This window comes from Castanea sativa, chromosome 4, assembly GCF_040712315.1.
Source record: "Castanea sativa cultivar Marrone di Chiusa Pesio chromosome 4, ASM4071231v1".
NCBI classification, from domain to species: domain Eukaryota; kingdom Viridiplantae; phylum Streptophyta; class Magnoliopsida; order Fagales; family Fagaceae; genus Castanea; species Castanea sativa.
Genome location: NC_134016.1, coordinates 7,751,976 through 7,824,064, shown reverse-complemented (window position 1 = coordinate 7,824,064; position 72,089 = coordinate 7,751,976). Strand labels below are relative to the sequence as shown.

General features: G+C 31.4%; 2 protein-coding genes across 5 annotated transcripts; one reads left to right on the top strand and one right to left on the bottom strand.

Moving 5' to 3' along the window:
* The first annotated feature begins 37,113 nt into the window (after nucleotides 1-37,113).
* LOC142631790 (putative peroxidase 61) lies at nucleotides 37,114-41,088 on the top strand. Its single transcript, XM_075806110.1, has 4 exons — nucleotides 37,114-37,417; nucleotides 39,443-39,622; nucleotides 40,129-40,288; nucleotides 40,658-41,088. The coding sequence occupies exons 1-4, from the start codon at nucleotides 37,172-37,174 to the stop codon at nucleotides 41,086-41,088; spliced, it is 1,017 nt and encodes a 338-aa protein (XP_075662225.1). The 5' UTR covers nucleotides 37,114-37,171.
* LOC142631789 (rab GTPase-activating protein 22-like) lies at nucleotides 40,863-53,080 on the bottom strand. Of its 4 annotated transcripts, none has more exons than XM_075806107.1 (12): nucleotides 52,409-53,080; nucleotides 50,879-50,977; nucleotides 50,407-50,510; nucleotides 48,813-49,618; nucleotides 48,550-48,672; nucleotides 48,333-48,421; nucleotides 48,052-48,252; nucleotides 44,916-45,314; nucleotides 43,694-43,777; nucleotides 42,990-43,251; nucleotides 41,454-41,534; nucleotides 40,863-40,995 (listed from the first exon to the last, which is right to left on the bottom strand). In XM_075806107.1, exons 1-10 carry the CDS (start codon nucleotides 52,535-52,537, stop codon nucleotides 43,210-43,212), a joined length of 2,076 nt encoding a protein of 691 aa, XP_075662222.1. In that variant the 5' UTR covers nucleotides 52,538-53,080; the 3' UTR covers nucleotides 40,863-40,995; nucleotides 41,454-41,534; nucleotides 42,990-43,209. The 4 variants fall into 4 exon arrangements, with proteins under 4 accessions (XP_075662222.1, XP_075662223.1, XP_075662221.1 ...); XM_075806108.1 differs by lacking the exon at nucleotides 40,863-40,995 and adding an exon at nucleotides 41,159-41,177; XM_075806106.1 differs by lacking the exon at nucleotides 40,863-40,995 and having other exon boundaries at nucleotides 41,282-41,534.
* Nucleotides 53,081-72,089: the final 19,009 nt, after the last annotated feature.

Here is a 72,089-nt window from a genome sequence, read left to right as displayed (position 1 = left end):
TGCTAAAGATAAAACTTAAGGGTCTGGCCTCTGCTAGTGCACAGAATTTTGGACCAACATGAACATGATACTCATTGGTAGTGCGTATAATTATAAATTATAGAAAACTGACTTAATAAAATTATCTTATGTACAACAGTACAAGAACGTAAATGCATTCCAATCAAGAGTGTCAAAACTTTTAGCATTTAACCTCTCAAAACACTACTTTAACAATTTTAACACTTCATTTTACAATATACCAAACATAAAAGGTTATATATTTTTTACAACTTCATTTAAATATTATTTTTTTTCTTTCACTATATTTCTTTCTCTCTATTCTTATTCGTGACTCTCTCTTTCTTTGAAGAAACCCACCAGTTTCTTCTCAATCCAAGCAAACCACAGCTACACCCACACCCACGGCTAGCCACTGCCAGCCACCACCACCGAAAACCAAAGAAAAAAAAAACTACTAGCCAGCAGCCACCAAAATCCCCAATTACCAAAATCACAAAACCCAAACCCACAACCTCATCACCACAAACAAGCAGAAAAAGAAAAACAACCCACCAAAATCACAAACCTAAACCCACAACCTCATCACCACCAACAACTAGAAAAAGAAAAAGAAAAACAACCTACGAAAATCACAAACCCAAACCCAATGCGAGACCCACGAGCTTAGCCACCCACTTCCGCTGAGAAACACCACTAAAACCCATTGAGCAACCTAGCAACCAAGCAACCAAGACCCATCAAAACCCATCAACAACCCACCGTGCCACCAGACCCATCAACAACTCCACCGAGACCCATCAAAACTGTCGTTGAGGCACCACCAATACAAAACAACCAAGACCCACTAGCACCGAGACCCACCAAATCACACCCACATCACCACCAAATCATACCCACATCACCAACGTGGCAACCACCATTAGAATCACAAGTTACCTCCCAAAAAAAAAAAAAAAACCCAAACAATCCACAAAGATCACCATCACCAAAAAGAAAAAACCATAGAACTTCAACACCACTACTACCACCATGATTTTTCAGTTGTTGATGCCAATGAAAGAAGAAAAGAGAGAATAAGTAAGACCAGTGAGAGAAAAAGAAAGAAGAAAAGAGTGAGAAATACAAAACTATCCGTGAGCTGTGAGGAATAAAAAAACTATTTTTTATTTTTACAATCCAGCTACAGTGAGCTGTTATCAATAACAGCTCACTGTAACTCAATGCTAAAATCTTTAGCATTTAGCATCTACATTGTAGGTGTGTTTTTGTGATTTGAGATATTAAAAATGTTAAAAAATAGCATTTAGTATTTTTAGCACTTTTGATGAGAATACTCAAATGCATATAATAACTTATGTTAAATATTTACAGTTCTCACTTCTCTCACTCTCTGCTCCGGTTTCTCTTCTCCCTCACTCTCTCATTCTCACTTCTCTCCCTCTCCGCATCTCACTCTCAAGTCTCAACAAATTTCTTTTATATTGTGTTTTTTTTTTCTTTGTAAGTTTGTATGCAATGAACAATTGAAGTAATGTTTTATTGTAAACATGGATTTTTGAGGTAATGTTTTATGGTAAATAGAGATTTTGTGTGTATGTGTGTGTGTATATATATATATATATATTAAATATATAAAATAGCGGTAAACCCGAAACGGTACACCGGTATTGACCGGTATCCGAAATATACCGTACCGGTGGCCAAACCGGTACAGCCTCCGGTACGGTATTGACTTCCTTGGTTTATAGGGTATAAAGGGTAAGAGCCGGAGTTATAGTCTCTAGAAGGAAGCTTTACACACATATATACTTAGATTAGGCTAAAGTAAGATTTCTATCTCGTAAAAAAAAAAAAAAAATTCATTCTTGATTTTATTAAGAAATACATGGGTTTTTTTTTTTTTTTTTTTAATGTGAAATAATAGAGTTAAAATTTTGTGCATATATTATAATTTATACGTGCAAAAGTCACTCAATAGCTACCTTTTTTTCCCCTTAAAATCTAGACCATGAATTCTCCCTTTCACTTTTGCCTTTCTGTCATCTCTCTTGCTACCAATAGTGTTGGACCAACATCTACTTCGTAGTGGAGAAGTTAGGTTGACGTCGACCAAAAGAATCAAACACTTTTTATTAGCGAGGTTTCGACTTCTTAGAGGGCCTTAGACACCCTAGAACCACTTGTAAAGGTTATGAGAGAGAGTGGAAAATGATATATTAATTTGGACCTTCTTTTCATTCAAGATCAAGTTTGAGGGAATTAATTTCTTTACATCTTATATAGGTACAAAACAAATATTACTTAACAAAACTCGTACAAAGTGAATGTAAAGTGTCCATAAAGTGAGGAAGAGTGGTGGGGGATGGGATTTTTTTTTTTTTTTTGTGTGGCTAAATGGGGGATGGGATTTGGGTATAGCCTGAAATGATTCTGCACCAAAATGGTACAAAGTGAATTTAATAGTGTGCACAAAGTGCATTAGACCCACATCGGAGCCGTCAATGCGGTATGGGTGTTTAAGTGTGTGTGCTTGAATTTGAGAATAAATCAACTTGTTAGAAATGGGTTTAGTTTTGAATTGTGTGGGTAAACCAAATAAAGCTAGTTTGGGTTGCTGGGTGCTTATGTGTAATTTTTTAAATACAAGAAGTTGTCACATCGTCAAAGACTGTCACATTATTGCTTAGTTAGACATATATGCAAAGCAGAGTTGTGCTAGGACCACTAAAAATGGCACAATTTTGTACCACAACTCGCCAAGTGGCGAGTTGTGACTGGTGAAAGAGTGTCTGTGGGCCATGTAAGGACATACTTTCACCAATTATAACTTGTCACGTGACGAGTTGTAGTATAAGGTTATGCCATTTTCAGTGATCCTATCATTTTCCATGCAAAGAAACTAATCAAAGAGACTAATTACACTCTTTTTTAAAACTATAAAGACTAATAATACTTCTAAAATTTCAAGACTCAAAATGTTTATTAGGTTTTTTTTTTTTTTTTTTTTATTTTTTTTTTTTTTTTATTGAGGAAAAATATCCATCTTATAGTTAGATTAAATATAACAAATTTGAAAATGTATTTAGTAGTATTTTTAAATAGTACAACATTCCGTATGGTGTTAGATCCAAAAAATAATAAGTTCTTGATCATGAAATAAAGAGGATCTTGTACCTCTAAAGTCTAAAGTGCATGTGCTTACTGCTTACACAGATAAGTTTTTTTTTTTTTTTGGGGGGGGGTATCAAGCTTGAATGCTCAAAATATGTGTGATTCTGTAATAGGTGTCGCTTCCACACAAAAGAAATGAAATATAAAAATTGTCATAAGATTTTAAATGGTATTGTATAGGTAATTAATAAAAAAAAAAACTATTCTTAATGATTTGCTTTATATTTGTCATATTTTTTTTATAATTATTTTATTAGTGTTAACATGTAATAGGTTGTGGGCTTTAGGCTCATCTTGTTTACTTGTATATTACACATACTTGTACTACACATTCTGCTTTCTATATAAAGGTACTCATGTATATTTTATTACTTGGAAAATACAGTTTTATTCATTCAGTATTTCTAACATGGTATCAAAGCCAGTGCTCTAACTTCTTGTGTCTTGTAGTCTTATTTTTCTCGGTATTTTCCGCTGCCTCAACTTCTTCGGTCAGTAAGCCTTTTTAGTGCCCTCTCCCGACTGCTTCGTTGCCATTAGAGGTCCTCAGGGTTGAATCTCCACCGCCAGAAGCTCATTCTCTGCCGCCAAGACCATTGCCTTTGTCAGATTTGTTACTTCTGACCTCCGATTAAGATATGAGACATATCACCGTGTAAACCGTCAACCGATCTACTCAACGCCGTTAGAAACATCAACATCGGAGCTACCACGCGCCACTTAATGTTTCGGTGAGTTCAATCCATGCGCCGCTGGGTTCTTGTTGACGTCATCTATTACATCATCATTGCCACACCAGTCTTTACGCAAGCCCTAGCTGACATCATCCTCCACGTCATTGCTAACGCCATCACGCCACATCATCGCCATGTCAGCACCCGGTCAGCTGCTAACTTCAGCATTAGTCAACTGCTTATGTCATCTTGCTAACATCATAACCGTTGACTTCGTTGGCCATGCCCGTGACCGTGACTTTTTTGCAGTCCAAGTGCTCCTAACCCATTTTTTCGTATAGATTCCATTTTTGCAGTCTACTTTTACATATTTTGCTTCTAAATAAAGAATAAGGACAAGTCTTCTTCTTATTACAACAATCGTCGCTAACAATCCAACAAACATTTTTGCAATTTTTGCAAACGTCTTGGCCATAATATTGAAACTTGCTATCATCGCAACAAATCAACTGCTTCCATTTCTACTGTTACTATTGCTAACACTGAAAGTATCCAACCAATGGCTCCCATCTTTGCAAAGTTCAAGTCTTCTAGATCCATTATCACCATTTCCACAGTCAACCTTCAAAACATCATCGCTAATACCATTTTTATGGTTGGTAATATATCTTATTCCTCTTCTCTCTTAGTTCTATCTGGTATGTCTCCTTCCTCTTGGCTTATGGATTCTGCTTGTTGCAATCACATGACACCTCATTCATTCTTATTTTCTTAACTTACACTTGCACCACACATTCTTAATATTCGCACAACAAATGATTCCACAATATTTGGTAATAATATATGTTCTATTTCAATCTCCAACCTCTCGGTTCCTAGGGTTTTTAATGTTCCTAACCTTTCCCACAATTTATTTTCTATAGGACAATTAGCTGAGTTGGGTTATCGCATTACCTTTGATTATTTTGGGTAAACTATGCAAGATTCGAGGATGGGACAGGAGCTTGGGACCGGTCCTAGAGTTAGGCGTATGTTTCCCGTAGACAATCTTTGTCTTCCACCTGTTGCTCCTGTTTTTGTTACTGCTGCAACTACTACAGTTTCTTCTATTCCTTCCCTTGCAATTTGGCATTCTCGACTTGGTTACACATCTTCCTCTCGGGTATAATACTTGGCTTCTAGAGGTTTGTTAGGTTTAGTGTCCAACAAAAATTTTGATTGTGTTTCATGTCAGTTAGGAAAACAACTAGTTTTGCCTTTCAATACTAGTGAATCAATGTCCACTGATGTCTTTGACCTAATTCTTTTTGATGTCTGGGGGCCTTCCTTAGTCTCTAGAATTGGCAGATCTTGATATTTTGTTGTCTTTGTTGATGATTATTCTTGCTATAGCTGGATTTTTCATATGAAACATTGTTCTGAGTTATTGCAAGTATATTATAATTTTGCAAAAATGGTTGAAACTCAATTTTCCAAACGCATCAAAATTTTTTGATCTGAAAATGTTCTTGAATACACTCAATATGCTTTCCAAACTATTTTGCACTCCTATGGCACTGTTTATCAATTAACTTGTCTAAGTATCTCTCAAAAAAATGGTAGAGCTGAACGAAAATTTCGTCATATTCTTGACATTGTTCATGCTCTCCTTCTCTTTGCCAAAGTTCTTGCTCCTTTTTGGGGCGAAGTTGCTTTTCATGCTATTCGTGCTATTAATCGCATTCCCAGTCTTGTCATCCAAAATCAAACTCCATATGAGCACCTTTTTGGGTCACCTCCAAACTATCACCACCTTCGCTCCTTCAATTCTACTTGTTTCCTTGGCTATGGTGAAACTCAAAAGGGGTATCGGTGTTATGATCTTGTCTCTCATCGTCTTCATATCTCCCATAATGTTGTCTTTTAAGAACATCGCTCATTTGTCGAGCTCTCTCACTTCTGTGCCTCCCTATCTACCTTCTCTGTCTTAGATCTTTTTCCAAATAAGTCATATATTCTTTCTATAGTTGCTCATAATCCTTCTATAGACTTCTTTGTCCAATCACTAGATATTTTTGATACCTCTCCTAGATCACCGTCTAATGAACATGTGGAAGATGAACAGGTCGAAGACAAGCTACCCAACCTTGAGCTTAGGTCCCTTACTCCTGTTTTGCTTGAAGATCTTGCACAAGACATTCCACCTCGTCACTCAACTCGGGTAAGATCCGATTCTGCACATTTACTTGACTATCATTGTTACATTGCCCTTGCTATACTGCACGAGCCTCAAACCTATCGTGAGGCCTCCAATGACCCTTTATGGAAGATTGTAATGAAAGAGGAACTTGATGCATTATCTAAAAACCATACTTGGGATTTGGGGACTCTCCCTCCTAGAAAAACTATGGTTGGTTGTAAGTGGATCTACAAGATAAAAACTCGCTCTGATGGGTCCATTGAGAGCTATAAAGTTTGTCTCGTTGTAAAAGGTTTTACATAGGATTATGAGATTGATTATGAAAAACCTTTGCTCTAGTTGCTCGAATCTCATCTATTCATGCCCTTTTAGCTGCTACTGCTGCTAGTAAATGGAACTTTTTCCAGATAGATGTCAAAAATGTATTCCTTAATGGGAATTTAAGTGAAAAAGTTTATATGCAACCTCCTCCTAGTCTCTCTTTTGAACCAAACAAAGTTTGTCACCTTCGACGTGCTCTTTATGGCCTTAAACAAATTCCATGAGCTTGGTTTGCCAAATTCAACTCTACTATCTCTCGCTTGGTTTACATTGCTAGTCATTATGATTCTGCCTTATTTCTTTGTCGCACCGACAAAGGCACTATTTTGCTTCTCCTATATGTGGATAATATGATCATAACTGGTGATGACCTCAGTGACATTTAAGGCTGTAAACGAACCAAGCCGTTTATGAACAACTCGGGCTTGGCTTGATAAAAAACTTGTTCATGTTCGTTTGTTTACAAATAAGCCAAGCTTGAACCTTAGTTTTAAACTTGTTTGATAAATAAGCCGAGCTCAAGCAAAAAAAAAAAAAAATTGTTCGTAAACAAGCTCGTGAACAATAGGGCTCGATACAAAACATGTTGAGCTTAACCTTGTTTATAGCTTGATATATGTTTACTAAATAAACTTATCATTATGACATTACATATATGTTTTGGAATGTTAATTTATACCTTGTTTATTCATATATGTTTTGGAATGTTAATTTATTTAGATTTGTGTAGATTATAGTTGTACGAATGACAAATATGGATGTAAAAATTGTATTTTGAACAGTTACTCAAGCTATAGACAATAAATGATGATGGATGGATTTAATTATGTAAAGTTGTAATGTGAACAAATTCTAATCACGGGTGTTAGAAGCATGATAAAATGAGTATATATGTATATATATGTATATGCATATTTGTTTACTTGATTTTTGGTGATATAAGCATTTGATGATGCAATTTTTTTGGATCTCAAGCTAAAAAACTTGATTTGAGCTCTAGTTTAAGCTTGATATTAAGCTCGAGCTTGGCTTGACTAATTAATCAAGCCAAGCCAAGCCAAGCCAAACTCAAACTTTTTGGCAGTCTCACAAACTCAAGTTCAAACATTGTTTTTAGACTTGTCTCAAACTTGAGCCAAGCTTGAGCATTTTATTTTTGTTGACGAGCCAAGCTCAAACACACACTACTCAGCAAAGCTTGGTTCATTTACAGCCCTAGACTGACATTCAAGAACTCAATGATTTTCTCAGTAAGTAGTTTGAAATGAAAGATCTTGGACATCTCAGATACTTCTTGGGTCTTGAAATCACTCGTTCTATAGATAAACTTTATATTACTTAAGCCAATTATGCTTCAAAACTTTTGTCTTGAGCTGGACTGACTGATAGTAAGACTATTGACACTCCAGTTGAACTTAATGTACATTTGACTCCCTCAGGGGAAAAACCATTGTTTAATCCCTCTCTTTATAGATGCTTGTTTGGCAGTCTATTTTATCTCATTGTCACTCGTCTAGACATTTCCTATGTTATTCACCAGATGAGTCAGTATCTGTCTGCTCCACGATTGACTCACTATTCTGCTATTCTGCTCATTCTTCGATACCTGAAGGGCATTCTCTTCCATGATCTTTTCTACTCTACTCAATTTCCTCTTGTTCTTTGTGCATTCTCTGATATTGATTGGGTAGGAAATCCCATTGATCGCAGATCCACCACTTGTTATTACTTTCTTCTCAGTTATTCTCTGATTTCTTGGGGAAGCAAGAAATAAACCCTTGTGGCTCGCTCTAGTATTGAAGCTGAATATCGTGCCCTTGCTGATACCACATCTGAGCTCCTTTGGCTACGATGGCTACGATGGCTTCTTCAGGACTTAGGTGTGTCCACATCCTCTGCTATTCATCTTCATTGTTACAACCAAAGTGACATTCATATTGCTCACAATGATGTCTTCCATGAACGGGCTAAACACATTGAGATCAATTGTCATTTTATCCGTTATCATCTTGTCCATGGTGCTCTCAAGCTGTTCCCAGTCTCCTCTAAAAATCAACTTGCAGATATCTTCACCAAGTCATATCCTAAGGGACGCCTTTGTGCTTTGGTTGACAACCTCAAGTTGGTCTCACACTCACCTTGAATTTGAGCGGAGCTGTTAACGTGTAATTGGTTGTGGGCTTTAAACCTACCTTGTTTACTTGTATTTACACATTCTTGTACTACACTCTGCCTCCTATATAAAGGCACTCATATAAATTTTATTACTTAGGAAATATAATACTATTCATTCAGTATTTCTAACAATTAGAATTTTTTTCAAAAAAAAATTATTTTATGAGTGGCAAGTTATAATTAGTAGAGTTTAAACTATAAAATGAAACATTAGAAGTGGGACAATATATTTTACTCATAACTTGCATAAAATGAATGAGTTTCAAAAACCATACAATATTAATTACTGCAATAATTGGTCAGTTAGAAATTCACATAAAGTCACTAAAGCATAAGTGCATTTTAGTGAAAACTTAGACAGTTTCTTTCTATCTCATGCACAAATGATATATAAACCTAATACCCTAAATCATGGACTAAACCATCTCAAAAAACATTTTCTTCCACCTAGAAAGGAATCTTTATCAAATGAATCACATCATGTCAAAACTTCTTTGCAAGATCCCAGCCATTTTGGCAATGTTTTTTATATGTATAGCAATGCTCTTTGAAACCTCAGAGGGTCGGAACCCAATCGCACCACAAGATCAAGGAAAGCCAATATATTGGCGTGGCCACTTATTTCCTCCACAGCCTTGGAAAGGATTTTATATACATTTAGGAAAATGCATAGATGTTTTAACTATCCAATGTGGGCACCAACTGTATGATTATATTTTTAACAATAGAGAGAGGTTGGACAACAATTGCTGTCTTAGACTCAAAAAATGGGAGAACTGTGCAGTAAACAATTGTCATATACCATTTCTCACATTAAACATCTTGAACGATATAGGGACATATTTACAAAAGAAGTGATGAAGCCTATTATAAGTGTGCTAAAAAATATTCTTAAACTAATGTAACCTATGATTATATTTTTTATGTTTTTTTATTTTTTTATTTTTTTTGAGAAACACACACACATATATAGGGAAAGGGGATAAGATAAAGGAATACACTCAAACTATGTATAACCATAGTTTGATAAGGGAAACACACACACACACATATTTATATAGTAAAAAAATGCTATATGAAAGTATAATAAATTTTAACGAATCATTTTATATTTTTAAAGTTTTGATTCATGAATCTAGCTAAACGTAATAATGGAATGAAACATAGCAGAAAATTGGAGTGCAATTAGTATGAATGAGTTGCAAAAAAGCATATTGTATCAATTGTTTTGCATTTAATTTGTCCTGTTAGAAGTTCACATAAAGCCTCATAGATGACACATAAATGCATTTTGATTAAAACATAAAGACAGGGAGATTCTAGCATTTTACCCCTATTTTAAAAAATATTTGGCAATATGTCCTTATTTCCAAACTATTTAGGTCCATGCCCCTGTTTTGAAACTCGATTTCCTCAAAATCGAGTTTCAATGAAGAACTCGATTGGTTTAAAATCGAGTTATGCCCGATGAAACTTAACAAAAAAAAAATGCATGGAACTCGAGTTCCATTGAAAACGCCGCTATAAGTGTTACTGAATGCCGCTATAGGTGTTACCAAACGCCACTATAGGTTTTGGGCTGATCAAACTTAAAAAAAAAAATTGCATGGAAATGCCACTATAGGTGTTACTGAACGCCACTATAGGTATGGAACTCGAGCTCCATAAACTCGAGTTCCATGCAACCTTTTTTTTTTAAAAGTTTAATTGCCCCATACTCGATTTTCTACCAATCAAGTTCTTCATTGAAACTCGATTTTAATAAACTTGAGTTTCAAAACAGGAGCATAAACTTAAATAGTTCGGAAACAGGAGCATATTGCCAAATAGTTTGAAAAATAGGGGTAAAATGCTAGTCTCCTAAAGACAGTTTCTTTCTGTTTCATGCACAAATCATATATAAACCCAATACCTCAAACTACGCATAACCATCTCAAAAAAACTTTTTCTTTCACCAAGAAAGGAAGCTTTGTCGAGTGATTAACATCATGGTAAATCTTCATTGCAAGCACAGCCATTTATGCAATGTTCTTTAGATATGTAGCAATGCTCTTTCTTACATTCAGCAGTTTGAATGATGGAGAAAATTATTTGCACAATAAGTGATGAAACCTGTTATAAGTATGTTAACGAATTTTCTTAAACTCTAAATACCCCCCCTGCCCCCTACAAACTCCACCAAAAATGATGTGACCTGTGATTATTATTTTTTATAGTGGAATAAATCTATATCTAATTGTTATAAGTAAAGTAATTTGTTATATTTTTTTTTCAATGTTCTCCAAATATCTTCGATATTTAGATTTATTTTTATAGTTATTTATTATTTTGAATCATGGTGTCGGCATGTTGGATATATTTGTTCTTGTAGAGTTTTTTCTCATAATAAAAGTGGTATTAGGTAGAATCACATGAAAAGTAACGTTACTTCAATTACAATTCATGTTATCAATTTCTAGAAAAAAAAAATTACTATTCCCTTTCTTTTTCTTTTTTCTTTATGAGACCATTACTCTTCTCTAATTAAATGATGGATGCTGGAAAATTTATAAATTTTAAACATAGTACCAACACCAAAAAGGTTGTACGAAATTCACAAATTTAAATTTTAATACATATATATATATATATATATATATATTTTATATATACAAGATATAAATTCTACTCTAATTTAATTTAAGTGTATTGTTAAGTTTATATATTTTATATATACAAGATATAAATTCTACTCTAATTTAATTTAAGTGTATTGTTAAGTTTAGACCCCTTACCAGAATATGTTTAACCTAATATTATACTAAGTTGATCAACAAGATTGTTATTCAAGATTAGGTTAAACACAAATAAACACAAACAGTAAATTAGCGGAAAATAAAGAACACATAGATCTGATAACTTAGAAAAACTTAACCGATAAAAAACCTGAGGAGGATTTAACTTAACTATCCTCAAGGTAAAAATAGATACACTATGAAAGAATTGAAGTTTATACAATAAGATAAAATGCACGGAGTGCACAAACACAAACGCAAACTCTATATCCAAACGTGCACTTAGACCACTAACATTCTATTGCTACTTCATGTAGAAAATTTACTACCACGACCCCGTTCCGAGTCCACTGATTACTTCTTTCCTTGATCTGTAGCAACCATAAGTTCTCCTACTTGTGACTTTGAGACACCTCTCAAAGGTTTTGGATCTTCTTGAAAGTTTTTTACGCAGCAACTAAATTCACCATCAAGTTTTTGATGCAAATCTTGATCTTAATAACTCTATGTGTGTGTATGAAGGCAAACACCTCTCAGATTTCACAAAAGATTCAACACACAACTCAACAAAGACTCTAAAAACGTGACTAGGGTTTTTCCTTTTATACTTGGAGTGAAACACTTAACCTTACACGTCATATCTTATATGGGCTTGGGCTAGTTTGAAAATATTGTAGAAAATTCTTGTTCTGCGATTTTTGATCAATCGAAAATTTCGATCTATCGAGTCTAATTTTCGATTGATCGAGCTTTGAAGAATTTAACCAATAATTTCCTGCAATTACTCGATTCCAAACTTACACTTAACCAAACTTTGAGCAAGTCTAAATCTAAAATTATTGTTTTAATCATGGTTTGCCAACATATACAAAGTGAAGTTCTATAACATTGAGTTCCTAAAGTCTTAAAACCTAACATGTATATATGTGTGAAGTTCCCTCTTAGATACTTGAATTCTAGCTTTTGCTTTCCACAGTCTACAAACACTTATACTTTAATACATGTATAAATATACAATTTGAAAAAATAGTGTTTTCCGAGGATACGATTTTTTTCCCAACTGTACTCTTCCCTTTTTTAGCATCCTAGTTTGCCTCTAAATCCCAGTCCAAAGATTCCAAGTTGTAAGTCTCTCTAATTAGTTTTTTTTTTTTTTTGGAAAATTTTCAAATTTACACTTGATAACTTTGTTTAATTGTCATTTTAGTCCATTATGTTTAAAATTTATCATTTTGGTCCAAAAACGTTGCTAATCCGTTGAAACCCTTTATACAACATTGTATTGGTGATGTAATAATAAATAAATAAATAAATAACTAAAAAATCTATCATTTAAGGTCAAAACTCATTTGTCTTAATTTTTAGTAATTATTATATACTTTCAAAGTACGGTGATATGGTATTAATCAAATTTTTTTTGAGATCTAACATAAATGTGAAGAATAGATTATCATATTAATGTATTCCTGAAACACTTAATAATTTTCCCTTTACTCTAGGGCTCAGGCTTTGACATAAACTCGATGTAATGTAGCATTCAGTAGTGATGAATCTAAACTAAATTTATGTTCATTTGTTTACAAATTATCTCAAGCATATTTATAATCTATTGCCATCCACCTTTTAACCTTTATACTTGCTTTATTCTAGATTATTACAAATCTGGTTGTATTACTCTTTCTTTAGATTTTTAACTTATACCTTTTGGTGTTTCTTATAAACACGTTCAAACTCAAATCCCCCTCCTCAACAATCAGATTATCAAAATAAAAATAAAATTAATAAAAGAAAAAATACAGATAGATTTACTTTGAGTTAAAGACGACATAAATTTTATTAAAATTGTTAAAAGTTATACATAGTAAGCCAGAATATGCTCAACACAAGGAGGGTTCTTCTCCTCCATCAATATTAAAAGTACACTTAGATTTAATCGTTCTCTTCAAATAAAACCTCTCTACATATACTATATACCCTTCTTTGTCTTCGCGCGCCTACCTTTCTTGATTCTTCCTCATCTTCTTGTCTTTTATATATGGTGCACTTCCTAGCTATATATGGCTATATCATATATTATTAACTTATAATTGTTATATTAATATGTTCATCATGATAGTAGGTTCTAATTAGCTCAATTGATAAAGTCTCTTATTATCGAGTGTCATAGCCTATACGTTGAAATTATCTATAAAAAAAAATTAATGTTCATCAAGATACATCATCTTAATTTTGACATTACTAAGTCGTTTCTTGTTATATATTGATTCATAATGACACACCCGCTATTGACTTTAGTAAGCTAATAAAGATAAAACTTAATCGTTTGGCTTGTGCTTATGCATATATTCCACATAGTATCGGACTCAACATGAATATTACATGCATTGCTAGTGCATACAATAAATTATACAAAATTGACTTAATAAATTTTTCTTATGTATAAGAACGTAATATATATATATATAGTAAACTAGTCGATAACTCATGTGATCTAAAATATAGAAAAAATATTTATAGAGATCTAAAAAAATAGTAGTAATTTTTTTTCAAAAGATTTTTTTTTTCCTTTTATCTCTCACTTAGTAATGTTCTAATCTTTTCAATTCTCTAAAAAAAGAAGAAGAAGCAGTAATGGGCTTATCAAATTTATAATATATATATATATATATATATATATATATATATATATATATATATATATATATATATAGTGTGATTGTCATATATTTCTTGATATAAAACATAATATAATTGATATAAAATATAGTTGTTACCTCAATGTCGCCAACCACAACAATACTTTGTTTTCCAATAGAAACAGGTAGTAGAAATAGAAATAGCTATCATTAGAAGCTTAGATAACACATTAACAACATAAACATATTTGTTTGCTTGGTATTTGAGGTTGAAAAATAGAATCAAGTAGGTTATTTTCGGGTGTTTTATATTATATTGTTTTTGAAGAAAAGAATACTTTAAAATTATAAAAGAAAGAAATTTAAGCAGCTTAAGCTTGACTCACACTACAGATATAACTATAGACTACATGTTACGGCGAGGACAGAGCATGTATACTACACACACCAATATATGTTTTCTGTTTTAAAGATAATCAAAGTATGAGACATCTAAATGAATTTAGATACCACAAAATGGATACGAAGGCCGGCCAAAAGGACTATGGTGAAGGTTGTTATAAGTTTAACTAAACAAATTTTAGCTCAGGCTTCAAATTAGACTTTCTCTTCTATCACATTGCAAGTATATTCTTTTCAATTTCTTTCCCCCAAATTTCCTTCCTTTTTTTTTTTTTTTCCCTTCTTCTGGTATCATTTTGTAAACTTTGAGATTTGTTTTGCTTATTTTTTTTCTCTTCAAAAAGTCTGATTTTGAACCTCAAATCGCACGGATCGGAGTCAATTCCGGTTTATACGAGTTCGTGGATCGTTTTTTATTATTAATTTTTATGAGGTGATTTCAGTGAATTTCATATATATATATATATAACAACCCAAATATAAGGCCCATAAATTCGTGTTTGAAACTGCTGGCCCATGTTTTTGTTTATTCCAAACTGATTGCTTCACTAAAGAGAAAACAAAAAAAAAAAAAAAAAAAAAAAAAAAAGTGGCATTTTTGTATATATGCAAGCATGTAATGGTATTTAGTATTTACAAAGTATGTTCCTTCCTGGAATTTTCCTTCCCACGTGACTCTCCTCTACTTTTTTTGTTTTTAATTTTGCTTTCCCACTTCTGAATGTCCCTTTCTGACTTTACCTTTAAGAACCTCATTAGCTACGCCGCTATTAATTTCACATTAATTTCGGGTTTGGAATAGTTTTCCTTTTCTTTTTTTAATAATGCTGATGTGCAAAATGTGGGAGTTCTAAAAAAAAGTCACATATTGATTAAAAACTTCGGTTTTATAGTATACATAAATTATGTTAAATATATTTTGGGTTTATAGCATATAAAAATTATGTTAAATACATGCTTGAAGTTAAATTTACACTACACACTCAACTTCATTCTTGATTTTAAGAAATACATGGAGTTTTTATTTTATTTTATAATTTTATGGGAAATGATAGAGTTTAAATTTTGTGCATGTATTATAATTTATACATGCAAAAGTCACTCAAATAGCATTTTTTTTTGCTTTCCCATAGAATCTAGACCATGAATCTTCCCTCTACCTTTTGCCTTTTTGCCACCTCTTTTGCTTCCAATAGTGTTGCACCAAAATATACTTTGTAGTGGAAAAGTAAGCTTGAGGTAGACCGCAAGATTCAACCATATTTTATTAGCGGGGTTTCCACATCTTAGAGTACCTTAGACACCTTGGAACCATTGTAAAGGAATTAAAATTTTGAAGACTAATAATGCTGATCTGAAATTTCTGGGATTGAAAATGTTTAGTAGGTAAACATTTTTTTACTAAGAAAAATTATCCATTTTATAGTTAGATTAAATATAAAAAATTTGAAAAATGTATTTAGTAGTATTTGTTTAAAAATTAAATAGTACAACATTCCGCACACTATTAATTTCAAAAATAAAAGAAAATCGTAATGAAGAAGGTCTTGTTCCTCTAAAATGTGCTTACCCAAATAAGTTTTTTTTTTTTTTTTTTTGGTTTCACGGGGGGGGGGGGGGGGGGGGGGGTAGTGGTAGGGGTTTAAGCTTGAATGTTCAAAATACATGTAATTCCTTTTTTTTTTTTTTTTTATATAAGAATATCAAAACTTTATTAAGAAGACGATAAAACCGTTACATCTTGAGCCAATGAAAACTCAATGATATTAGGATTTTCCTCTATTCAAGTTACATAAGAATCAACATGCTTGGTATTGAGTCAAGATATAAGTCAGACGATTGCCTTGTCTTCTAACATGAGATACCAAAACCTGCCTAAAATCTCTAAGGTAATGCTAAATTCCTTCAATGATATTAGCTACAACTATTGGAGGTTCACTTAGTCCAAGAAGCGCATAGCAAACAATCTTTGAGTCACACTCAAACACTACTTCACGGACACCAACATCCCAAGCAAAAAGAACTCCCTCCTCCATTGCCATAGCCTCACTTTCCAAGAGACCTAATGGATAAGGTATTTGCATACTCATTGCTGCTACTAGGGGTGTGTAGTCAATCCGCCAAAACCGACTCAACCCAACCTGACCCAACCCGCCAGGTTGAGTCGGTTTTTAGGGCTTGGTGGGTTGGGTTGGATTGGATTGGATTTATGTGATGAGTTGAGTTGGGTTAAATTTTTTTGAACCCACCATGGTAGGTTGGGTCAAAAAAATTCCCTTAACCCGATCCAACCCATGCACACCTCTAGCTGCTACTACCTAGCCTATATTATCTCAGATATCCACGCCAACCCTAGCTGACTGAGCTACTTCAAAAGTGGCATCATCACAATTCATTTTATACCTCGAAGGTGCTGGCAGGTTCCATCTTAATTCCTCCACAACTGTAGCCCGAGATACCTGCAAGTTGGCCATTTGGAATTCATCCAACATGAATTTGGCCTTTTGCACTTGAGAAGCATCACTTCCTTACAAAAAATAAATAATGAAATATAAAATTTGTCATAAGATTTTAAATATATTTTGTATAGGTAATTAATAAAATTCTTCTATACTATTCTTGATGTTCCATTTGATATTTGTCATATGTTCCTTTTTTTTATAAGTTATTTATAATTACTTTATAAAGAAAAAAAGAATGCATGATAAGGAGTAATTAGTAAAGTTTAAAGAATAGAATGAAACATTAAGAGTGGGAAAATAAATTCTTACCCATAAATAGCATAGAATGAAAGGAGCTTCAAAAAACCATACTATATTAATTACTTTGCATTAATTGGTCCAGTTAGAAATTCACATAAAGTCACTAAAGCATAAGTGCATTTTATTGAAAACTTAGACAGTTTCTTTCTATCTCATGCACAAATGATATATACATAAGCGCAATACCCCAAACTATGCATAACCATCTCAAAAACTTTTTCTTCTACCAAGAAAGGAAGCTTTGTCAATTGATTCACATCATGGCAAATTTGCATTGCAAGCTCCCAGCCAATTTGGCAATGTTCTTTATATTTGTGGCAATGCTCTTTGTAGCCTCAGAGGGTCGTAAACCAGTTGCAGCACAAGAACAAGGAAAGCCAATATATTGGCATGGCCACCGATTTCCCCCACAGCCTTGGAAAGGATATTACAAACATTTAGGAAAATGCTTAAATGTTTTAACTATCCAATGTGGGCACCAACTGTACGATTATATTTTTCACAGGAGAGAGAGTTTGGACAACAATTGCTGCCTCAGACTCAAAATAATGGGAAAATTGTGCACTAGACAATTGGCATATACCCTTTCTCACATTCCACAACTTAAAGAATGGAGGAGAAATATTTACACAAGAAGTGGCGAAGCCTATTATAAGTGTGCTAAAAAGTATTCTTAAATTGATGTAACCTTTGATTATTATTTTTTTAAAGTGGAATAAATTTATATCTATCTCTATCAAATTTCTCCAAATATCTTCCGTATTTAGATTTATTTTTATTGTTATTTATTTTCTTGAATCATGGTGTAGGTGTACGCACCATTGTTGAGTTGTTTATCATAATAAAAGTAATTTTAGTTGTAGAATTATGTGCAAGTGATATTACTTCAATCACAAGTCACGTAAATTGTAATCAATTTCTGAAAACATTTCCTGCAAGTATTCTTCTCTTAATTAAATGATGGGTGCTGGAAAATCTATAAATTTAATTTAAACATAGTACCCAGGCCCAGAAAGTTGCACATAATTCAGTGTTGCTCAATTGGGTAGGAGCTTAAAGATATGGACACATTTTCTACGAGGTGGCCACTCCTCCTTCTAGTCATGCCTTGGTGGAATCATGCATAAAATTAATATGGAGTGAAGTAGACCATCCTATCAACCTCTCTAACAATTGCCAAAGCGAAGTCCAATAGGTTATATTGGTCTTGTTTCTCCCTAGTGAAGTAGTCATGGTGATTATCCCAGACTTGCAATCAAAGTCAATGAAGACTAGACACAAGTTCTCTGCAGATGTTTGGAGCAGAGGAGGGAAGGGAACTGAACATATTTGTGATGGACATATTCCATGTATTTGACATTCGCATTATTCCTCTTAATGCAAGTCTTATATGACTGTAGGGTTTACACATACACATATTATGAGAAAACAATACATATATCATATGCATAAGATAATTATTGACCTACTTCATCACTTTAGAAAGAGAATATATTAACAGCTTTTTATATCAAGCATTGGCTTATGCAAAAAGAATATTTTCCGCTACATATTATCTATAACTAACTTGTGACCCATGTATACACATGGATGTATTTAAAAATAAACATAATTACATGTATATTAAAATTTTTGTTTAAGTTTAATAATATTGATGACCATTTTTAGAATTGTAAGGATATTATTTAGTAGAATATTCAAATTATTAATTCTTGATGAACTGTCACTATCAGAACAATTTTTCATTCTTAGTGTTTTTTTTTTATAAAAAAAAGAAAAAAAGAAAAAAAATTGAACTCTTAACTTAATTTTGTTATTGTGATTCAAAAATTTTATTTTATGTGTAAATTTTACAGATAAGATATGAATAATTGATTTTTAAGATCATGATTAAATTTTTCATTGAAATTTATTTATTTTTTTTAAAGTAAATCTAGATTGGTTTTAAATGGATTGGAAATGGTTTTAAATGTTATTTAAACTAGTGTGTAGTCTCGTGCATATGCACAGGTATAATTAAAAATAATCACAATTATATAGTTTAAATTATATTTTTTTAGAAGAGGTTCAAATTATATATAGTATTAACTTATGCTTATTTTAAATCATACATTTTTAAAATTTGTAATGGTTTATTATTATTATTATTATTGTAAGGAGGATAGGCCCAATAGTGTGTATTGGGTCGGGCCCAGTCCAAGGACGCCTAATTATCTGAGGATGGGGTAAACATTGTTAGAGAGGTCAGCATTGATGAATAAAGAAAGATGTCAAGTTACAATGATTTGAGTAGGGGTCCGAGGAGAGATGTCTCCTCGACTGAGCGAAGTAGACGTCAGATGATACGGTCTGCCACCTAGAAGCAATGTTCTAGGAGATTTTATTGATAAGGATATGCATTGTGAGAATACAAAACAAAAGAAAGTTATGAAATATCTAAGAGAAAGTTGCTATCACCGCATTGAATGCTCTATAGTTAACTCTGTGGTCGCATTAATGAGGAAGTGATACCTGAACAGTAATTTTTAGCCTTACAGCTACTCCCAAAGACTTTAGGAAGGTGTTGATGGGACAATGATCAACACTAGCAATCTGATCTACACGTGGAGGATAGAAATGGAGGAAGAAAGATAGTATAAAATAGAGGAAAGACCTTAAGGGAGGGAGATCGGAGAAAAAGAAAGAGAAAAATACTGTAGAATCAAGAACAATATTGGTAATCAATCCCTAAGAGAGATAAATAGAGGAATCAGCCTCCTTGGATTGAGTCCAAGGACAATTTTCCTAGGACAAAATTGTTTCATATTTATTCTATTGTCATCTTGGCTCACTACGATTGTTGTCTAAATGCATTAAAACCTAGTTTTCCAATCCACTCTCTACAAATTCATTGTATTGGACTTTTTGGGCCTATTCCCCTTTCTTCCTTTAGGCTTAGGTACAAAATTGTGTCCCTACAATTATTATTATTATTATTATTATTATTTAGAATTTAGTTGGCTTTAGACTCTTCGGTTTTTGCACCAAATAATTCATTTTCCATAAAAATTAAAATCTTATATGAACATGTGCAGGAAAATTAGACTCCAACTAAAATTCAATTTAGAATTTAATTGAATTTGGACTCTTAGATTTTTACACTAAATAATTCATTCAGCACAAAATTGAGAATCCAATTAAAATCTAATTGGATTTTCTGTAAGATTTGGCTATTGATATATATATTGAAAAATAAACTAGTAGTAGTTTTACATGGATTTAAAATAATTTTAATATGTTAGAAGTATTAGTGTTACATTACAAAAAAAAAATGTTATATAAAACTTAAATAAATTTTAACAAGTCTTTTTTCCTTTTTAAAATTTTGATGGGAAAAGTTGATGGATACCTTAAGGAAATTGGTTTTAAAATAATTTTTAGAAACTTTTATGGAAAAATGAAAAAGTAACTAATTTTTTTAACATTTTTTATATATATATATATTTTCTGTAAAAGTAGTATCAAAATATTTTTAAAAATGATAATTAACAAATGCCCTAATAGCCAAGGAAGTCAATGCCGTATCGGAGGCTGTACCGGTTTGGTCACCGGTACGATATATTTCGGATACCGGTCAATACCGGTGTACCGTTTCGGGTTTACCGCTATTTTATATATATATATATATATATATATATATATATACACACACACACACACCAAAATATCTAGAACCATGTTTATAAACATATAATATTTCACTTATATTATAGTAAATATAAAAGTTTATTATAAAACATTACCTCAATTCAGAACAAATTATTCATAATTTTAGACTTTAGTATCAAATAAAAGAAAAAAAAAAACACAATATAAAAAATAGAAAGCTTAGTTGTTCATTGCATACTAAAAAACAAATAATACTAAGAAGTTAATGTTAATAAGTTACCATTATACCTTTACAAAAATTCAAAAATTACAAAACTAAAAAAAAAAAAAAAAAGCTTTTTTCTGTACCGGCCGGTACGCTCGGTACCGGCCGGTATTGCCCGAAATTGGCCGGTATAGCCGGTACGCGGCCGGTATTTTTTCCGGTACAATATAAAAGTGTACCGGTACCGGTACACTGGCCGGTACGGTATGTACCGGCCGGTACGGCCGGTACCGGTACGGTATCGGCCACACTGCTAATAGCACAGGTTAACAAAACCCAATTTTAAATCATGAATCTAGTTATAAGTAAGAATGAAACGGACTTATACAAAATTGGAGTGCAATTAGTATAAATGAGTTTCAAAGAATATACTGAATTAATTACTTTGCATTTAATTCGTCTGTTTAGAAGTTCACATGTATAAAGACTCATAGATGAAGAATAAATGCATTTTGATGAAAACATAAAGACAGTTTCTTTTTATCACTTGCAAAAATCATATATAACCATCTCAAAAACTTTTTCTTCCACTAAGAAAGGAAGCTTTGTCGATTGATTCACGTCATGGAAAATCTGCATTGCAAACTCCCAACCATTTTGGCAATATGCTTAATATTTGTGGCAATGCTCTTTGTAGCCTCAGAGGGCCGTAAACCAATTGCATCACAAGATCAAGGAAAGCCAATATTTTGGCATGGCCACAAATTTCCTCCACAACCTTGGAAAGGATATTACAGACGTTTAGGAAAATGCCTAAATGTTTTAACTATCCAATGTGGGCAACAATTGTATGATTATATTTTTTACAGGAGAGAGAGCTTGGACAACAATTGCTGCTTTAGGCTCAAAAAAATGGGAAACTTGTGCCATAAACAATTGTCATATACCATTTCTCACATTCAAAATCTTGAACGATGGAGGGGAAATATTTACAAAAGAAGTGATGAAGCATATTATAAGTGTGCTAAAAAGTATTCTTAAACTATTGTAACCTGTGATTATCTTTTTTTATAGTAGAATAAAATCTATATCTAAAAATGTTATAAGTAAAGTAATTTGTTATGTTATTTTTTCAAATTTCTCCAAATATCTTCAATATTTATAATTTTTTTTTTGCTTCAATCATGGTGTTGGGTATATTCAACCTTGTTCTGTTGTTTCTCATCATAAAAATGATATTAGTGGTAGAACAACGTGAGAGTGTCGTTACTTTAACCACAAGTCATGTTATCAGTTTCTAAAAATGATGGATGCTATCAAATCTAAAGTGTGGTGGAATGTGGGTGCTCGTTAACCAAAGTCTAATAGGTCATAAGGTAATTAATTAAAATCATACGGGTGATGGAATTATTGTAATTTATTTGATAATAATCATTGTAATTTTTCTTTAGACATACACAAGAATTATTGTAATTTTTATCAAGTCAATTATAATAATTCTTGTGTATGTTTCACGGCTAAAGAAAAATCTCTTGTTTTTCTTTACTCTTAGAGCATTCGCGTCAGTCCGGCTAAAATTTTCTGTCTATTTTACACTAAGAATCTATTTTTTTCTATTTTACACTATCATTTTTCCAAACACACTAGCATCAGATTGTCTATTCTAAAAATTTATTTCAATATAATATTTATTTTTCATCATGGCCACCACAAGGACTGCCATGACCAAGGAAAAAAAAATAGATTTTTAGGAGCCACATGACCCAACTACCCCTTATTTCCCAACCACATACCACACACTCACATATATCCAAGGGTCTTTTTACATGCTTCTTTTCATTACATTTTCCTCACAAACTCTCCTCCCTTCACTCCCTTACTCTCCTGCCGGTACCACTCCTCACCACTTCCACCACCATTTTTCAACAAGATCACCGAAAAACTCCATAGGAAATAGGTAAGGCTCACTCATCTCTACTATTTGAGATAAAAATTTCTAATATTTTTGGTGGGTTTATATGTTTTTGCTTGAGGTTATGTTTATCTAAGCTTTAATAATAATATCCATGTGATTTATGAGCATTAGAAGTAATATTTATGTGTTTTTATGTATGGGTTTTGTCTTGGTAGATTTATTTGATGAGTGGGTTTATAGTTTTTACATTGGTGGTTATCTAAGTGATGAAAATTTGGGGGTTTTGGCTTTTTAATGTGAAATAAATAGTGAATATAATTTTTATTGATTATTTGGAGCTAGTTAACTATTCAAATCATTTGTCTTGGAGGATATTATGATATTTGGTATCATGGGTCTTTTCTTGATGTGGTGTAAACCTTGTGGGAAGTACTTAGAAGGTGTTGAGGTTTTGATGTTAGAGATAATACCTTGAATGGGTTAATTTTATAAATTAGAGTCTATGCCTTGTGAATGAATTGGTTGACAAACTTTGGAAGTGGAAATTATTATTTGTGAGGCTAAATACTAGGCTTGCCTAATCAAAGTGCTTATTTGACAATTCCTAATTTGTAGCTAGATACAGTTTCAAGCTTTATGCTTATTGTGATAGGTTTGTCTGATATTGTTTAGGTTCTAGTTAATTTCTTTTGGAGCTTGGAGATATAAGCTTTTTGAGAGTTGCAAGGTAAGTAGCTTTTAATGGGATTTTTGAAAAAATTACCATGTTGCATAAAGCATTATTTTTGGGTTAAACACATTTTGGGAAGTTGTTATGAAAATTATATTTTCCTAGAAAGCTTTACGTTGTAACTTTAATGTATGAGAATATTTGTAAAAATGACATCATATTTGGCAATGCATATGGGAAAATGCATGATTTGTTAGCATGAAAAATATTGGCAACTTTGATTAAATTCTTAAGAGTGGATCTTATTGATTTATTGCATTATTTGAAAATTTAAAGATGCTTTGATAATTGGGAAAGTTGATGCAAAATATTATTGACAAAAAATGATTTTGGAAGACTTGAGAACCTTGTGAATATATTAGGTATTTCAAAGGTTTTTGTGAAACTACTTGAAATTGAACAATGTTTTGATTTCATGTAAACTGTGAGCTCTTTATGTTTTTACCCTTGGGTTGCAACATGTGATTACCCAGTGATTACTTAGCCAGATGCCATAATCTTTGTGACATTAGTATCTTGGCACCCTGTTTTTGTGGCGGATTGATGTTCTTGTAGCATAATTGATGTTTTCGTGGCATAACTTGATGTCTTTGTGGCATATCTAACGTCTTTATGACAGCTTGTCATGTGGCCTTGGGTTGGATTTCTATGTTTTAAAAAGGGTATTTTGATAGCTCACGGTAAAGAGTATGCAGTTTTATGTTGAGATATTTTGAGAAAGCTTAGTGCTATATTCTTTTAATCATTCTTGTCAATTTATTAAGAAAAATGGAATTGCATGATCCTAATGGAAATTCTCATATTATAATATGTTTTGTAACTTGCTCATTGTTATGAAACTTGCATTTCCCCCACCTCCATTAATTTTGCTACTTATTGGGCTTTGTCTCATCCCATTATTTTATAAACTTTTCAGAGTAGACAACAATCTTTTGAGACAACTTTTTTAATGGCTAGCAGTAGTTAGACTAACTGCTGATGGAGGCTGACTTTTGTGATGAAGATAACTGATGATGTATAACTTAGAGTAGGCTTGACTCAATTCTTTTGTATCTAATAGTGGTTATGACTTTATTTCTACTAATGAGACAAATTATTGATATGTGATTATATTTATTCAAACCTCCATTCTTTTGTGGCCAATGGTCGTTGTAATTGTTACATAGAGCTCTGACTTACTTTGAAAGTATATCTAAAGGAATTATTATGATAATTCTTGATGTTGGTACTTGATATAATTTATTTGGATTGAATTTTTCAAAAGGGAAAAATCTACAAGTACCTTTGAGATGTTTCTCATGCTTTGGACCTTTTTGGGTTCGAGGCGTGAAAATATTAGACATGTTGAAGCAAACCTCAAACCATGCCTGACTCCCACAACAACACAAACAATAAATCCAAGGAAATCTCAAATTAAATCCACCACACCCATTAAAATTTCTTATTCACAAAAACCAAATACACTTGAAATCAAAATCTAAAATAAGCATACGCAAGCAAAATCAAAACTTGACAACCAAATCTAAACCCCCAAACTCTCAGGTTAAACAAAGAGAATCTAAATCCCCAAACGCATTGATCAAATAAAGAGAAAATGGAAGAAAAACATCAATAATCATTGTCGTAAATCACTGTGGTTGTGGTCGTTGGGGTTCAACTGTCACTAAACTCGGTGCAAAGCAAATAAAGGGAGCAAGATTGAATGAAAATGAGTGAGATTGGAGAGGCTTTGCGGTGAGGAATGAAGGAAAATCATGGTGGCAGCAGTGAATAGCATGTGACGGTGAGAGAACCGGCCATGGAAGCTTTGAGAGCGAAAAGAGAAAGTTTCTGAGATAGAAAGAGAAAGAGAGAGTCATAGTAGTGAGGCTGAGTGTTCCAATGAAAGGAGAGAGAAAAAAAAATGAATAAAATATTATTTGCAAAGTTACAGTAATCGTGTATATTTACACGGTTATTGTAGTAAATATGTATATTTACACATTTATACACCCACTGATATGGGAAGTTTTGGAGCAAAATTGTGTAAATTACACTACTTTTTCAATTTTGGAAGCACTAATGTGAGTTCTCTCACACACACTAATTATCTATTTCAAATATAACAACACTTTGCTCTCTCATTTCTATTTTCTTCTCCATACACAACTCTCTCTCTTGGCTGTCTTCTTAATTTCTCTAAGCAGCTCCCTCTTGGTTGCTCTCTCTTTTCTCTTATGTGGCTTCCTCTTTTTCTGTTTATTCTATATGCAGCACTCTTTTTTTGTTCTCATTATACAACACCCACAAAACCACAAATAAACCTTATTTAAATAACCCTAGCCATAAGCTCCCAGTAACACACAAATACTAATTCCACTTCAATTAGGAATACTAGTTGGCCACAATAATCCTAGTACAAGTCAAATAAGGATTCTTTAAAACCACCAACCACAGTCTCCTGTTTCAAACAGGATTAGTTCTCGTGTGTACACTAAGCTCCTTAATAAGCTTTATGTGGGCTGGACCTAATTAATATTGTACACCCAACAACACCAAGTGTAACTTAAACTCAACTTTCCCTCTCTCTCTCTCTCTCTCTCTCTCTCTCTCTCTCTCTCTATATATATATATATATATATATATATATATATATATATATATATATGTATATATATATATTCCATGTAAATTTTGAATGACTCAAATTGTCCTCGTGGAATATGAATATGAAAGAACCTATTACCTTTAATTCTTGTGAATATATATTCAAATACAAATACAATTTGATTATATTAAACAAGAGATATGATAGTTCTTTTCAATGCATTTACCACTATCTAATTGTCGGTTCCATGGCTAGCTATCAATATCATGTCTTAATTTCCATAATGGTGCCCATGTTATTCACGTACGAGGTCTGTGTCATGTTTAATTGGTTTATTTTAAGTACTGTTCTTGTCCGGATTAATATATTGAAAATTTAGAGTTAATTCCTATAGGTTATATAAAATAGGCACGATTCTCAACAACAAAAAAAAAGGCATAATACAACCTAAGTTTCTCCAGAAACTAAGAATTTAGCAAAAACATGAATCAATACCACAAGTCTGATTTCACAACTAAAACACATTTATTCCAAGGTTGTGTGTTCTCTAGGCAACTGCATAGATTATTTTCATATAATCGCTACTCAACATCGTCCTTTCTTCTGTGATAATCACAACACAAATTTATCATGGCAGCACCATCCATCTGCATCCGTTGTTTTTTTTTTTTTTTCAACAACATTCTAAATGCCCTGCCTTATTAAATAATTTGCTACGGAAAGTATTCTATTTACATAGGCATTGATATGAAAGGCCATTTATATTCTTCTTCTAAATTGAAATAGGTCAATAATTATATTCTGCATTTAATATATATATATATATATGCATTATTTTCTCATAATATAGACTCTATAGCAATGTAATGCCTGCATTGCAGGAGGAATGATTCATATATTGAATACATGAGATATGTCATTCTCAAAATATGGTTGGTTTTTCCATGATATGCAGAAGGCCATACCTAGTCTTCATCGTTTCTCACTAGCCATGGTGATTATTGGAGAGGTTGTTTGAATGGTCTAATTCACTCCATATTAATTTTATTCATGACTTTATCTTGAAAAAGAAAAATGCAGGACTCAGAAGCAGGACTAGCAAACCACCTCATAGAAAATCTGTCCATACCTCCTAGCTCCTTCCCAAATGAGCAACACTGAATTTAGTAAACTATTGTGCCACGGTATTATTAGGTGGGAAATTTCTAGATAACCATCATTTAAGAGAAGAGTAATGGTAAGAATTAAATTTAAAAAAAAAACTATAAATAAAAATAAATCTTAATATCCCATGATTCCAAATCTCAATTTCCTCCATTTTCATCCAAACAGTTACACATTAACAAACAAGAAATTTCAAATCAATTACATTTTCCCTAAAAATTTTGCCATTATATTTAGGAATTATTTTTTTTTTTTACTTTTATAATCTCAGTGTATATTATTTTTTTTTAAATTAATAATTAACAAATAAGATGATGATGTTAGGAGAAATTTTAAAAACTAATTAACATATATAAAAAATTACTTTATTTCAAACAGTTTAGATATAGATTTATTCGACTATACAAAAGATAATCATAGGTTACATCATTTTAGAGTTTAAGAATATTTTTTAGCATACTTATAATAGGCTTCATCACTTCTTGTGTAAATATTTCTCCTCCATCGTTCAAAATGTTTAATGCAAGAAAGGATATATGACAATTGTTAATTTATTGCACAATTCTCCCATTATTTTGAGTCTCAGGCAACAATTGTTATCAAATCCTCTCACATGTGAAAAAAATAAACGTACAATTGGTGCCCACATTGAACAGTTAAAACATTATGCATTTTTTAAAATGTTTGTGATATCCTTTCCAAGGCTGTGCAGGAATACAAAGAACATTGCAAAAATGATTGGGTGCCTGACAGGTCATCAAGAATTAATAATTAGAATACTCTACTAAATAATATCCTTACAAATCTAAAAAAGACTGTTAACATTATTAAACTTAGGTAAGAATTTTAATATATATCTAATTATGTTTATTTTTAAATATATCCATGTATATGCATAAGTTATAAATTAGTTATAGATAATATGAAGCGAAAAATATTCTTTTCGCATAGGCCAACACTTGATATGAAAGGCTATTTATATATTCTCTTTCTAAGGTGATAAAGTGGGGTCAATAATTATCTTATGCATATAATATATGTATTATTTTTTCATAATATGTGTTTATGTAGACCCTACAGTCATGTAAGACCTATATTAAGCGGAATAATGTGAATATCAAATAGATGAAATATGTCCATCTCAAAATATGTTATGTTCCCCTCCCTCCTCTCCTCCAAACATATGCAAAGGGCCTGTGTCTACTGTCTAGTCTTCATTGGCTTTAATTGCAAGCCCGGGATAATCACCATGGCTACTTCACTAGTGAGAAACAAGACCGATATGCATGTACTATTGGAACTTGCCATGGCAATTATTGGAGAGGTTGATGGGATAGTCTGCTTCACTCCATATTCATTTTATGAATGATTCCATCTAAAGACAAATGCATGACTCGAAGCAGGAATAGACACCTCATAGAAATGTGTTCATATCTTTAACCTCCTACCCAAATGAGCTATACTAAATTATGTACAACTTTTTGGGCCTGGGTACTATGTTTAAAATATATAGATTTGCCAGCATATTTCTTGCAATTACTCCTCTTAATTAAATGATATCATTTAATTAAGAGGAGTAATTGCAAGAAATATTTTTAGAAACTAATAACATGACTTGTGGTTGAAGTAAGGACAAACTCACGTTGTTCTACCACTAATATCACTTTTATGATGAGAAACAACAAAACAAGGTTGAATATACCCATCACCATGATTCAAGCAAAAAAAATAAATAAATAAATATTAAAGATATTTGAAAAAATAACATAACAAATTACTTTACTTATGACATTTTTAGATATAGATTTTATTCTACTATAAAAAAGATAATCACAGGTTACAATAGTTTAAGAATACTTTTTAGCACACTTATAATATGCTTCATCACTTCTTTTGTAAATATTTCCCCTCCATCGTTCAAGATTTTGAATGTGAGAAATGGTATATGACAATTGTTTATGGCACAAGTTTCCCATTTTTTTGAGTCTCAAGCAGCAATTGTTGTCCAAGCTCTCTCTCCTGTAAAAGATATAATCATACAATTGGTGCCCACATTGGACAGTTAAAACATTTATGCATTTTCCTAAACGCCTGTAATATCCTTTCCAAGGTTGTGGAGGAAATTTGTGGCCATGCCAATATATTGGCTTTTCTTGATCTTGTGGTGCAATTGGTTTACGACCCTCTGAGGCTACAAAGAGCATTGCCACAAATATTACGCATATTGCCAAAATAATTGGGAGTTTGCAATGCAGATTTGCCATGATGTGAATTAATCGACAAAGCTTCCTTTCTTGGTGGAAGAAAAAGTTTTTGAGATGGTTATGCATAGTTTGGGGTATTGGGTTTATATATGATTTTTGCAAGTGATAAAAAGAAACTGTCTTTATGTTGTCATCAAAATGCATTTATTCTTCATCTAGGAGTCTTTATATATGTAAACTTCTAAACAGACGAATTAAATGCAAAGTAATTAATTCAGTATTTTCTTTGAAACTCATTTATACTAATTGCACTCCAATTTTGTGTAACTGTCGTTTCATTCTTACTTATAGCTAGATTCATGAATTAAAATTGTGTTTTGTTAACATGTGCGATCAAGCCATTTGTTAATTACCATTTTTTTTTTTAAAAAAATTGCCACTTTTACCAAAATCAGTTACTTTTTCATTTTTCCATAAAAGTTTCTAAAACTTATTTTAAAACCAAATTCCTTAAGGTATCCATTAACTTTTCCCATCAAAATTTAGAAAAGGTAAAAACACTTGTTAAAATTTATTAAACTTTTATATAACATTTTTTTTTTGTAATGTAACACTAATTCTTCTAACATATTGAAATTATTTTAAATCCATGTAAAACTAATTTTAGTTTTTTCTATATATGTATGTGCGGGGAGTTACTCTTCCTCAAGCCCATTGATTATAAAAGTTCGTCATAATGGTGCCATGTGTAATACCTTGCACTCGTTGGGCCCACGAACTCAGCCTAGGCAAGCTTTGACGTCCATCGAAAGCACGAAACCACGAGACAAAGACACTTGTGACATGAACGGCAAAGGTGAGATCCTACCTGGTCGGGGAATGCAATCTCATGGGAAGATGAGTCTCGGAATGCTCGGCATCACCTAGGGAGTGTCGCTGCCAGACAGTCCCTCTAACAGTGGAACTAGTTCCAATGCCACTCTCACCACCTCCCACACCTAACTAAACACCCACTTAAGAATAATAGCATTGGACCTCTTTTCCCACTCACCATGAAAATAATCATGACCCTTCCACTAGCCTTGGGCTATAAATAAGAGATGAGAATTTGAGAGAAGGGGTTGGTTTTTGGGGAGAATAGAAACTAAGAAAAGAGGGTAACCATTCTGGGAGAGAAAGGGAGAGCAAGTCTGAGAGTACCAAAAACAAGGGTTCTTGGGTTGCTGGATGTAGAATTACCCATAGTAGGAAATTCAAAACCCACAATATTAATAGATTGTGAGCCCAGATAGAAGTTGGGCCCAATAGCTACTTTTGGGTACGCACAATTAATATATATATAGTTAAAGCTTACAAAAAATCCAATTAGATTTCAATTGGATTCTCAATTTTATGCCACATGTCTCATTCCATTTTTAATTTTGTGCTAAGTGATTTATTAATTGAGTGTAAAAATCTAAGAGTCCAAATCCAATTAAATTCTAAGTTGAATTTTAGTTGGAGTCTAATTTTACGGCACATGTCCATATAAGATTTTAATTTTTATGGTAAGTGAATTATTTGGTGCAAAAATCGAAGAGTCTAAAACCAACTAAATTCTAAATCATATATATTAAAAAACCATTACATATTTTAAAAATGTATGGTTTTAAAAAAAATAAGTTAATACCATTTATAGTGTGAATCTCTTCTAAAAGAAAATATATAATTTAAACTGTATAATTGTGATTGATTTTAATTGTACTTGTACATATGCATGGGGCTACACACTAGTTTAAATAATATTTAAAACTATTTCCACCCTTATGTATTTGTTTGTTTCTAAAAATTAAAAAAAAAAAAAAAAAATTCCTCCCCAGCTTGAACTCCATGGTCTATCACTTCACTACAGAGATTAATTGTTAAATTAGAATCCTATTGTTAAGACACTGCACTAAAGAGTACAAAAACAAATTGGACTTAAGATTTTTAGAACAAATTACTATATATTATTATACAAGGGATTTATATTAGGGTTTACTTCTATTAAAACTAACGGAGCGTGAACAAATGGGCTACTGGGAGCAAGAACTAATAAGGCCAAATGGACTCTCTATTGAGAACGAAATTCCAATGTTATGTCTCTTTTATTAGCCAAATGGAATCAAAGTACACGATTTTGTGGTTCTTAAAGAAGCGGGCTCTTCCAAGCAATGCGATGAAGGCTACATGGAGCGAGAAGACCATCTTTTTAAGTTTTTGTCTTTGTCTCTGTTGTGTTTAATTGTTTTCCATGAAGTAAAACAAAAAATGAAAAATAAAGCTCGAGTAAACAAAAAGAAAAGATAAAAGATTTAAAAGACAAAGAAAAATAGAAAAATTACTCTGGTAATAACTTTTCCAAACATTTGCACCATAGGATAATTATTGGTGAAACGGATCCAATAATGGGAGGTGTAATTCTTGCCCGTCTTTCTCTCGCGACATCAAACACTTGTTCCCAGTGTTAATGCTCTATACCCGTAAGGCTGACTAGATTGAACTAGTTGTTAGAGGGGCATTAGACGATCGAATAACCGAGCCTCGGTGGTAGTTAGTAGGTGTTTGTTTCTCCTACCCGACCATGGTGGACTAGTTGACAGGTGAAGCAAAAATTCACCCGAATTTGACCTATGGATACCCTATATTATAGTAATATAAAGCGTAATGAAACAATTTAAAATGTAAATTAAGCACTTCATAACTCAATATGTGTAACATGAAAGTAAAATTATTAAATTTTACAAATTGCATCAAGATTGACAAAAAGATTTTATTTTTATAACCTACATTTAATCAACAATTCTTTATGCACTGTACAAGTACAATAATAAATAATAATAATAATACAAAAACTATGCATCATTATCTAAATTAAAGCCATTATAAAAAAATTAATTAATTAAATTAGAAGACTTTAAGTGTAAGGACTCAAATCTATATTTTTTTCCTTTAGTTTTTAAGATATTTGTTAGATAACTATGTGGTCATTATAATTTTATATTTTTCCAATTAATTTAAGTAATTGGTATATAGAATTTATCACAAATGAGATTGTGACTATATTTAAATGAATACAAAACAACCTTATACTAATAAAACCAAAAATAAAAATTATACCTAGTTAAAGATATTTTTTTTTAAAATGTATACAAGATACTTGATACTTTTTTAAAATGATAGATACTTAAGATTTTTTTTTTCAATATTTTAGGGGGCCTCTCCGTGCTCCATTGTGGCTCAGCCAGAGAAATGTTCCAATCTCTTTAGAGATAAAAGATGATTCCCTCTATAATTTTTTTTCTTAAAAAACACTAAAGTTATTACCAAATATATTGCAAAATATCTACAAATTTACATGACAATAAATATAATTAGTGTCTCTTCAACAACATTAAAATAAAAAGTCAGAATTTCTAACACTTATTTTACATTTTGATATCAATTTGTAAAATAAGTGTTAGAAATTCCTTTCGTTCTCAAGCAAAAAAAATATTATACTAATATTGAGCACAAATATAAATTCAAAGAAATTGAATATGAAAAAGAAGAAGAAGATGTTTGTGGAGGGAGGTGATCTGACTGTGACCTTAAAAGGAAGAAGGAGGAAGAAGGAGGAGATACCGTGAAAGGAAAAAGACGAATTCGTCTGAGAGATGAGATAAGGACAAAGTAAAAAAAGATAAGTACAAAAGAAAAAATAAAAAGATAGAGACAATAAAAATTAAAAAATTTATAATTATTTAAATAAAAGGATGATAAAATAAATGAACTGATGTGAGTATTTTAAAAAAATGACAGTGTAAAATAAAAAAAGTTAATTTTTAGTGTAAAATAAACAGAAAAATTTGGTAAGATTGATACAATTGCTCTAATAATTGACATATGGAGTTGGGCATATTGTACGGCTGTGGTCAGTCGCTAGCCGACGCGTTGCTTCATTTACTAATTTCGTGATGAATTTTTTAAACTTGACCCTTAATTAAGATCAGTCTTTATAAGCCAAAACCCAACTTGTTATATTTCTTTACAGTTCTGTATATAGCTAAATCCAATTGGGCAAGTGGGTCATCAATTCATGGCACTTCATGCTTACAATTTGCGTGCAGCTAATTAATATATAGTCAAATAGAATTTGGGTAAAGTTAGCCTTCAATAATGTCTAATCTGAATCTTAAAAAAGATAGATTTGAATTTGTATTAAAAATTCCAAACATTTTAATTGTATTTCCTTTTAAGCTGAAGTTAATTAAATATATATTCTTTTAGTGTTTCTGTTATCATAAGTTTTTGGTGGGTTAAGTACGGTTGAAAGAGGTTTATGCCTGAAGTCAGGCTAATTGAAAGTACGGGTAACCATGATGACTTTCTCTTAATAGAAAGTAGGGTAGAATCTAGATGCTTATAGTCTACGATACAATCTCCTAATTAAGATGACTACACAAAATAGTTGGCACCTTCTAAATTGAGACTACCAAATATGATGGAAAAATATCTATAATTAGACTTAGTCAAATAAGAGAATTTGTTAAAAAAAAAAAGATACCAAGTAATTTAATCATTATATGTTGAATTTTCTGTTGTTTTATTATAATGACCTAATGAGCTCTAATCAGTTTCAATAGATATGTATTAGAAAATTCAATAAAAAAAAATATATTATAATGATTGTTAAACATTTATGACCCAAGTAATCCAAACTAATTGTCGATTCATGTACTTGTAAAATAAGCATATTAACTTTAAGTTCGTCTATGATTAGCATATATAGAGTTACTTAAACATTTTCTAATATATAAACTCTATATTTGGTTTATTGTAACTCAAGTGCTTAATATAATATAAAATGTAGTTGTTAATAGTTTTCTCATTGTGAACGTACGTAAGCTATTAGTTGTTAATAACTTTCTCATAAATCTTGGTGTGTGCTCTCTTTCATGCTTTTGCTCATAATTCATTTTTTACACACAATCACACAACAACTTTCATATGAAAATATATAAATTATTAAAGAACTTACACGGCAGTATTAGAAAGAATCCATTAAAAAGCTAAAAGACTTTTATATTATATTATTTATAGATTTAAAATTATTCAATACCAAAACTTTTCTCCAATGCTTATATCAAGTTTTAAGGGATCCCGATTACTAAGCACTAGAGACTCCTCGGTATGAAGTAGGTGGGGACTAGGGATCGCCCCCACTAATTCACTTTCAATCACATTCGTTCAAGCATCTCCATTGAGATGTTATAGACAGATTCGACACGCAATATAGGTTAATTAAGTAAGGTAAGATGATATTTGGGATATAATTTATAAACATAGTTTCAAACCAAGCACCTTCTCAGTCTGGTACAAACCTTGAAATCTCTCTCAAAGCCCACTAATAGAGACGGCAAAAACAACCCGATCCCTGCATGATTTGTCCCTGCCAGGTGAAGGGGTGAGGACGGGTTTTTTCAATATATAATTTTTCTCAAAGCCCACGTATATAAATTTTTTTTTCAATAGATTTTATTAATATCTTAAAACATTTGTCTTTACTTCTCTCTTAATTCAATAATACTCTCACGATCGTCATTTCCATTTATATCTTATCTTTATTTCATCAATGTCAGAACTATATTATTAGGATTACTAAAACTTTTACAACTTACCTCGAACCCGACCTGCCCCACGACTGCCTCATTAGAGTTTTTCCTATATCAAAAAGGTAACAGAGTGGAGATAGGACACTCATGAAGTCATGATCTGACTCTACCCTACCTATTGCCATCCCTACCCACATTGCCTAGGCCTCAAGAGGCTCTTAACTTACTCCCTTCAACCTGAAACTCAAATGAGCTCAAGTGCGTTGCCTATAGAGTATACAAATCCCCCATAAATTAAAAAAACAAAACAATTAGAATACCATACTAACAGTTTAGTTGAAGCAAACGTGCTAACTTGGCAACCTGTTAACAGTTTTTAGCAGAGTTGGGGGAGTTGACGGTCAAAAAGTGTTAACATGCTTTTCAGTCCGATAAATTAGCTCCAACTTGATAATTTCGTTAATAAGAGGACTCTAGTTTCAGTAGACTTATGAGTACGTTTCATGAAAAGCTAGCAGTCAACTGGAAGAACTTAAGTACGTACTTTGGTGAAATGTCACTCAAAAATCTTAACAAGGTCTAACATCAATAATGATTAAAAAAAAAAACTCCCAACTCCAACTTGTCAAATTTTTAATGCCCAAATTGGTAGTTAACAACTTGTAGGTCCCAAACATGGAAGACAGTCTTATCAGGTTGGTGATCACAGACTGCTGTAGCATTGTCCTTTATAGAGATAATAAAATTGTATCTAAATTAAAATGACGGTGTTAGTATTTGACTATTACGCACACTAACACACAATGTACACACACCTTATTTTTAATTGAAATTATGATTTCAATTTAAAAGGTCTTAAACTTTCATGAATTCAGTTAAAAACAAGTGTGTGTACTCTGTAATAATCATTGTACTTTGATATTTATAGGCAAACGTGCACCCCTGGAAAATAGACACATCTGTATGAATAGTTAAATCAAAGTTACAAATTTACCCAAATACTGGTTTCTCTCTACTAAAAGAACTACTGTCTGTAAAGCAATATCTAATAAATTGAGATTATTATGTGAAGGTGAGCTATATTACAGTGTGATACATATCACATTTTCTTTTTCATAATTGAGTTTGATAACAAAAAGAGATATACGAAGCTAATTGTATCGCTCATTAATTATTAGGGTATGAGTATCACAAGTCAAAATAAGTTTATCCAATAATTATATGTTTCCTGCTTATTATATGTTTTCTAGCAAGATAGTTAGGGAAATGCTACATTTATAATATTTTTACAACACTTTTACAACAAAATATAGGTGGTAAATTATTATTAGTTGTTCTAATTTAAATTCATAACTTAAATTATTTTTTTGCCCACTCATAACAACCAATAACAATCTTTTATTTAGAATTTGTTGTAAAAATTTTGTGAAATTATTATGAATATAACATTTCTTAATTTTTTTAAAAAAATTTAAATCTCTAAACAAAATCCCACTTATGACCTGTTAGACTTTGGTTAACAAGCACCCGCATCCCACCACACTTTGGATATCTAAAAGCAATTTTGGATCACAAAAAAGTCTCATTGTAAGATTGAAAAACACTAGATCCAAGGCATATATCACATGCATTCACGTTACTTGCTAACACCGTTATTAATATATATTGCTTATTAACATGGCGTAGAAGAATGTTGAAACCTACACCTTATTGCATGTGTACAGCTTAATGCCCCCACACTTTCGTCACACGGTGCCGTAATACTTGGATATGATAGTTCGAAATAAGATATTGCTTTGACCAAAATAAAAAAAATACCCATTAAATAAATAATATTTTTGAATTAATCCAGCTTGGCATTGTCTTGTATATGCCACCTATACAACCCAAAAACATAATCTCTATATAAACCTAAAGCAACGATGATCATGTCACACAAGTAATTCTGAACACTAGCTAGACACAAGCGTAGTGTATTTGGAGCGTTTCATAATAGTGGGGAGGAAAAAATGAGAAGAGAAAATTTAGCGTTTTTCTCACTATTAGCTCTTGCATTGAGCTTGTGTCTAAGGTATGTGGACGCGGCGTCATCGCTTCAACCACCGGTGAAATTGATGTGGCATTATTACAAGCATCACAATACATGTGATGAAGCAGAGGTGTACGTCCGGCATGAAGTGGAGAAGTTTTGGAAGAAAGATCAAAGCATTACTCCTAAGCTCCTCCGGTTGGTCTATTCAGACTGCATGGTCAATGTATGTGCTTCCTAGCTTATACCTCTTCTCAAATATTTGATCATAGTATAGTCTAGTTTCTTAATTTCAACTATTTATTAGTCAAATTCCAAACGATTTATAGCATTGACATTTTTTAAATATTTCTCCTTTTTATGTTATTAACAGTACCTATATTTGATTCTCCAAAAAAAAAAAAAAAAAAAAAAACAGTACCTATATTTTAGTTTTAGTCTAGAGTACAAGATTAACAGATCTCAATAATTGAGGATAGGATTTTGAATCAACTCATACGAACTTATTTTGTTCTTTTACTAACCTTAGCATTCGGTTTAGCCAAAGCAAATTCTCTTGTTATAAATTTTTTTTTTTTTTTTTTTTTTTAAATTGTAATTTACCTGAACTAGACCAAACAGCATTCACCGTGCCTATGAAATTAATTTTACTTACATTTGCAAGAAGCAACGCTATGAAATTTTTTTACTTATATATAAATATATTTATACTTATATGAAATATATATAATATGTTAACAAATGTTTTAAAGGTATTAGTTTATGCTTTTAAACAAAAGTATTAGTTTATGAAATATGTTAAAAAAATTTTTATGAAAAATTAAAAAATAAATTATAATTTTGATAATTTTTTATATTTCTTATAAAGATGGTATAAAAAAGTTCAAAGGATATCCGTTAGTCAAACCAATATATATTATTATAGGTTGCTTTAATTTTTATCTTCTAAACGTATTTCTCAAATGAATGAACTTAATTAATTAATAACAAAATCCATAATATAATAACTACACAAAAAAGGAAAGAAAGAGAAAGCAACTCTCTCTTTTCCACCATAAATAGATGCTGCACTTACCTTATCTTATGACAGCCAATGATCTCTACAATCTGATTTAAATATAGGGATAAATTATGGAGGATAGATTCACAGCCTCACTCTTGTGTTGGTAATTGGTGTGACCAATTTTTTAAGCAAAAGTTCCTTCGCCGTAAAGGGTTGTGCAAGTGGGAGAAGTAGAGTGCATTAATTAAAATTAAAATTAAATTAAATGCCCCTCGGTAAATGTCCTATTAGAAGACAGGAGTATAAGTACGATTTTTTAAATATTTTATTGGTCTTGAAGTTGAAGTTTTGTACTCTACATGTTGAGAAAAGCTTATGAAAAAAATAAAATAAATAAAGCTACTTTATTGTAGCATTAATGTCTATCCAACTTCAAAATAAATCGAGCCACTAAAAGCTATGCCCACAAAGGTTGATTGAGAAAAAATATATATAATTATTGTGGTAGATTCCTCCTCCTCTTAAAATTAGTAAACTAGTAAAAAAAATTCTAACGAATCATGAAATCGTATAAATAATTATTGTTCGATCTTCCATCATGAGAAATTGATTGGGAATTGAGATTTTTGAGGATATAATAAATCTTTGACCTCATAGCAAATAAGCAATAGATGAGGTAGCATTTTTTTTTTTGGGATAAATTTGATGAGAGAGTATGAGTATGAGATCATGGATGTTGTTATTTCACATAAACGGTAAACGACGAAAGACTAGACTAAGAATTTGTTTAAGATCTACTTATTTTGCTGAAATTAAAAACTTTTTGCTAAAAGTGCTGTAGATAAATGTAAAAATTAGTTGAAATAATACAGTTAGACCCATGAAGAATACTAAATAATAAAACAAGTTGACAAAAATAATCTTGCCAAACAGACAGTAACAATAACATAACGAAGGTTCCACGCTCAAGTTGGGGGAAAAAAACACTTTCCAAAAGCTCTTAGTGAATTTAAACGATGAGTTCAGTTATTATTATGTTGCTTCCTCAATGGAAAAGTAAAACAAATTTGATCTTGACGTTTTGGGATTGGTTTAGTGGAAGTCTTAGCCGAATCTTTATCTGATGGGCTTGAGGTGGGCTTCATTTTAATTGATTGTTAAAACCTGAAATATTTTGGACACAAAGATTTAGTTACATTTTTTTTGCGTATTGTTTTTCGCTTACACTTGTTGACTACTGCAAACTAGGGCTGTGATGCATCAATCCTCCTTGATGGACCAAACTCAGAGAAAAAAGCACCACAGAATAGGGGGCTTGGAGGGTTTGTAATCATCGACAAAATCAAAACTGTTCTGGAGAATCGGTGTCCAGGAGTGGTCTCTTGTGCTGACATTCTTAACCTCGCTACCAGGGATGCTGTTCATATGGTATGAGCTTTGCTTTGACTCTCCCACGTCTAAACTAAACTAACAACATGTCAATGAACAGTAAATTCACTCGTTGTCCGTTCTCCTGGTTTAGATTCATATCCTATTATGTAATATCCTATTATGTAATCTGTAATAGGATATGACCGGACCTAACTTTATTAATCACAACACGTGCATAATTTTCATTAATCACTATGTAATGGGTTGGAGGAAATTCCTCAAAATTGATTACGGGGAAGATTTTCTCCATCGTAAAATCAAATAGTCTTTACATCAAAGTGCATGTTGGCAACTTTACCAAAGGACTTTTTTCCTGGATGAAATTTATGAACATGTGTTCTTCAATACTTCCAATAATCTGTAAGTTGGAAGTATTTAGGGGAAATTGATAAAGGACACATCTAAGCCAATAGAGATAAACATCTATGGTTTTTTTTTTTTTTTTGATAAGATAACAAAAAAACATGTCTAAATTACTGATGTTTACTTTTATAAATTCACAGGCAGGAGCACCATCCTATCCTGTTTTCACAGGACGAAGGGATGGGATGTCATCAAGCGCTGCTTCAGTGGACCTCCCATCACCATCCATCTCATGGGAACAAGCATTATCATACTTCAGATCAAAGGGCTTAGATGTACTGGACTTGGCAACACTACTAGGTAAAATTTTACAACATGGATTGGCATTTCATAATGCCTAGAATAACCTCACACAAAACCTTCATTCCTTAGATTGAGTTCTTTGAGACCCTTATTCTTCATCAAACATAAAGACCAACAAGATTCAGCTAAGATATTACATATTTGCATCGACTTCAAAAATTGATTTAGAAGTACAAAACTGGTTCAGTTAGCTACCTTGTCCCAATTTTATGTTTTAATGTAGCTCCGAACACAGCCTTCTCTTCTACTGAATTATATTTGTATTTCAATTCAGCCAACTTGCCTGGTCTAATTTTAATGTAAGCTCATTAGGTTTGATGGCACAGAATATAAAACCTTTGCTAAAATTTTTTTTCTCTTTATTAGGAGCGCACTCAGTGGGCAGAACACATTGTAGCTATGTTGTTGACCGGCTATACAATTTCAATGGTACCGGAAAGCCTGACCCAAGCATGGGTGCATCTTTTGTAACTGAAATGAAAAAGCTATGCCCACAAAGGTTGCAGAAAGGCCAAAGTGACCCGCTAGTGTTCCTGGACCCAGAATCCGGATCAAATTACAAATTCACTCAGTCCTACTATTCTAGAATTCAATCCCACAAAGCAGTCCTAGAAGTTGATCAGCAATTAATCTTTGGTAACGACACTGCACAGATCACTGATGAATTTGCTGCTGGTTTTGAAGATTTTAGAAAGTCATTTGCTCTGTCAATGAGTAGGATGGGAAATATCAATGTTCTAACAGGAAACCAGGGAGAGATACACCAAAATTGTCGAATTACAAATAAGGGCAAGTAGGAGGTATCTAATGTGCTATTTATGAGGGTGGATTAGTCATCATAAGGTCGAATGGCAGCATCTTCATATGGATGGAAATTGTTTTGTGTCTGGAAAAAGATGAATAATCCTTAAATAAGGACAAAAAAAAAATATTTTTTCTTTACAATTTACAAATAAATTGATCCAAATCCATCTTTGCTTGGGCTCGACATTTAAAACACTAAAGAAACACTTTCCAATAACTTTGATTCTTTTATATTTTCTTTCTTTCCTCCAAATCCATGTTCTCAAAAGCATATACAATCAAAATTGCTGATACGTACTTTCCTCTCCAATTATATGCTATGATAAAAACTAAGTATAAAAAATTGTGTTTGCCTAACCTGTGAGATTGATGATAGCTAAATGATCACACCTGGGGTGCACCAAACAAAGGTACTTCTTCCCATCATCAAATCATTCCACTGGATTCAAAAGAAGGGGTAAACAAATATAACAAATGTAAGCAATGGCATAAATAAAATACTAAACAAAGAAATAAGAGCCATTTCAAATCATATTTTTCCTCATATTTAAATGCACACATACATCTTTCAAAATGAATTCTTGCAAAATGTGTAATGGTTAATGGATTCATAGCACAGGAAAAAGAGTACAAAAAAACAAACAGTAAGCAAAGAAATAAAAAGAAACAAATAGGAAAATAAACCAGAAATTGGGGCAACAGATGATTGAGAAGTAATGACATCATTTAATAAAACTGGTCCTCACTAAAATTCAATTACATGGTCTACGCCATGAAACATGAAGAATATGATGTAAAAACTTATTTCAGAAGTCCCAAAGCTCTCTAGGTAAACGTTTTGATAAGTTTAGATAAGTTATATAAAAAAATCTGATAAGTAATAATTTATTAAAAATTCATTAGTATTGATTGCTGAAGAAACCAGCATTTGCATTTGCAACTCAAGAACCACTTTTCCAAAGTACACCACACCATTTAAAGCTCTCTTTTGTTTTGGGAGCAAGTAATTAACTATTATATTAGATACAAAAGACTACATGACACTAAAAACCCAAGCAACAATCTCCAGGAAAATCAGAAAGAAACAGATCTTCAAAATCTGCTAAATGAGTCATCCCAGAATAAATAGAGGAAAGCCAATCAGAAAAAGGAACAGGAGATCAGTGCAGGCAAATCATATGTTTAGATAAAACAATAAATTTTTAGTTAGAAAATGGGTTTGAACAAAGCCTACATAAATCTACATTGTCTGTAAAATATAATGTACATTAAATAAAACCTATCTGAGAAAAACCAAGCCATAGATATTTGAATCATTATATAATTTATTCCACTTATTTCTTCCGTTGTCATCTTAATCAACCCTTCTTCATTACATCCTTCATTAAAATGACATGAAAGTCACAAACCATACACTGACCCAAACTGCAAACAGGTGCCCATGAACTACCCCACTCTGACCAAAGAAGGGGGAAAATAAAACACACCCCCTTTAACAAGTGACAAGTAGGTTAAGTTTCAGTACACTGGCTGGAAGTCAAATCCTGAAGAACTCATCTTAACCAACCAGGAAAAAGTACTTCTATAACTCGGCATGTGATCATCAAGGGTTCAAATCCTAACTTTACTTGATAAAAGCTTGGTCCTACTATCAGTTTTACCACTACATAAATGATCAATTTATTGTACTTTTAAACTGTATTATCAAACAAAACAGTCTTTCATATATCATTTTGTATTTTAGTATATATAAAAAAAAGCCTCAAAGAATATAAACACGGAAGATAATTCCAATTAAGCTCAATACTGAGATTATTATACATAGATACATACATTTGTCTTGGATAAGGCAAAATTATCACCATGGAAAAACAAGTAGAACATAGGTAATTACCTTGCAAAGTACGAGATGTGCAGGAACAAACAAAACTGGGTAGAACTTCAAATTCAAAAGCAATTCTGCTTTGAAATCTTCCATCACAGAAAATCCAAATAACAGCATTTTGTCAAAAATACTCCAACTTGAAATCCCAGCCCATAAATACCAACTCATAGAGTGCCATTTCAGTGCTTTTGCTATGAGAGTATTTGCCTATTTGCAAAATGGGAAACCCCTACTCCTTATTTTGAGCTGCAGGACTCTTTCTCTTGATTAGCTGGTTCAGAAAAGACAAATTCCAGAAAAGGCATAAAGTAAACAAAAGATACATTAGAAAATTGTGCACTAAAATGGTGGTACCTTGAATGCCCAAAAAAAATAGCCATCTCACCACTATGGTCATCACTGAACAATTTTATTGTTAAATGAAAACCCAAGTACAATCACAATTTTTTTTATCATTTCCAGAAACCTAAAAAGCACTAATAAGAAACATTAATCCACCATGGAATAAACATGCCTTAGTTAACATAATTTTTTCTTCAATCTCATAACATCTGTCAATTTATATATTTTTATTAAAAAAATATATTTTTCTCTGAGCATAAAAATAGACAATTCAGCCACCACCATTTCTGTAGTAACAAAAAAGGTAAAAAAGGAAAATGCAGAAATTTTTATATCAGGAGGTCATAAGAGTAACTGAATGAGTAACAAACCTTGTATAAATACTTCTTTCTAATTTTGATTGCTGTTCGTACACATCTTTTGACATTGATCTTCAGCATATTATCATTGAAAATCTGCAATGCATAGAATTTGTGAGTCAACGAAGAAAAATCACGCCTGAACAACCCCCACCCACCCACACACCCAATTTGTTCTTTTATTTTCTCCCTCTGCAAACACATTATAGTGACAACAACGAAAATAATATTGATACGGATACTATAATAATTGCTATTTATTATTATTACTACTACTACTACTGTTAATATTAAGTGAAAAATTATTTTTAGTCTCTTATGTCTTAGAAAAATAACTAAAAATTATGTCAATCCCCAGAAGTTGTCACAGATGTAAAACAAACTGATAGGAACCACAAAAACATGAACCTCCAACATCTCAGGAGCAATTCAAGCCATTCAAACTTGAAGAGAAAACTCAAGATAGGATCATCAAAAAGAAAAAGAAAATCTCTTTGCAAGTGCAAAGAGCATATAGACAGAAAATGATGTATGAGGATAATATTTTGACCTTCAATTTTCTTTTTAATCACAGCCATCTACAAAACCTAATCACTCAAAGTCCTACACTCCCATGAGGTAAAGTTTAGTGAAAGTCATGTGCTTGCCATCGATAAAATTTGGCACATGGTGAAGAGGACAAATCATAAGCTTTACCAAATAAGCGAGCAATTCAATGCAATACAAACAAATCCCATGTTTCATGTACAAATTTGCATTAAAAATTAAAAAATTTATAATTAGAAAAATAAATAAAGAGTGACTGGTAAAAAGGTAAGGTCCAGATTTGCATGTATTGACACATCAAAGCCTTCCATTCAGTTTCCTACTAAATGTAAAAAAAATAAGAAAAGAAGAAGAAAAAAAACCAAGCAATTCTAGGATCCACTAACAAACGTAAAGGACAAGTTTATTGTTATTCAAGGTACCAAAGTGAAAATAAAGAAGTTTGATGCACATAATACAGACCATCATAAATTCATAATCATAAGAAATTAAAAAGAAACTTCTTCTCATCATCCAGTTCAAATCACACGATTAAGCTATAATTAACGCAATGTAAATTAAATTGTACGGTAGGTACCCAAGGATTGACAGACAATTTTGTTTTGTTTTTTTTTAATTGAATAATAAGAAGAAGAAATGGGGGAACTGCTGCACATGCAGGAACCAAAAAAGTGTAAAATGCACCTGCCTTTATGATATCATCAAATGAATGGGTTTCTCTGATTATTTTCTGACGGTTCCTAATAAGAATTGCAGCCACACAGAAGACTGGTAACACGTTATCTCCATTCCTAGTTGATGAGACTAAAGTGCAGATTTGCATATGATCAGTCTTTGACCAGAAATTCCTCGTCAAACCACAAAAGGTATGGGGTGATACTGATTTCAATGCAGTGTTGTCAAGCATGAAGCGGTCAACAATTCCATGGTTTGATTGTGAGCCCTTCACAATACCATGACCATTTTCTGTGCTTTCTTCTCTCACTTCCACTCCAGAATCCCTTGGAAGCTGAACTACTAATGCTTCCAGACAGTGCTCCTCTAAATCATAGCTTAATGACTCATCAAAATCAGCAGCCCATATCATCTGTGTTCAGGAATAAGATTATAAATGTGAATACAAAGACTTAAAAGAAAAATACAGGATCATTTGGGGCTTGATGAATGTGAAAAGTAAATTAACTCTAATTTATTGTACGCAAGATTATATTTTGTAATTTCTCATCAACCATGATACTCTTAAATTCCATTGCATATCAAAAGAAACCTCACTCGCCAACGGACCCATCAGCAGATTATGCACATTCGCTTCAGAATTCAACAAACTCAAAATCAACCACACAATGAGAAGATTGAGTTAGCTATTTTTACCATGTTTGTTCCTTTTTGGGGCGGGTGCATGAAGTTACTCTATCAATTGATATCTACTTCAAAATTAAGGCTTATACCCTTCTACTTGTGCTAATACAAGCACATTTTGCATGACTGACATTCTTAACCAAAACGAGTGCCACCAATTGGATTAATTAGGGCTGTAAACAAGCCAAGCCAAGCCGAGTATTAAATGTTCAAGATTGCCCAATTAATTTCATTTTGAATACAAGCCAAGCTCAAGCTTATTAACGAACTAGATTACATGTTCAAGCTTTATTCATTTTATTATCAAACAAGCTCGAGCTTGTTCATGAATCATGAGCTACTTAATTGGCTCATTCTTTTCCCAATTTAGTAAAGATCAGAACTAAAAATTTGTATCCCTTCACAAGTTTATGCTTATAATAAATAAACAATAAATAAACAAATTATAGGTGAAATTATATTAATTTACTTATTATTTACAAATACTAATTTGATATATTAAGAAATTATTTACAAATTTTACACAATCCAATATCAAGTCTATATAATTGTATTTTATATATATTTATATATCGAGCCTTATACTCACAAGTTTGTTCATGAAAAAATTACTGTGTTTGAACTTGGCTCATTAGTATGTGTTCAATTCACATAGGACATTCAAAACTTAATTAAAATAAAAAATAAAAAGTAGATAGTAGATAGTCTTACAACTACAATTTAAATATTGGTAACACCATTATTCTTCTTCCTTTATAGGTAAGTTACACACCCAACGGGTTATGAACCCTCCACCTAGCATTCGCAACAGGAGGAGGAGGTGCTAGTTGAGCTAGAGCTCATTCGACTGTATTCTTCTCTTCTTCTCCTTCTCTTTTTTTTTTTTAATAAGTAAGAGAATAATTTATTAGAAAGAAAGATTGCTCAAATGCAAGCGTGCTTAAAGAATGACAAGCGAACACTCATGAGGTTCAAGAAATCAATAATAGAAGTACAAGACACCTCCCAATCAACAAACAATATTCAAACGTAGTTCTCAAAATACTATTTTTAGTATCTGCACAAATTTCTCATCATTTTCAAAAATCCAGAGATTCCTCTCTCTCCATACAGTCCACATAATGCAATGTGGAGTAGTGGCCACACTACCCTATTCTAGTGACGTCCAAACACACCTCTCCAAATAGTCAACAGATCAACTACTTTCATTGGCCAATATTCTTCTAAAACCATCAAACATATTTACATGATAAATGGACACAACTAGGACACAAGATCACATACCTTTTTCCATATACATTCACTCGCTGCAAGTTAATATTATTATGTATAAGTTTTAGTTCATATAATGACTCTAAAAGTCCATGTCCAAGAAAAAGCAAGCTTAAAAACCAAAGATATCTTGATAAATTTGATATGATGCCTGATTGGAGACCTTCCTAAGCTATTCTAGATTTTAATGGGTGTTTTTTTAAAATTTCTTTCATTAAGAAGCTGGTAGTTTGTTTTTATAATTTTTTAAATTGTTGACACTTCTCCTACAAGTCCTAACCAAAAAATTAAGTGACAATTTAAGGGTGACAATCGTGCTATTAAAAGTAACTTTAACCTAACAATTAAACCCCAGTACTTAACTGTAATAAAGTCTACAACAAAACCTTAAGCTCACACACTGATCATAGAGCACCAGCACTTTGACTTTAAGGGCTGGCCTACATCAAACAAACTTCCCTACCACCACATGGTATGTAACGAGCAAAAGACAGAATTGCACGATGCACCTAACCAGTGCCACGAGTTGTCTACACTGTAATCAGATTTTGCATCAATCTGCCAGATGCCGTGCTCAACACAACTGTTAATAACAATACTCCTATTTCACTTTTCCTAATATATATATATATAAGCTCGTCCTATCCAAATGAATGCTGAAACTGTTGAATTCTGTAAAAAAGAAATTCATGATTTGCTTGAGAAAAAGCTGATTAGGAATAGCAAGTCCCCTTGGTCTTGTGCCACTTTCTATGTTCAAAAAAAATGCTGAAACTGAGAGAGGAACTCCTCACTTAGTTATTAATTACAAGCCCCTGAATAAGGTCTTAGAATGGATTAGGTATCCTATCCCCAATAAGAATGACATTGTTCATAGGCTAAGTGATGCAGTTGTATTCTCCAAATTTGATATGAAATCTGGATTCTGGCAAGTCCAGATCAGTGAGAATGATAAGTATAAAACTGCTTTTACCACTCCTTTTGGACATTATGAGTGGAATGTTATGCCTTTTGGTCTCAAGAATGGGCATTGAACCCACAACCTAACCTTCCATCCTATTCTTTCGAGGGAAGTTCCATTTGAGCTAGAGCTCATTGGCTGTTTCCTAGATTTATTATGATATGACAACTACCATAAATTTACACTTCTTCTTACTGCATCTACTTAGGGAGAACAACTAAAGAGTACATACCTCCCACATAGAAAGAGCCTCATTAAAAGATAATTCCCGACGAAAGAGTACCAGCAGCATTCGGAATGCAAAATGTAGGCTTTCGGCACCTATATGGGTCAGGTGCGCAAACATTTCCCTATCTGTGAGTTCTAAGATATGCCACAATGATTGCAACTGCTTCATCACTCCAGTTGGACCTTCCATCTGAAAATTTTCACGCTGGAGAGATGTGAAAAGCATATGTTAGTAAAAGAAAGTAAAATAATCTACCTCAACATCTTTGCCAAATTTAGTAATACCATTCTCCTTAAAAGCATCTCAAAGCACCAAAAAGCATCAGCATTATCCTCAAAGAGAACAACAAAAGGAGACAGCAGGTCACTCATACCTAAAACCAGGTTTCAAGGAAAAAATAAATGAATTACTCCATGCTTAAAATAACATTGGATACTAAAAGACATAAATTAGCTCTTACAAAAACAATGATCATATAAACTACACAGAAAAGGCCACAACCTTGACAATAACCAGTTGCAGGATCAACCCATGCATAAACAGCTAGGATATCTGACATCCTAGCTAAGTTTCTTGTATCTTCATAGAATTCAAGATGACTATCTGTTCTTACGACATCAACAACTGTAGAAGAGAAGAGTTTTTTCAGCTCAGATGTGTAGCTAAAGAAGAAGAATATATCTAACTCTGACATAAACAGAACTAAACAGCCTTCTCTTCAAGTTGAGTTGGGGGGGGGGGGGGGGGTGGATTGCATGAGTTACCTATTCGGTGCAGAGTCCAAAGCCATTCAGATACCCTGTCTTCACTGGCTTGCCCACGTTGAGATGTTGAATTTATCATTGCTGTTTCTGGTACATCTGATATTCTCAATTGATTTATCATTTCTGTTTTGTTCAGCAGATTATTGGACACCACTATTGATTCATGGGCATCAGGATAGACCATTTCAATTTCGGAGTCATTGAGAAGCGAGACATTTCCGGATGGTGAGCCATTTGATTCTATAATTAGATCTACATTGTTATTAATTTGAAAACTGTGCATTCTGTCATCTTCAAATCTCAGTTTATGTTCTGTAGAAAGTGTATTGTCATGCAATTCGCATGATTTTGTATTTTCACCACTCTTTTCAAACAAATCAGTGACAGGTAAATGAGGAAAATCAAAACAATCTTCAGGTACATACTGTGATCCATCTGCTTCTCTCCCTATTTTTGGGGAACTGCAGTTGCATGGACCAGAGGTAGGTATATAAAATGATGAATCATATGCTCCACTATCTGTGCTTCCCCTCGCGCTGACATTGTCAGCTGAATTACTAGAGCTTTCCCTTTGGCATTCATATGATGTATCTGTACAATTATTATTCCAATTGCAGTGATTTTCTAAATTGTTAGTATTATCAGTAGAAGCTTTTCTACTTTCCTCTTTAGCTTCCCTCCTCCCTTCATCTTTCGAAGAAGTCCTCATGTCCATAACTTTGGAACCCACAACATAGGCAAGTGAACCAGTTCCTATAGTTGAATGCATCATTTGGCATTGCTTAATCAGGTCCCTGTAACGTTCCCTGCATGAAACAGTATCATAAACCTGTAAATAATTGAAGTCTAAATTTTTACAGGGTATAGTAATAATTGAAACACCCACAAAGACCTCAACTAACAAGCTTAACACTTTATTAAACATATCAAACACCTTCCAATACAATTGATTGTAGACAAGTATTTGAGGAGGGATGGGGGTGGGGGGGAAGGAAACCAACGGATTAAATTTACAATTCAGGCCCAATGCATATTTCATATTGACAGTGATGTGAAGAGAATAAGCGCAACAACAAAGTTACCTAGTTGATAATTATCAAAGGGACTTTCTTGACAAACAGACCACGCCATCCAATGGGGAAGGACCAAAGATAATAAAAAATAAAAAATGATTTGAACTACTGATGAATAATTCTTGCAACAATAAATTTCTAGGCATCAAAGGTTTGACATCGAAGCATAACAAAATAAGACTAAACTGCAAGATGGAAAATGCAGATAATTCAAAGATTTCAGGAGATCAAGCTGATCTGCATGCCTGAAGGTGGAGTACCATTTTTTTTATTGGTAACGCACACCCAGTGGGTCTTGAACCCACAATCTCATCCTCCACCTTGCTTTTACAAGAAAAGGAGTTGCCATTTCAGCTACAGCTCATTGACTTGAAGGTGGAGTACTATAAGAATTTAAGCATGAATATATTTAATTTACCCAGAATAATCAATTATTTTTATATGGAGCATGGTTGCCAAAGGGGAAGGCAGTTAAAATGAAAACTTATCAGCATAGAAATTAAAAGAAAGAGAGCTTAGACCTCCGGGCTGTCCGCAGTTGCCTTCGATACTCAGCAGTGCTGCTTGGTGCATAACAACCAAGTAGAAATTCCCAAACTTCTGGCCTTATAGATGGATCCACACCCTATCATGCAGCAAACGAAGATGGGTTAGAATTATGAGTAACTAAAAACTTCTTCAATTAGACCATCCGTAGTAGAGAAAAATACAAACTGACATTTAATTCTAAAGACACTAAAACTCAGTCAGGATTAAGTCCATTGAGGATGGTAATTAAAAATAGATCCTAGCCTTTGAGCCTACTGATGCCCTGTAATCCAGCACTATGCCCCATTGCTAGTTCCTATTTACAATAAGAAATTTTAAAAAAATGCATACAATTCTGAAAGGAGTAACCCAAAAGAAATTACAATTAAAACATAATATGAACAATTTCCTCTAAAAAAAACACACTACAAACAATGGAAATAAGCTAATGATGAAACAACATACCCCCAAACAAATTAACTTGAGTGCCTTTTGGAATCCATAAACCTTTCCATCACTATCAAAAGTTGCCTGCCACTTTTCTGGCTTAAGCATTCTGTTTACCTGCACCATTAAGAATGATAGAGTCTCATAATTATTTCCATTTGAAACCGCAAGGAAAATTGTATTTCCATTTGAAATGTTAATTTCTTTCTACTTTTCAATAAAGCAGGAATCTTATTCTAATTGGATTTTCTGCTACTCAATTTCTTCAACATTTTTTCATCTTTTTTGGGTGGGGGTGGGGGTGGGAGAGGGGGAATAAGGAGGTTAGCCTATATGGCTTCACAGCATTACAAAGTAATTTGTGCAGTTAATTAATCACACAAACCATTCAAGCTGGTCTTACCACTTATGTTTCAATCAATAGTCTTTGACTTAAGTCCCTTTACACTATACTATCATTTTCTTCTCTGATTCCAACCACGACTTGCTACTAAAAATCGACACTACTATAAGCATAGTTCATCCAATAATGCACAACTAGCCACTAAAAAATCAAAATTACTATAAACATAGTCAATTCTATAATGCACACAAAGCAAGCACAACCAAAAAAAAAGTAGGCACTCCTAATAACTCGCTATAGAATCCCATGAGCATAAAATGCTTAGCCCATCAGAGGCAAATGCTTCTGGATTACCTAGCAACAGGTTTTGGCAGGTAGTGTTATTTTCCCGTACTCTTTTTTAGAGAGGCTTTTATTTAGTGGATTAGTGTTGCAGATGCGACGTGGAATCAGTGGACCACCTTTTGCTTCATTGAGGGGAGGCTCACTGGTTATGGAATTTTGTTTTTAAATCTTTTGGGGTTGCATGGATGATTCCTGAGAGAGTGAAGGATCTTTTTCTCGGGTGGGGAAATTGGTTGGGAAAGCATTCCCCCGATATTTGGAATTTGACACCATTGTGCTTGATGTGGTGTATTTGGAGGGAGAGAAGCAAGCGTACTTTAGAGGATATGGAATGCTCGAGGGAGCAAATTCTTGAGTCTTTTATAGACTTTGTTTGATTGGTCACGAGTTTGTGGACTCACATCTAGTGAATCACTCCCGATGTTTTTTAGATTCCCTTTTGTATTTTTGTGGCTACCTCATGTTTTTTCCATGTCGTAGTATTTTTTTAATGACATATTACCTATCAAAAAGTACTCTTCTTTAGAAAGATCCCTATGTTCTTAAAATAAAATAAAAAACAGTCGCTATAGCATCATTTTACATAGTAATTTTCGCAGTTAATAACTCACATAACCAATCAAGCCGGCCAAAAAATAATGTTCTTTATCTATGCTATCATTTATCAACTCTGCTTCCAAAATCAAGTCGATCCAACAATGCACACAACTATTCACCACTACACAGTTTTTGATACAATAATCGACACTACTATGAGCATAGTTAAGTAAATTCAACAATGCACAAAAGAGAAAGCAAAAACAACAACAAAAATTGAAAATTTTTCTGAAAAATGAAAGTGGTTTGAAAGAGAATCTTACAGCGATAACAACCTTTATGGGAGATTGAGATAGACAAGGCTCGACGATTGAACTCATCTTCTGCAAATTCACCGAACCGGGTTTTCCACAACTCCATTGCCTGTCTTCCTCTCCCTCACCCCAAGACATCACACACACACACACCTCCCCTAAACCCTAACTCTCTCTCTCTCTCTCTCCTCCTCCCTCTCTCTCTCTCTCTAAAACTTTCGCCAACTACTACACAATTGGATGATATAAAAAAAAAGAAAATGGAAACAGCGACGAATCAGTAATCACTGAAAACGAAAACACAGAAAATGTTTCTTTTGAATATGGATTGAGAATTCAGAAATCGGAGAAATGAAGGTGGAAATGGCGGAATCGAATGATCGGAGGGTGATCGGATCGTCGATGATGGAACCGCAAATTCATATAAAGAAATATCGAGAGAGATATAGAGAGAGAAAGAGAGAGAGAGAGAGAGAGAGAGATTTTTACCTAACTAAGAGAGATCTCTGAGAGAGAAATTTGTGAGAGAGAGAGAGGTAGGTAGGTGTGAGAAGAAGAGGAATAATAATGGTAATAATAAGAGGAGCTGCTTCTTCCTTCCTCACCATTAAGCATTTACACATACAGAGGAGAGACCGTTTCCTTTCGCCTGCTATTTGTTTTACTCTCTCTCTCTCTCTCTCTCTCTCTCTCTCTCTCTCTCTCTTTCCTCTCTTTCTCTCTCTCTCTCTCTTCTTTCTTTCTTTCTTTCTTTTTTTTTTAGTTTCTCTTTTTTGTTTCTAGAAACACTTGCTAAAAATATGAAACATAAAAATAGATTTTGAAAGATAATGGCTTATTTGGTTTAGCATTTCAAACTTATATTTTTATATTTTAAATAATATTACACATTTTTTTACTTATGTATTTCAAAAAATTACAAAAATCTCATCTCAAACTATTCTACCAGATACCCCCAAAATTTTTCTTATTACACAAGAAAAAAAAAATATATATATATATATATGATAAAGTGTTTTCTAGAAAAAAAAAATTATCTCTTTTATTCCGGTATAAACTAATTTTGGTCTCAATCTCTTTTCCTTGTTTTTTTTTTTTTTTTGGTTCTCTGTTTTTGTTTCTAGAAACACTTGCTAAAAATATGAAAATATGTATATGAAATTAATTATATTCTTCTTGTTTTTTGTTACATGAGAAAATATAGGATAAAATATATTGAATAAATAATGCTAGCACCCTCAAAGTCTCTCTTCTTTCTTTTCTTTTTCTTTTTTCTTTTTAACAATTAAAAAACGGATTTACCTCTTATTTTCAACACATAGAGAAGACTCCATTCCACAGTATGATGTGAAGAAAAAAATCAAAATTAGTTCTCATTAGAGTTATAATACTTTTTTTTTATAGATATGATAGGTAGGTTAATGTATAACGCATAACTATTAGATAATATAAAAGAGAAAAGATAAATAGTGAAAATATAGAAACCCTAAGGCCTTTAAGCGAGTGAAGCGTTATTTAAAACTTTATATATTGTAAGCTTCCAATAGTTTTTGAAATCTTGATCGAGATTTGTATACTATGCTCTTTATTTTTTTTTTTTAAGATGTATATTATACTATTAATCTTTCTAAAAAAACATATATGGATTTAAAAATACTTTGACCTCTCTCAAAGTGTTAAAAAATTAAACTATATTTCCACCGTGATTCAATAAAAGAATAATCTCTTGTTATCAGAATATACTATCATATAGCATTTACCCTTGATGTATTAAAAATATTTTAAAAAATTATTTTTATTTCCAAAAATAAAATTTTAGCATTTAATATTTTTTATCAATGTTTTTTTTCAACTGTTTTGTCCTCATTTAATATGTTATTTCCTTCCTCGCAAGGAACAAAATGCTTTAGAAAATTTTTGTGTAATTTTGATTAATAAATACTAAAACTTCTAAACTGAACAAGGAGAGAAGTGGCTTTGGGAAAATGGGGAGAAATTCCAATTGGTTTGAAACCTTTTTTTTTCCAAAAAAGAAAAAGAAGAAGGATCAATTGATTGTGATTTGGGAGCGTGCTTTTTTCTTTTTTTTGAAAAAGAAAATGCATATTTATTTAAATATAATACTAGGTTGTAACACATGCATACGTGTAGATGTATTTTTAAGGGTAAAACATTATTTTAGTCCTTAAACTTTACTAAAAGTTTACTTTTCATCCCTAAACTTTAAAAAAAGTATTTTTTTTCATCTCTAAATTTTGTAAATAATTTTTCAATAGTTTAGGGACAAAATATGAATGAAAAAAAAAAATTCAATAGCCTAAAGATGAAAACAAATCTTTTTTTTAAGTTTAAGGACAAAAATAAAATATTTTTAATAGTTTAGGGGTGATAGACAAACTTTTCAATAGTTTAGGGTCGAATAATAAACATAATTGAATGCATATTAAAATTTCTACCTAAATTAATGCTATTAATGACCTATAAAAAATTGTTCATTACTTAACTTATTTTTGTTATTGTGATGAAATAAAATTATTTCATGTTTATATTTTTCAAATAAGATATGAAGATCATGACTAAATTTTTCATTGAATATTTTTTTGAACTAATAATAAGTTTTTCTTTTTTAAAGAAAATCTAGATTAGTTTTAAATGGATTGAAAATGATTTCAAATATGATTTAAATAGAATTGTCTCTTTGAGTTTGCTAATGTTATCTATGTAGAGAGAAAGCTTGCCTCTGCATTACTATTGGTTAATAAAATCTTCTGTATATATTAATAGGTTGTTTGGGAGAAGGGAATAAATGAAATAGATATGAATGAAAAGAATAATTTTAGAATATTCACTCATTTATCTTGTTTTGGAGTTTTAATAGAAAGAATGGAAAGTCACTCATTTATTTGGAAGTTTAAGTAGGAGTGAATGAAATGAGTAGGTGAGAACGCTCATTCCTCTTTATTCTCTCAAAATCTCAAATGTTCATTCCTCTAAAATTAGGAAGAATCAAAGGGAATGGAATGAGGTTTAAAGTTTAATGAAATTTTCATTAAAACTCCCAAAATATATACTCTTATATATTTAGCCCTTTATTTTAAAACAAGAGTCCAATAGTAATACTATAATTAAATAATTTTATTCATTTCTCCCCATGTTACTTCTAAACAAGTTTACTTATTACCTTCCATTTAATTCTATTCCCATATTTTAAAACTTCTAAATAAGGTTACTTAATTCCATTTAATTCATTTTCATTACTTAAATTCATTCTATTCAATCCATTTATTTATGTTTTACTCATTCCATTTCATTACATTCCTTTATGAATTCCCAAACAAAGTGTAATAAAATTGGACGCTTTGATTTTTGTAATGAGTGGTAACTGGTAAATACTTGCATCAACATTAAGCACATAGCACAAAATTATACTTCAATCTAATTGGATTTGCTCTCTATGTTAGCTTGAATATAATATATTTTTCTTAATATATATATATATATATATATATATATACACACACACACACACAATTAACTCAACTGGTAAAATTTCTTGTCGTTGAAATCTATGGGTCAAAATTTGCTTACACCAAAAACTAATAAGTGTCTTAATCTATTTTTAAAGACCAATCATAATGTAATTTTGGTATTGGCATGTGAGTGTATTCATTTATCTCATCCCCTTCTTATATATATATGTGTGTGTGTGTGTGTTTCTCAAAAAAAAAAAAAAAATCATCATGGAAGAAGTTAAAATTCTATCATATTTTGTAAACAAATTAAACAAGAAACAATTAGTACAATTAATGGCTATTAAATGTAAATTCAATTGCCCTTGCACTTTTAAATGCAAAATAGCATTTAAAAACTTGTGTACTTCCTAGTTTCATTTTTTACATCAAATAAAATATGAAAGATGTAATCCTCTAAATTTCCTAGGGTACTCTACCAAATAGATTTTCTTAAATCTTAACTATTCTTTAATGATTTAATGATCTAAATTTTGTCATATCAGCATTCCATTAACAATAATCTTAATTGTTTTGTTTGCAACATTATTATGTATTATTTTAAGAATATTGTTAGTAACATGACAAAATCTAGACTCTTAAATCATAAAAAAATTATTAGAATTTAAGAAAATCTATTGGTAAAGTACCCTAGAAAATTTAGAGGATCTGAATCCGAAAGATGTTCGTATCTCAAAATAATTGTTGTGTAATATTTTAGATTTATGATAAATTGGTATTTTAACTCTCTTTTAACAAAAATAAAATAAAAGTGCATGATTCAAACCAAAGAAAGAAAAGTGGTATAATATTGCAAATCCGGAAAGTGGTCAATTGCAATTTTGTGTGAGAATACTATTAAAAAAAATGAGAATAATTGACTGCCATTTAAAGAGGAAAAAAAAAAGGAGGAAAAAAAAAAGAATTATCTTTTCTTAATTACAAAAAATATCGTAACATTACTTATTCTGAGCCTCGTACAAAAGCAAAAGCCAGCCATATTATTGTGAGATTGTGATGGCAATTTTTTTTTTTTTTTGCTAAACGATTGTGATGGCAATTATGGTCAGTAAATACACGTCATGTATCATGTATGTAGTATGTACAGTTATATGACATGAAATTGATACTGATCTATATCAAACAAGTTCAATGGGGAAAAAAACAATTTTTATAAATAAAAGAAATCAATGCAATAAATGATTTTAAGATAATTGTATAAATTTATAAGAGAAAAACAATGAAATTGTAAATTAAATGTAAATAAAAAACATAAAAGAGGAAAGTCGATCATAAAATAAATCAATAAAATCAAGGGAGATTAACAGACATAATCTCATTCTTTATTACAAAAAATTAAAAAATTTAGGTTTTACATTTAATAAATACATAAATAAATAACAAAAGTTTTAAACTAACTGTAACCTTTGCATTTTTATAAGAAATATGATATGTCCACAACATTTTCACAACATTTTTATAACAAATTTTAAATAGTAGGTTGTTACTTGTTGTTATTATTAGGGTAAAAAAGTAATTTTAGTGTTAGGTTCAAATTTGAACCAATAGCAACTAATCAACTATAATTTGTTGTGAAAATATCGTGAACATATCATTTTTCTTTTAAAATGCATGATAGCATCTAAAAAATCTTAACAAAATCCCTTTTTTTTTTACGTCAAACAAAATATTTTGTTAGTTTCTTTTTCTAAATTGTGGTATTTTAAAATTAATTGTTGTATAATGTTTTTTTATTTTATTTAAGGTAAATTACTGTCTAATTATTTTAGTTAAAAAAAGCGTCTAATTCAAAATAAAAGACATATATTACAATTTTACAATAGGCTTAATTTTTGTTAAAAACAGCTTATATTTGGTTAAAGTCATTTTTATCTCAATTTAAAATTTAAGCTTATCCAAAATTCCAAACACTTATTTTATAGAAGATAAAAGTTAGAGACACAGTAAAAGTTCACTATAATTTGCAACATTCCTAAAATTGTCTATCACTTTATAGTTTATAGAAAGGGATCAATACAATTTCTAAAAGTGAAAGAAATCAATGGATGCTGCATTTGATTTGATTTTTTTTGGGAGATAAATGTAGCATTTGAACTTGAAATAAATAATTTAAGATAATTATATTAAAAATATTAGTGGAAAATTGGAAAAGAAAGTATAACAATGTAACAATGTATATTGGTGCAGCAAATGCAACTCCCAACGACAGTAGCCTAGGTCGAAGCCTTAGCTGCGAGGAGAGCCGTGGAATTTGCTCTAGAACTCGGTATAACCAGAGCCATCATCAAAGGAGACTCAGAAGTCATTTGCAGGGAGCTCCAAAATTCTACTCCTTCTTTGGCTTTATACGGTCACCTACTCTAGGATGTCAACTAGCTATCTAATTCATTTTAATATATTGGTTTTTCTCATGTACGTCGTCAAGGGAATAATCGTCCATGCATTGGCAAGAAGGGCTAATGGAAGATATACTACCAAACATTTGCCATATTGTTCAGGCTAATTTAGCCTTGTTTGATTACTGTTAATAGTAAGCTTCATTCTCAAAAAAAAAGTATAGTAATAAAAAATATATATAAAAGAGGAAAATCGTCAATAAAGGAAATTAATAAAAATATAACACATGATAATATTATATTAACTTTTTTTGGTAACAAATCTACAAACTTTCTTGTACATCTTGGTCTACAGCCTCGATCAATTTCATCAAAAAATGAATATAGAATACTAGCTAGTAATACAATTTTTTTGATACCTGATTTTGATTGATTCATTATATTAACTAAAACTTTGGAAACAACGTAAGTTATTATTAAAAAAAAAAAAAAGTTTGGAACTTAAAAATAAGTTTAATAATAATTCAAGAATAAAATAAATAATGTTCTTAGATTACCTCAACAACATTATCATTAGAGAAAAATTATTAAATCTCCCTTAAGCTTAGTGATATTTGCTATTAGTTCACTTATTACTATGCTGCCGAATGTATGTATTTATCAATATATTACGAGTCATGATATATAGGGTGAGTTTAACATTAACTTTTTAACTTTTATGTACATTTTTTTTTTTAAACTTCATATTTTTCCACATTTTTTCACTTTTTTTTTTTTCCATTTTTTCTATCATTTTTCAAGATAGAGGTATACTTTAGTACACTTTGACTTTCAGGAAAAAAAAAATAGATAAGTTGTTCTCAAACATGCACATAGTAATCTCTACTCCACTTTTCTGAAATTTCTTTTATCAAATGTGTGTTGTAATGCTGAATAATCTATAGGTTAGTTCTTAGATCTATGATAGGTTCACATATCCATAGATTACTAGAGAAAAAAATGGGGATAAAAAAATTGGCATAATACCTCATTCCCTAATATATATATATATATATATATATATATATATATATATATATATATATTTTTTTTTATATATTTTTTATCACTCTCAATCACAGATATTTGGCTTCAAATCCTTCTAGGCTTGGCTGGCCGGCAAATATATATCTGGTGTATACATAACTAATATATATTAAGACTTCACTCCAACTTTGAACAATTGTATGTGCTTCCTTTTGACCAATTATTTTATATGTATGTTACTATTCATTAAATTAGAAGTTAATTCTTATCGAAGGGTAACTAGTATGTACCCATGTAAATGCATGAATACATTTAAAATTAAACACAAAAAAATAGCATGTAACACATGCATACCTATAAATACATTTAAAATTAAACACAATTTTTATCATAAAATATAAATAATTAGTCAAATAATTTTTTTTTAAAAGTAAATGTAATTAGTCATATATTAAAATTCTTACCTAAATTTAATATTAATTATGATAATTTTTTTCTAATTTTTAATAAGATAGAACGTGTGGTGATTTTTATTGAGTATATGTGATTGGTTTTTCTTTTTTCTTAGTTCATTAAAAATATTAAATTCTTAGTATTTTTTGAACTCTTTAACTCACTTGGAACAAAGATTAAAAAATTTAAGTGGACACATGGAATAGATTTAAGTGGATAATTATAGTGTGATCCCCATATAAATTTAGACATATGGCATAAAATTGGATTCTAATTTCAAATTCTAATTGAATTTTCTCTAAACTTTATATACACACACTAGCATGTGATCTATACAAAGGCATTGATGCATTTAAAATTAAACACAATTTTTATTATAAAAATATAAATAATTAATCAAATTATTTAAAAAAAAAACATGTAACACATGCATACATATAGATACATTTAAAATTAAACACAAATTTTATCATAAAAATACAAATAATTAGTCAAATTTTTTTTAAAAAGTAAATGTAATTAGTCATATATTAAAATTCTTACATAAATTTAATACTACTTATGATCATTTTTTTTCTAATTTTTATTTAAATAGAATGTGTAGTGATCTTTGTTGTGTGGTAATTTTTATCGAGTATATGTGATTAGTTTATTTATTTATTTTATAGTTCATTAATATTACATTCTTAGTATTTTGCACTCATTAACATACTTGACACAAAAATTAAAAAATTTAAGTGGTCACATGGCACAAGCTTAAATAAATAATTTTAGTGTGATTCCCACATAAATTTAGACTCATGGCACAAAATTGGATTCTATTTACAAATTCTAATTGAACTTTCACAGAGCTTTACCTATATATATATATATATATATATATATATATATATATATATATATATATATATATATATATATAAAGCTAGAAAATGTTAATCATAATGTTTTGATTGCATTATCTATATATATGTGATTAGTTTATTTATTTATTTATTATTTATTTTATAGTTCATTAATATTAGATTCTTAGTATTTTGCACTCATTAATATACTTGACACAAAAATTAAAAAACTTAAGTGGACACATAGGACAACCTTAAATAAATAATTTCAGTGTGGTCCCCACATAAATTTAGACTCATGACACAAAATTGAATTCTATTTACAAATTCTAATTGAACTTTCACAGAGCTTTACCTCTCTCTCTCTCTCTCTCTCTCTCTCTCTCTCTCTCTCTATATATATATATATATATATATATATAAAGCTAGAAAATGTTAATCATAATGTTTTGATTGCACGTATCTATATATACACCATAATTAATTATGGTGTATATATACACCGTAATTAATTGCATTTTTATATCTTTTTTTTTTTTTTAATAATTCAGTAGCTATGCCTTACAATAATAAGAGAGGAGGAGAGATTTTTGAACCCTTAATATTTAAGTTGGAAATATTGAGAAGTGTTGGTGAACGAAAGTCTCTTGACAACATTTTTATATAGTTGTTCCTTACATATTTACATTTAGTTATTATACTAAAGTGGCTATTATAAACCATCATAAGGACAAGATAATTCCCATAAAAAAAAAAATAAGGACAAGATAATTACTTGACCATATGAATAAGTGAGCAGTTGACCCAAAATAGCTCATGAAAGTTTAAGTAGAATAAGATCAATATACAAAGAAATTCACCAGAATTCTAAATTTTTTGACCAAGTAAATGATGGCTTTGATCTTGTCTATTTTGCTTCAAATGTCATAAAAAGGCTAATTGGTTGAAAATGTTGACCTCATCATCGTTCAAGAAAAACCATGATTATATCTACCAACAAGCACTTAAATGGCAGGCCAACTTTCTTTATTTATTTTTTTCCCAGGCTCAACCAAAGAATCAACGCAAGTTGGGTGCTGCCCAATGGCCAATAGTGAACAAAAGATTAACAGGAAGGAAAAAAAAAAAAAAAAAGGCGGGGAGAGAGAAAAGAAGTGAAAAAAATGACAGAATACTTTTTTTTTTTTAAATAGAAGTTTGACATTTTGAATCCTTATCCAGAAAAAAGGGGAAAAAAATTATAGGGAAAAGTTGAAATGCTTTGTCCCAACAATTGGGTCATTTCCATTAATAAAAAAGAAAAAAAAAAAAAAAACCATTGGGTTATTTCCCATAAAATAAAATAAAAGAAAACAATTGGGTTATTGTGTGGGCTGGGGCCGGGCCAATGTAAGACTGCATAAATTAACCCGATCCAACTAAGGACATACGAGATAGTTTAGAAGAACTAAGGCATCAGCAATTATCAATCTTGTAACTAAGACAGGGCAATTATCAATCAGGTTTAGTCAATATTTGTCCTCAATCATAACTAAAACAGTCCTTTCATTATCTAGGTTAAAGCAAATCCAAAACCTACCATTTGATTAACATGGGAGTCTATAGTTTCATTATTCAATTGCTAGAAAACATTTTCATTAGATCTCTCATTAAAAAAAAAAAAAATCTTGATGACTCCCTAGAACTCTTCGTAACTCCTTCAACTACCATACTTGCTACACTTAAACTTTCTCAGCAACTAGAGCAGTTGAGCATGGCAATATAATAGAGTCCATCTTTCCCTCTTTTCACCTATCTTAAATTTTCAATCCTACTCAATGTACAAAACGGTTCATATTTAAAGTGTTATTTATGTTCTCCCACCTTTTGTTGTTTAGCAATTTTGGGTTTATCTTTGTCACGTAACACTAGCCTCTACTCATTGAGTATTAGAATTTTAGGCTTGATTCTCTCTCTTGCTTTTTTTATTTTTATTTTAATGAACAAAAAAAGTCTCACGCGTGTGATCATTGATCTGCCTTATTAAAACCTACTATTGATGGCGTGGGTACCTTTGGGCATGTTAGGGCTATCCGTGTCATGACACAACATTTTTGCACAACAGACGACTCGAACCCAGCAATTCTTAGACTCGCACGTGTGACAAAGTTCAGGACTACTACCAACGCGCCACGCCCCCAGAGGGCTAAGCTTAACTCTCATAATTGTATCACATTAATGAACTTGAAGGGTATTTGGGCTCCTTTTTTCTTTTTCTCTTTTACCTAGCCCTTCCACATATCAACCTTGACACTCTTTTATAGTTAAAATGTATAATGTAATATATATATATAATAGGTGAAGCAGAGAGAAACTCTAATTGGAATTCTAAATTAGAATTTTAATTTATTGTTGTGCCACGTGTCAATGTAAATATGAAATTAGAGTCTAATTTGTAATTCCAATGTGCTTCTTCTTTTTTTCCATACTCGTGTATTTTCAGGTTCACCTCCCTTTTCTACACCTACGTATTTTCAGGTTCACTCCCTTTTCTCCACCCATGTATTTTCAAGTTCACCTCCCTTTTCCACATGGAATTTTAAAAGAATCTCTCGGTATCAATGACGCATGTATTTGGGTATTTTTGTATCTTATATAAGAAGAGGTTCTCTAGAATTTTCATGGTCCTGGTTTATGCTGCAAAACGAATTCCAACAATTCCTAAGGTTTGATTACTGTTTTCTTTCGTTTGCCTATACTGTCGTTCCTTTTTGTGTAAATTTTTTATTGTTTAATTATATAATTTTGTGGTTTTCCTATGATTGATGTTGTATGTTTATTGTCTTTCATCTACCTATACTTTTTTTTTTGGTCAATAATTTTTATTGTTTAATTATAAAATTGTTTTCTTTTCCTATCATTGATATTGCATGTTTCTTTTCTTTTTCATAACACATTATCGGCATGAGTTTCTACCCAATTTCAAAAGGAAGTTGTAATCCCATTATTCTTCAAATATCAAAGATTATTTGTGTAGTTTTCTTAACTCACTGTAAGTTTTCTTTTAAGGAATTAGTACTTATCCTATTTGCTTGTTTTTACGTTTTATGCTCATAATTTTAGTAATTTTTAATTGATAACTTTTTTTTTATGAGATTCACGTTATTCTATTGTTATATATTATTACGAGATGCACGTTATGATATTCACATTTAATTGATTAAAATATTTTGTTAAAAATGGTTTGTGATAAAGCAATTTAATCATAGTTATATGTACCATGTATGAATCAACCTTGAATATATATGTCTATGTAGTATTCTTTCATTAGAATTTTGTATGATGAAAATATTTGTTAAAAAATTACATAATACTAAGTTTTAGTAAACATGAATAAACTAAGTCTTTTAAACATGACTAAACTCATGATTAATAAATAAATAAATAAAAAACAAAACCAATAGTATCACTTAAATAATAAAATGCAATATATTTATTTTCATTGTTTTATTAAATTATATTCATTACCGTGCGGTAGCATGAGTTACATACTAGTTAATATATAAAAGTGGAAACTGAAGTAAAGTTCCAATAAAAATCCATTTGAAATTTAGATATTGAACTTTAATCTCATTCCAAGTGTCATTCTAATTGTCCATTAATATAGCAACGTTATTCAAGTGAGTGTTCACTTCTTACAAAAACATAGCCAGCAAAAATATACTAATAAGTAAATTAACACATCCATAATACTTTTTTTTTGAGACAGTTCCAATTTATGATATCCGCTCCTGATGATAATTTTTTATCATCAAACTAAGACACCAATTAGTTTCTGGTATAGATGGGGATTGAACTTCAAATCTCTTATTCAACCATAAGAGACTTTATCAGTTGAGCAAACTAGAACTCACAATAATATTATTCCTTAAGTACAAAAAATAAGTTTGGCCAAAATACTCTTTTTTGGTTTTTTTAATTTTTTTTTTATAAGGGTCTCCTGTTCAAATAATTTAAAGTACCTAGTTATTTTTTTTAAAACAATCTTTTTTTTCATTTGATGCCTTCTCTAGTTCTCATAGAACATTCACATAAAAACGAATTTTCTTTTTCCATAGATAGGACCGGCTCAATAGATGATGCAATTGATGCAATCGCTTAAGGCCCCTAAATAAAAGAAAGCTCCCACTTGTAAAAAAAAAAAAATGTATATAGTATATTTATCTATATATTTTAATTAAAAAAATTTTAAGTACTTTTATTGGTCAATAAAATGCATTAAAAAGGCTTCATTGTTTCCTAAAATGTAGAAGATTAAAAAGGGAAAAAACAAAAATAGTCAAACTTTAGCTAACAAAATTAAATTTTTTTAGGAGACAAATTTATTAAGTCATTCTTGAAATATGCTAAAATCAAAATTAATACCAGAAAAATTCATTAATAATACGAGCAATTCTTAGGTACTCCTGGAGCATGGAGAATGGTGCTCCCTCCTCTCACATTTATAGTGGGGTCCGCTCATTAAATTCATGGTGGAGTCTACTATAAATGTGAGAGGTGGGAGTACCATTTCACTATACTCTGGGACTACCTAAGAATTTTCCTAATTATACAACATAATTGTCTTGAAATATGCTAAAACAGAGATTATAAATTTCAAAAACAAAAGAAAAATCTCTCATCTCTCTATCTCTCTGCCTCTCCATCTATATTCTTACCTTTCTTTTTCTTCATCTTCATCTTGATTCTTGATCTTTTTCTATAAACTCAGTCTAGTTTGAATTTATTTATTTTTTGTTGATTCCTTTCAATTCATGGCAAATTCAAAATTGAAAAGGGGAAGCGTACCAAAGGTAATTTTTTCCCCTCTCTATCTTTCCAAAAATGAAGATGATGAGTTTGCTATTTATTTAACTTAAATTATATATTTTTTTAGTTTATTTCACTGCACAATTGATTGATGGGACACGTTTTTAGTCATAGGACAGGCTGGGAAAATATTGATACAAAATTTTGCTGTGGTAGGACCATTTTCTGCTCCTCTCTTAATTGGACCCTTTTTCTGCTACGATAGGACACAGTTTTTGCACTTAGCCATAAAAGTATAGGCTAGACATCTCACATCTGCATTGCACAGGTGCACAGGCTGCACTGCACAATCAGTGCAGCCCACAGATATAAGACAACACATTTTTCACACTTTATCAATTATTATACCAATTAATAATTTGATGTGTATCATATCAACTAATTTGTATTATAGTGACACTAATTTATTGAACCATGTAATAAATTAATTTTTTTTTGTGCAGGTTTAGACTTTAAAGTGGTCACGGCTTTAGAAAAATTGCAATAACCAGGTTTTATTATTCTATATTTTAAACTTTATTTTTAGTTAAATTATCATTTTTAATTATAAATTGTGTTTATTTATCTATAAATATTTTCTCATTATAAATTTCTACTAGAAAATATTTATTCGGATATGAAAAACTTCAAAAAAAAGAGAAAAATTGAAAAACAAATTGAATCTCAAAAAGGATCTATGGATAAATTTGTTACAAGTATTAGAAAAAAACACAATAGAAAGTTTGGGTGAAAATATTACAAATGAACAAGAAACTTATCAAAAAGAGTTGGAAGATAATGAAATTATACAACAATAAGAGAATATTGAAAATAGTCCTAATAATGTTCAAACATCTAATGTAACAATAATTGATAATGAAAAACAAAATAATTTAGAAGAAAATGAAAAAATGACTAACCTAGTTACTAATAATATCTATGATCCAAGTCAATGGGAAAATATTGATACAAAATTAAGAGATTTATTAGTAGAAAAGGGTCCAATTAGAGACAATGATCTAAATTTTCCTATAGATAAAGATCGTAGACATTTTTCTACTACATTTTATTTTAAAAAGTAATCAAATGGGGAGAAATTTGATAGAAAATGGCTAGTATTTTCAAAAGATTTGGATAAAGCATTTTGTTTGTGTTGCAAGTTGTTTAATTCAACTACACATGGTAGTGGTACAAATCAACTTACTAATGATTGGAGAAATATTAGCAATAAGATTAAAAATCATGAAACAAGAAAAGAGCATGTTACTAACATGAATGCTTGGATTGATTTAGAAATGAGATTATTGAAAAATAAAACAATTGATAAAAATTTCCAAGAACAAGTTAACAAACAGAAAGAGAAAGATCATTGGAAAAAAACGTTGTTAAGAATTTTTGTTGTAGTAAAAAATCTTGGAAAAAATAATTTGGTCTTTTGAGGAAAAGATGAAAATATCTATCAAGAAAATAATTGAAAATTTCTAAGTCTAATTGAAATGATTGCAGAATTTTATCCAATAATGCAATAACATGTTTGACATATTCAACATGGTGCAATTCATAATCATTATCTTGGACATAATATACAAAATGATTTGATACAATTGTTAGCAAATGAAATTAAAGGTAAAATTATTAAAAAGATTAAGGAAGCAAAATATTTTTCAATTATACTTGATTGTACTCCCGATGTAAGTCATCAAGAACAAATGACTCTAGTACTACGATGTGTGGATATTTCAACTAGTCCAATAAAAATAGATGAGCATTTTGTAGAATTTGTAAAAGTAGATGATACTTCTGGAAAAGGTCTTTTTAATGAAATTATAAGTGTAATAAAGAGTCTTGAACTTGATATTAATGATGTACGTGGAGATGGATATGACAATGGGTTTAGTATGAATGGAAAAAAACAAGGGGTACAAAAAAGAATTATTGATATAAACCCCAAAGCATTTTACACACCATGTGGTTGTCATAATCTTAACCTTGTGCTATGCGATGTCGTCAATTCTTGTCCTAAACCTATATCTTTTTTTGGAGTACTACAACGTATATATATTGTTTTCTTCTTCCACAAAGTGATGAAAATTTTTACAAGATATTGTTTCAAGTTTAACTCTTAAACCATTGTCACAAACACATTGGACAAGTCAAATTGAAAGTGTAAAAGCAATAAAATTTCAAGTTTTAGAGATAAGAAATGCTTTGTTACAATTAGCAAAAACGAGTGAAGATCCTAAAACAAAAAGTGAAGCTGATGTTTGGCTACATATGAGCTTGAAAGTTTTGAATTCTTGTTATGTATGACTATTTGATATGATATATTATTTGACGTTAACTCTGTTAGTAAAAATTTACAATCAAACGACATGCATATTGATGTTGCCATAGATCAACTAAAGGGTCTCATATCTTTTTTTAAAAAATATAGAGAAGATGATTTACATTTGCTATGATTTCATCTAAAGAGATTGCAACCAAAATGGAAATAGAGCCTATATTTCGTGAAAAATGTACAATTCGTAAAAAGAAACAATTTGATGAGAATGTCAATAATGAGATAACACAATCTGCTGAAGAATCTTTTAGAATTAATTATTTTTTATATATAGTAGATCAAGCTATTTCATCAATTGAAAGTAGGTTTGAACAATTTCAAATATATGAGGATATTTTTGGTTTTTTATTTAATTTTGAAAAACTTAAAGCACTAGATGATAATAGTTTGAATAAATATTGTCTTAATCTCAAAAGTTTTCTCAAACATGATATTTATTATGATATTGATGGCTTGGATTTATTTTCAGAACTAGTAGTTTTAAAAGAAGTTATGCATATAGATGTAAACACTCCAATTAATGTACTTAATTATTTAAAAAGACTAGATTCTTTTTCAAATGCACATATTGCTTACAGAATATTACTAACAATACCTGTTACGGTTGCATCTAGAGAAAGAAGTTTTTCAAAATTAAAATTAATAAAATCTTATTTAAGGTCTCCTATGTCACAAGAAACATTAAGTGGATTAGCTATATTATCAATTGAAAAAGAAATGTTAGAGGAACTTAAATACAAAAACTTAATTAGTAATTTTGCATCTCAAAAAGCAAGAAAAATATACTTTAAATAAAAAAAATTCAATATATATTATTTGATTAATATTTAAATATAAAAAATGCTCCACTTAAAATCTTCGCCGAAGGTCCCCAAAGTTGTTGAGCCAACCTTGTCCACAGATCAGATCACCAATGTGTCTTCTCTAACTACACACTTCCACCCACTTTTTTTTTAAAGGACATTATTCCACTTTTAATTTTATTACAAGAAATAATGAATTGATTAAAACTTTATTATCATAATCTTATCTTAAAATTTTATTTATTTTCCCTATTTACCATTTTTTGATAGAAACAATGTTAAAAAAAATGTGGATGGCATTTTTAGATGTATTTTTGAGAGCACAGAAAAGCTATCAGCTTTGACCAAATTAACATGCAATATCACTTGTGAAAATGGTCAATTATTTTTTGTTGTCAAGTTTTAACTCTTTAATTGCACTTTTTAAAGGTATTTTGTTTAAGTATTTTCAACTATTTAAACAATTTGGTTGAATTTAATTGTTTGAAGCCATTAAAGAGTTCGGTTGCTTGTTGAATAGTGAAAATTTTCAATTTCCTATTTGATCCATTCAACAATCTGAAAAAGTGATCAACTATCTTTACCTCTGATATGCTGAAAGCAATGGAGATGCATATAATTAACTTTGACATGAACAACAATGACATATCTATTTTCCTTGTTTCCTTCTCTCATTTCCTGTCCTTCGGGGGCTTTTTTTACACTGAAAAAAGAGTGGCTTGATGCTGGGTTAAGTTTTAATGTGATGAGATCTGTGTCAGGCTTCAACAACACTCTAATTGGTTGTAAGAAGAATTCAATAATGGCATCAAAACAATCCGAATGCTATAGGTACTCCCACCAGCTTTGTTTGACCCTCCCAAGTCCATTAAATTTTCTTGAAGTAATCTTAGACTTGACCATTCCAAAAGTCTTCTCTATATTTGCAATTTCTTTGACAATGGAATGGTTTCCTCAAGACGCCATGAAAGCTTACCTACGCACTATTCAGCTGGTAAATTTCTACCTTCAATTATCTTTTCTGAATACATATCTATTTCAAAATTTTAGGCTTATTTCCAAAGAATAATGTTAGAGATATTAATATTTTTCAAGAATTACTTTCACTTTTATTAGCTCTATCATTGATATTAATTTTATTCTGTACCACAAGATTATGTAAATAGTTGTGAAATTTTTTGAAAGAGAAATATATTTAGTGCATTTGGGAATGAAGTAATCAAAATAGAAATTTGACACTATTAATTGATAGTTTTCTTTTTTTTTTTTAAAATTTGACACTTTTAGCATTAAGCCCAAACAAGTTGTTATATCAAGCTAATTAATTTCGGGGGTGAGGAGGGCCGGGGAAGCTTCTCTAATATTTTATTTTGGTGAATAGCATTGCATTAATTTTGTTTCCTGTATTTGTGAACCCTATTGAGTAATTTGGTTTCAACTATAGCTGATTAAATTGTATATGATTTCGATTCTCCAGTGTAAGATTCACAACATCCAAGATTGTAATCGTGGAGGCTCAAGACTGATTGATACTGTAACTGAAGCGAATCAAAGGCTTGGTTTTGCTCGGGTTTTTGTGGAGGTTGATCTGGAGGCTGAGTTCCCTAAGGAGATTGAAGTTGATATGGGAGATGGTAATTCTTTTCTTGTAGGAATTGAGTACCCATGGATTCCTATGAAGTGCCCAAAATGCAATTTTTTTGGACACTCTGCTGCCAATTGTGGTAATACTGACATGGTTGATCCAGAAAGGATAACTAAGAGACGCTGGGTTCCTAAGGCTAAGGAGGTTGTAGATAAAGTGAAGGCTGATAATAAAAGAGGAAAGCAAGCTCAAGAGAAGGTTCCTAGTCCTAAGGTACCTCCAAAGCCTATCCTCTCAAGTAATAGGTATGCTGGTCTTAATTCTATTGAGACAAAGGAGTGTAAGTTTAGCGGTTTGAGGAATCACAATTCTCCTAAAAAGAAATTTTCAACTCTTACTGTTCAAGAAGTGATTGAAGAGGCATTGAAATGTAGTACAAAAATGGTTGTTAAAGCCAAACCAAACCATGTTAGTTGTACTGTTGGAGAGTCATCAGTTAGGAGGGCTTTATCTCCCTCTTTTAATACTAGTGGGTCATGAATTGGTTAATATGGAATATCAGGGGGTTCAATTGCCCCCTGAAGCAAAAGGAGGTTAAGGTAAAGGTGAAGAAGTTGAATGTCAATTTAGTGTGTTTGGTAGAAACGAGAGTAAGGGAGGAGAAAACTGGAGAGATTATGAATTCTTTTTTACCTGGATGGAAATTTTGTTTTTCTGTCTCTTAGCATGGTGTGGGACGAATTTGGGTTATGTGGAGAGAGGACATGTTTTCTATACAAATTTGCCAAATTATTCCTCAAGCCATACACTGTAAAATTCTTTTCAGGGATAAAATGTGGTACTCTTCCTTTATATACGGGGCTAACAAGGGTGTTGAGAGGAATGTTTTGTGGGACAGTTTAGTTTAGTTTTGTAGGCAAGTGAGGGGCTTTCCTTGGATCTTGGCTGGAGATTTTAATGTGATTAGAAATGCAAATGAAAAGCTTGGTCATTTGACTATTGGCTGTTATGAAAATGAGTTTAATTCATTTTTAGATAAGCTTGAGGTTTTGGACCATGCTACTGTGGGGTGTTTCTATACATGGAGTAACAGACAATCGGAGGAAGAATTTGTCGCTAAGAAACTTGATCGAGTTTTAATTAACCAAGAATGGGGTTCCTGCTTTGGTCATAGTGTAGTTGAGTTTCTTCCTCCAGGCATTTTAGATCATTCAGCTATTTTGGTTTCCATGGGTGGTAGTAAAAACTATGGGCCCAAACACTTTAAAATTTTCAACTATTGGTGTGATCATAAAGATTTTCTTAGGTGGGTTAAGGAAGCTTGGGATATTGAGGTAAGTGGTACTCCTATGTTCAAACTATACCAGAAGTTAAAGGCAACTAAGGTAAAGCTGAAAACAATAAATAAAGGGGGGATCACTCAAAGAATTGAGATGGCAAGAGGAAAGCTTGAGAATTTTCAAAGGAAAATGTTGAATTTTGGTAGTTGCATGCGATCCAAAAGGGTAGAGGATGAATTACTCCATGAGTACATTTCAATTAGTAGTGTAGAAGAGGCTTTTTTCAAGTAAAAATCTAGGAATAAATGGCTTAACTTGAGGGATAATAATTCTTCCTATTTTCACTGCCTTATTAAGACTAGGCAAGAAAGAAATGCCATTAAATGCTTGCTGGATGGTGATGGGAATCGAGTAGAAGAAGTTGACCAGATCAAGGATCTTGTGGTTGATTTTTATCAAAAGATGTTGGGATCCTCAAATGATGTGGAGGAAGCTACCATGATTCAAACCGTCTCTTCTTTATTCCAAGATCAGATTCCTGAGGATACGAAGTCATTCATGCAGAGAGAGGTCGTAGAGACTAAGATAAAAAAAAAAAAATTTATTCTCCATGGGAAGTGAGAGAGCACCTGGACCAAATGGCTTTATTGTGGAATTTTTTAAG

Excerpts from the sequence above, each read along its gene's own strand:
- LOC142631790 (XM_075806110.1), top strand. The coding sequence starts at position 37,172 with ATGAGAAGAGAAAATTTAGCGTTTTTCTCACTATTAGCTCTTGCATTG. Across the intron at positions 39,623-40,128 it reads CCAGGGATGCTGTTCATATG|GCAGGAGCACCATCCTATCC; the intron begins GTATGAGCTTTG and ends ATAAATTCACAG. Across the intron at positions 40,289-40,657 it reads GGACTTGGCAACACTACTAG|GAGCGCACTCAGTGGGCAGA; the intron begins GTAAAATTTTAC and ends TCTCTTTATTAG.
- LOC142631789 (XM_075806107.1), bottom strand. The coding sequence starts at position 52,537 with ATGTCTTGGGGTGAGGGAGAGGAAGACAGGCAATGGAGTTGTGGAAAA. Across the intron at positions 50,511-50,878 it reads TCAAGTTAATTTGTTTGGGG|GGTGTGGATCCATCTATAAG; the intron begins GTATGTTGTTTC and ends GCTGCATGATAG. Across the intron at positions 43,778-44,915 it reads CATTTGATGATATCATAAAG|ATTTTCAATGATAATATGCT; the intron begins GCAGGTGCATTT and ends TATGCATTGCAG.